Genomic DNA, 70,975 nt, shown 5'->3' on the forward strand with positions numbered 1-70,975 from the left:
CATCACATCCTTTTGGCCATATCACATCACAAGGCACATGCTGCAAAAACAAGTTAGACGTCCTCTAATTGTTGTTGCATGTTTTTACGTGGCTTCTATAGGTTTCTAGCAAGAACGTTTCTTACCTACGTAAAACCACAACGTGATATGCCAATTTCTATTTACCCTTCATAAGGACCCTTTTCATCGAATCCGTTCCGACTAAAGTGGGAGAGACAGACACCCGCTAGCCATCTTATGCAACTAGTGCATGTCAGTCGGTGGAACCTGTCTCACGTAAGCGTACGTGTAAGGTCGGTCCGGGCCGCTTCATCCCACAATACCGCCGAAACAAGATAAGACTAGTAGTGGCAAGAAAAATTGACAACATCTACGCCCACAATTGCTTTGTGTTCTACTCGTGCATAGTAACTACGCATAGGCCTGGCTCATGATGCCACTGTTAGGGATCGTAGCAGAAATCAAAAAATTTCTACGCATCACCAAGATCCATCTATGGAGTTTACTAGCAACGAAAAGGAAGGAGTGCATCTACATACCCTTGTAGATCGCGAGCGGAAGCGTTCAAGTGAACGGGGTTGATGGAGTCGTACTCGTCGTGATCCAAATCACCGATGACCGAGCGCCGAACGGACGGCACCTCCGCGTTCAACACACGTACGGAGCAGCGACGTCTCCTCCTTCTTGATCCAGCAAGGGGGAAGGAGAGATTGATGGAGATCCAGCAGCACGACGGCGTGGTGGTGGAAGTAGCGGGGATCCCGGCAGGGCTTCGCCAAGCGCAAGCGGGAGGGAGAGGTGTCACGGGAGGGAGAGGGAGGCGCCAGGGGCTAGGGTACTGCTGCCCTCCCTCCCCCCACTATATATAGGGGTCCTGGGGGGGCGCCGGCCCCCTGGAGATCCCATCTGAGAGGGGGGGGGCGGCCGCCAAGGGGGGTGGCTTGCCCCCCAAGCCAAGTGGGGCGCCCCCACCCCTAGGGTTTCCAACCCTAGGCGCAGGGGGAGGCCCAAGGGGGGCGCCCCAGCCCACTAGGGGCTGGTTCCCCTGCCACTTCAGCCCATGGGGCCCTCCGGGACAGGTGGCCCCACCCGGTGGACCCCCGGGACCCTTCCGGTGGTCCCGGTACAATACCGATAACCCCCGAAACTTTCCCGGTGGCCGAAACTGGACTTCCTATATATAATTCTTTACCTCCGGACCATTCTGGAACTCCTCGTGACGTCCGGGATCTCATCCGGGACTCCGAACAACTTTCGGGTTTCCGCATACTAATATCTCTACAACCCTAGCGTCACCGAACCTTAAGTGTGTAGACCCTACGGGTTCGGGAGACATGCAGACATGACCGAGACGCCTCTCCGGTCAATAACCAACAACGGGATCTGGATACCCATGTTGGCTCCTACATGTTCCACGATGATCTCATCGGATGAACCACGATGTCGAGGATTCAATCAATCCTGTATACAATTCCCTTTGTCAATCGGTACGTTACTTGCCCGAGATTTGATCGTCGGTATGCCAATACCTCGTTCAATCTCGTTACCGGCAAGTCACTTTACTCGTACCGTAATGCATGATCCCGTGACCAGACACTTGGTCACATTGAGCTCATTATGATGATACATTACCGAGTGGGCCCAGAGATACCTCTCCGTCATACGGAGTGACAAATCCCAGTCTCGATCCTTGCCAACCCAACAGACACTTTCGGAGATACCCGTAGTGCACCTTTATAGTCACCCAGTTACGTTGTGACGTTTGGTACACCCAAAGCACTCCTACGGCATCCGGGAGTTGCACGATCTCATGGTCTAAGGAAATGATACTTGACATTGGAAAAGCTCTAGCAAACAAACTACACGATCTTTTGTGCTATGCTTAGGATTGGGTCTTGTCCATCACATCATTCTCCTAATGATGTGATCCCGTTATCAATGACATCCAATGTCCATAGTCAGGAAACCATGACTATCTGTTGATCAACGAGCTAGTCAACTAGTGGCTTACTAGGGACACGTTGTGGTCTATGTATTCACACATGTATTACGATTTCCGGATAACACAATTATAGCATGAACAATAGGCAATTATCATGAACAAGGAAATATAATAATAACCATTTTATTATTGCCTCTAGGGCATATTTCCAACACCAAGGACCAGTATGAGATCGATCAAATGAAAGCAGTACCATATGCTTCGGCAGTTGGCAGCTTACAGTATGCACAAGTGTGCACTCGCCCTGTCTTAGCTTTTATCATCGGGGTACTCGGTAGATATCAAGAGAATCCAGGCCTAGAGCACTGGAAGATGGTAAAGAAAGCATTGCGTTATGCGCAAGGCACGAAGGACTACATGCTAATATATAGGAGAAGTGATTCCCTAGAGATAAAAGGGTATTCAGACGCAGATTTTGCGGGGGGCAGAGATGATAGAAAATCCACGTCAGGATACATATTCACCCTCGCTGGGGGAGCTATTTCGTGGAAAAGCTCCAAACAGTCGATAGTTGCATCATCCACGATGTATGCAGAATTCATAGCATGCTTCGAAGCCACGGGGCAGGCGATATGGCTAAAGAAATTTGTACCCGACTTGAAAGTGGTAGATTGCATTCACAAACCACTAAAGATGTACTGTGATAACCAGCCCGCAGTATTCTATGCTCACAACAACAAGTCGAGTAATGCTGCCAAAACAATAGAGATAAGGTATTATGTTGTGAAAGATAAAATCCGGAATCAAACTATAAGTCTCGAGCATATAAGGACAAAGGATATGCTTGCGGATCAGCTAACGAAAGGCTTACCACCCAATGTGTTTAAGGAACACTTAGCCGGCATGGGTTTAAGTGAAAGCCTTATGATTTCTGGATAGGCCCAAAAGGAACAGAATTTGTTTCTGAACATAACGTATGTTGTAGCTGTATGATTCTAACAGCAATTAAGCCGTGACGATGAAACATGCTCTATGTACCAATATGTGATGAAACAAATAAACTAGAAAGTATAAAGTTAAAAGTAAAATTGAGATCAAGGGGGAGAATGTTAGGTTGATCTCTCTCCCGTTCGAACCCAACGGGTCGAACGGGCCCCTGGCTCGCGCCCTGATCGGGGGCGCCCAATCAAACCATAGTTGGTGGGCCCCTGTGACCCACGCTATATAAACAGAGGTGGGGGCCGGGGCACGACTTACGAGGTTAATCGCTGCCACAATCCCCACCTACAATCCCTACCGATCTAGGGTTAGCGCAGTGCTCACGGGAAGCTCCACCACCGCCGCCGTCCACTCTCTGTCCACATCGTTACCGGCCCCTACTTCACCATGGCCGGCGCTGGATCGAGCTCGTTTGGACATGATCTAACCTATCCAATCCAAAGCAATCTATCAGCACGCAGTTGCGCGCGGCGACCGCGGGAGGTTTCAGCGAGCGGCCGCATTGCTGCGGCAGGAGGAGCAGCGCGGGCTTCCGGCGACGAGGCTCCGTCGCGCGAACCAAGACGCGGACTCGACGGGATTCCGGCGTCAGAAGCAGCGGCTGGGGCCACGCGGCGACTCCGGGACGCCGCTGCCCGATTCCGGCGCGAAGGCTACGTCGCGCGAATCACGGCGACCTTGACCAAGAAGGAGGGGTTCGTGCCGCGCGGCGGCCGGTGCTGGTGAGTTTGGGTCGGCACGTCGCGATGGCGGCGAGCCTGCTCGGCGGCCCACGGTTGGACCTTGGAGCCGCGCGAAGAGAAGGGGATCCACTCCAAACCCAGCACAGGTAAATTTCGATTCAGTAGTGGAACCACTAAATTCAGTATTGTGTGTGTTGCATAGCTGAATATATCTTCAGAGTTCGGACTGTGAACACTTATCTTCAGAGTTCAGAGTTCAAGCTAAATGGCCAAAACAGGAGCAGGGTTACCTTATTGGAATTCACAATCATAACAATGGCTGGGTTTAGTTTTCTATACCACAAACCAAAGAACTAACTGGGCATACAAGATTACAAACATCACCTTGGAAGATCATCAATCAGTTCGGACATGTCGGTGGTCCCGTGTGTTCCCTTGTCGAACGAGACAACAACCGAAGATGATCCTCCATTGTTAATTATCTGCATAGCTGTTGTCTTCAGGACCATTGGTTGTTTGCCAGCTGAAGTTTTCATTTACCAAGTATGCATTTTATTTCTATCTACAAAAGTAAGCATAAATTCTGGCAGACGTTGCCAGCTGAAGGTTCCTTTTTTTTTTTATAGAAATGCCAGTTGAACTTAGTTTGAGCCATCAGAACATGACACTTGGAGCAAAATACTGACAGTCAAAGGCTGCTTAATTGGACCATACACATCCAAAGCTCGTTCCCCACAAAATTACTACAATGGTATAGGTGTTCTACTTCTACCAAAGAAACAATGGCGTATGTGGCGATTTCTCCAGCATGTCAAATCAAATGATAGGATTATTGCTCCGTAACTGGCTAACTTATTAAGACAATGTGCGGGTTAAATATTTAGTGTTGCATATCCCAAACAAAAGAATTGACTGCGCATCAAATACAAACATCATCTTGCAAGATCTTCAACCAGCTCAGACATATCGATGGTCCCATGTGTTGTCTCGCCCAAAGGGATAGCCACTGAAGATGATGCTCCATAACTACGTGCAAAGCAGTTATGTTCACAAGCACTGGTGGCGTGCGGATAGAGTCTCCTCATCATATCTAGTCTCTCGGCAACTTCCTTCATTGTTGGCCTGTCATCTCCCCTCTGGCTAAGGCAGTGAACTGCGAGTTCAGCCATGTTCTCAAGGACCACCATACCCGCGTCATCTGTAATTTCAGAGTCCAGCATAACGTGGTGCGTCTTCCGATGAAACATCAAGGGAAAACTATATGACAGTGAGTGCTTTCCATTAAAGTTGTCGGTATATATAGCCCTCTTTCGTGTCATTAGCTCGAGAAGAACAACCCCGAAACTGTATACATCGCTTTTCTCAGTGAAAAGATGGCTGATAAAGCTCTCAGGGTCAAGGTATCCCAATGTTCCATGGACAAACATGATGAACTCACTTTCATCCATGGACTTAAGTGCTGATGCTCCGAAATCAGCAACCTTTGCATTGAGCTTGTCATCCAAGAGAATGTTGGCAGACTTGACATCGCCATGTAGGATTGTGCGAGATGTGGATGAATGTAAGTAAGCTAGAGCTTCTGCTGACTGTGTAGCAATCTGCAGGCGAATAGCAAGGGGAATTGGCAATCTACGATCAGCACCGTGAAGGAACTGGGATAGAGTACCATGGGAGACAAACTCGTAGACCAACATTGGGACATCCACATCCAGACAACAGCCTAGTAACCTCACAATGTTTCGGTGATTGATTTGTGACAAGATTATAATCTCATTGACAAATTCTTCTCTCCAATCAGCATTGATTGCTTTGGACTTCTTTATGGCGACCTCTTTTTGATCATCCAAAGTTCCTCTGTAGACCATACCATGACCACCACATCCAATAACTCGACCTTCATTGTAGTTGTCAGTGGCTCTCTTTATCTCTTTCTCCGTAAGTATGCGGATTGTGTCAACCTGCTTTGACCTCATCTCGTCATATAACTTGAGACCTCCATTTTGTCTGAAATACTCATCTTTCTCCCTCTTGTGCCTTTTTATTTGAAATTGCATGAGTAGCAAGCATGCTAAGGCCATCACCGAAGTTGCAGAAATACTGAGCCCTGCAAATGTATATTTTTCAGAAACTAACACTAATATATTTCTATAACAAATTTTGAGCTCACTATTTTCTTTTGATTGTATAAGTAATATGTTTTTATTGTTACATGAATGTTAGTTTTTACAATGCATCTGTTAATGTAAATAAACGTATGAAAAGGGATTCACTGTTTAAATAAATGATGCGTACCAATGACCAATTTTTGATCTGAAGACAACAGAGGTCGGCATCCAAATTTTGTACCATCAGGTCGTGTTCCTCTCTTGCATATGCAAGAGTAGTTCCCGGGTGTGTTGTTACAGACCCCTTGTCTGCATGGATACAAATCTTCATACTTGGGGTCCTGCTTACGCAATGTGCACTCGTCTATGTCTGAAGATAACATTGGAAACATCTACTCAGAAGAGTAAATCTGAAACATGAATTCACTATGCTTTCACTATTGCATTTGCATGTTGGCTAAAGAAAGATTCAGGAAGTAATGAATCCATGTTTTCAATTCAATATGCAGTGCTGCAACTATGCTTCACATAACATCTTTGAAATTAATATTACACCGTGCATTAGCAACTTACATCAGATTTTTTTTGCTTGCCAGTTCTCTGTGATGGTGTGGTGTAAATCAAAGCTACATGAGGTAAAATCGCAACCCATATATTGGAAAGTCTTCATATAGATGTTTTGTGAAAGTGTATCTGGGTTTAACTAACACTGCGTATTGTTTATAGTTCCATCTGTTTTCAGTGTAATATCCATGGAAATCTAGAGAAGTTAAACTAAAGTAAATACTTAACCTTGACAGCCAGTCAGAAGATAAGGATTGCCCTCATATCCTCCGGAGCATTGGCATAAGTATCCTGGACCATTGTTCGCGGCCATGCAATAGCTGTTTGTACTGATGCAAGCATAGTCAGTAGGTGTGTCTTTCCCCTTCTCCGGGCATGAGCCATTCCTAATGGCCCAGTCGACAACAACGGCAGCACCTCTCTTAGCTCGACCATCAATGAACCCAAGAGTGCCGGCAAGGTCCTGCTGCCTGAAGGTGTACCACCCAACCTCAGCCACCATGGCATAGAAACATGGGTTGAAGCTCCATACCCTGCTCTGTGTCATCTCAAATTTGATCTCCAAGGAGGTGAGGTTGGTGGGGATGGCAACCTCACAGCAGCCCATCCCATTGCATGGCGCGCCCTCAGACGTGTTGTTGATGCCCTCGCAGTTCGAGTAGCAACCAGTCACATACTGGCCTGCGGTTTCTTTGTAGCCGGTGATGAGCCCAAGGGTGTTGCAGCCAATGACTGTGAAACGGTTGCGTGGCGGTGACGGGAGGAAGGGCGTGCGCTTCAGATCGTACCCTGTGGTGAACTTGGTGAATGTGGTGTTCGACGTGAAGCAGATGTGATTGACGGGGCTGTATAGGTGCATCTCGCCATTCTTCAGTGAGATGTCGGCGATCTCAGCTGCTACATTCGGATCACCAACAGTTGGCCTTGGTGGATCGACCGTGCTGTCGCAGTCGAGGTTGAAGTAGCTGTTGAGGCTGATCGCAGCACAGTGCGCGCCAATCCCAAAGGGGTATGGGATGGATACGTCGCCACACTTGTCAGGGCAACCTGGTGACGACATGGAGTGTCCAGAAGAGGCTCGGGCAAGTGTTCCCACTGCTGGGAAGAAGATGCTTGCTATGAAGATTACCATGACTGTCGATGCTCCTGCCATAGTTGGATGCCAGTTAGCCATGTTACATGTATGCAAACTGCACATTATATTAGCTGGACAGGGTTAAATCAATATGGAGTAGGTTTGTCACCAGAAATAACTAAATGGAAGTTCCTCTAGCCATACCATGACCACCACATCCAATAACTCGATTTTCCTTGTAGTTGTCAGTGGCTCTCTTTATCTCTTTCTCTGTAAGTATGCGGATTGTGTCGACACGCCTTGATCTCATGTCATCATATAACTTGAGATCTCCATGTTGTTTGAAATACTCATCTTTCTCCCTCTTGTGCCTTCTTTGAAATTGCATGAGCAACATGCATGTGAAGGCCATCACTGCAGTTGCAGAAACACAAACACTGAGGCCTGCAATAATATATTTGTGAGGAACAGATGCTTGTAAATTTCTATTAGAATTTGGACTTTGCTATTTTCCTTTTGGTTGCAACTGGTAAGCAGTGTTCAGAGTTCAATAATTTTGTTTCTATTACATGATTTTTGCTATGGAAGCACACGTTTTGTAGATGAAAGCATGAACATAGATACACTGCTTATATAAACGAGGCTTACCAATAACCAATTTCTCACCAACCATTGGGCGTGGTGAATCGATTGTGCCGTTGCAGGTGAGGTTGAAGTAGCTGTTCTGGCTGCTCGCAGTGCAGTCTTCCCCAATGCCGAAGGGGTATGGGATGGGCACTTCTCCGCACTTGTCAGGGCAGCCTGGCAACGGCATGGAGCGGTCGGATGAGGCTCCGGCCGCTGCTGCCATTGCTGGAAAGGAGATGCATACTATGGAAACTAGCAGGGCTGCTGATGCTCCTGGCATGACTGGATGCCAACAACCCAGTTAAATCAGTATGTGGTATATATGCTTGTCTCTAGAAAAGAAAATTTGCAAGTTGCCATGTGATTCATCTGAGAGAGTCTCCAGCAGTCAGTCAACTAGCACAAGTGGTATCACTGTATCAGAGTGTACGTTAACACGCAGGGGAGACTTTGACCGTGATTGTGTGCTTGCCTTCATTTCGAATTGCTGCTTTTGTCAATGGTTTCACACCCCTCATCTGAGATCTTCTATGGTTCCCAGGAAATCAGATGGTTTGGTGTTGGTGGTAACGTGAAGGAGGATGAATCATCGTAGATTGGCTGGTTGAAGCCTACACATTAAAAAAAATCAACAAGGTGAGAACACCACGGTTCCAACCTTTATGTATTAAAGAAAAACAATTATTTAGCATACACATACGCTCTTGTGCTGGATGGGGACTTTTATTTAGGTCAGCTGGATCATATCAACATTCATGTATTGAGAAGCATGAGAAAACCAGGAGGGAGTGGTGAATTTTCTTGATTCGACAATGTGCTGGCTTGCATTCTCAGAGGCTGGTCAGCTGGAGCATGACAACACTCATTGTATTGACTATTGAAGAGCATGAGGAGACGAGAGCAGCGGTGCAGCACGGAGCAGTGCTGACACCTCCGCAGGCTGCGCCTTCTGGGGCCGGTCCTCGAGCTCCGCCTAGGAAATCCAGTTGTCCGCATAGTATGTATAGTTCCTGATGATTGATTATTATTGATTGGTTGCAATGGCTATTGTGTGGTCGAGGCATTTGGAGGAGATAATTTTTGTTGGGGCTTGCCAGGCGCTTGGGTTGGGTTGCTCATGTACTCTAAGTAGATCGTTCCTGACAGTAGCAGTTTGCTGTTGTTTGCTAGTTGAAGTAGGAGTTGCTTTTGTAGTAGCAGTTATAGATCTAAGTAACCTTGCTGGCCTTGTTGTGCCCGGCAAAACAATCTACGAATATTATGAATGAATGAATGAATGAATGGATGGATGGTTTCATGGTGCATCAAGATGGAACTGATTGTTTTAACTTTTTTCTCTCTGTGCCCCTCGTCTTCTCGTTGGAACATCGTAATAAATACTCCCTTTGTCCCAAAATATAAGAACGTTTTTAACACTATACTAGTGTAAAAAAACGTTCTTATACTATGGGACGGAGGCAGTAGTACAGTATGGTTCTTATTCACTCAGAGGTACCAAATCTGAGGTGATCTTTTCAGGCTGTGGGAAAGAGCTGTTCAGTTAACTGAATGCTGTCTAGAGCTGTTGTTGCAGGTTTGATGCAGATGTTCAGTTCTTGCAGGTGGGAGGTGTTATCTAGAGCTGTTGTGCTCTTGGCTGCCCAGTGATGGGGCGTGCAGCATGGGGACGGGGCACCAGACCAGACCAGATCTGGTTTGTTTAACTGAATGCTGCGACGACGCTGCAGTCCCAGGATCTCGTGACGCCAGGAGCAAGCTGGTGACCGATGAACATCAACAAGCTGACATTGCCATGGCCTGATGGTGCTGGTCCAAGACCGAGGAAGGGAGCGGCCACAGCAGCAGCACGTCGGCGGCTCGTTCTGGCAGCGGCAGTGGTCTTTTTGTGGTCTCGGAATCTTGATGTAATTTCTGTTATGTTTGAGGTGCTTTCTATTTTTGATGAACTTTGATAATAGATCTAGATCCTTCTTGAGAAAAAAGGAAGTCTGAGGTCTATAGCTCGCTTGCTGCGAGGAGGAGTGAATGCTCGCCTACAGCGCTCCTTTAGTGGGCCAGCCCGTGACACTGTTGGTCTTTTTGAAAACAAAAAAGTGTAGCGCAAAGACATAGCATTGATTTTCCTCTATAACCTTTAGCACTATTTTACCCCTAGAAAAAACCTTTAGCACTGTTTTTTTCCTACTTTTGTTTATATTTCGAGATGTTCTAAATATATAATTCTTCCAAAATTTCTTCACAAAATTTTTTAAAACTTTCATCATGCATTAAGAAAATGATCATGAAACATAAAAAATTGTTCGTGCAACCTTAGAAAATGTTCATAAATATCTTTAAAAAATGTTCACGCTATTTAAAAAATTTCTAACACATAAAGAAATATTTGCATTTAAAAAAATATTCATGGTATTTCTGAACAATGTTCAAACATGTGTTTTCAAATGTTCACTATTTTTTTTCAATATGAATTTTGCAATGTTCAACATGGATTAGTATAAATGTTCAATGTGTATTTGTAAAATGTTCAATCATGTACGTGAAAAATGTTCAACATATATACGTAAAATCTGCAATATGTATTTTTAAAAGTTGAAATATATATGGAAAATGGAACAAATTGAAAAGGAGAAAAAAAAAGGAAACCGATAGAGAAAACACATGGAAAAAACAAGAAAAAAGGGAAAGGTTCTTACACCGGTACTAGGAGAGCAACTAGTTAACGAGCGCTCCTTCGGGAGCCTCGCAACGATCAGCGCCACTTGACGCGCTCTAGACCATTCGCCACGTGTCGCGCTCTGGGCGCTCCCTCCGGATTTTATTTTTTTATTTTTCCACACGCCTTTTCGGCTTTTTAAACGGTTTTTTCCGGGTTTTTTCGACGTTTTGGTTTTTCACCGGTCTTCCTTAGCTTTTCGATCAAAAAAATATGAAAAAAAATTTGCGCGAAAAAAATGCGTTTTCTTTTTTTTTCTTTCGCGAGAGTCACGGTTTTGCTTCCGCGAGAGGCACGGTTTTGCTTTTGCGAGAGTCACGGCCGTGCCCCTCGAAAACGAAAAAAACGCGTTTTCTGTTTTTTTTTCCTTTCGCGAAAGTCACGGTTTTGCTTCCGCGAGAGGCACGGGTGTGCTTTCGCGAGAGTCACGGCCGTGCCTCTCGGAAACGGAAAAAAACACGTTTCTGTTTTTTTCCCTTTCGCGAGAGTCACGGTTTTGCTTCCGCGAGAGGCACAGTTGTGCTTTAGCGAGAGTCACGGCCGTGCCTCTCGGAAACGGAAAAAAATGTGTTTTCTGTTTTTTTTTTCTTTCGTGAGAGTCACGGTTTTGCTTCCGCGAGAGGCACGGTTGTGCTTCCGCGAGAGTCACGGCCGTGCCTCTCGAAAAGGAAAAAAACATGTTTTCTGTTTTTTTTCCTTTCGCGAGAGTCACGGTTTTGCTTCCGCGAGAGGCACGGTTTTGCTTCCGCGAGAGGCACGGTTATGCTTTCGCGAGAGTCACGGCCTTGTGCACGGTTTTGCTTCCGCGAGAGGCACGGTTATGCTTTCTCGGAAACTAGATCCTTGGAAACGGTAAAAAAAACGTGTTTTTTCTTTTTTTTTTCCTTCCGCGAGGGTCACGGTTTTGCTTTCACGAGAGGCACGGTTGTGATTTCGTGAGAGGCACGGGCGTGCCTCTTTTGGAAAGGGAAAAAACCCATGCTCCCGGTTCGGTTTTTTCGTCCTTTTTTTCGTGAAAAAAGAGTTCGTCTAAACCTATCAATATAGGATCTAGTTTTGAAGATCTCGACGCGAGAAATCCAACGGTGAAGGCGGTTCAAAATTTGGACGCACAGCTTGAGAGATAAAACGTTTTGAATAAACAAATCTACGAAAAAAGGGAAAACTCCCAGGTTGGGACAAGGGACACGCTGCATGTGCGTCACTTGTCACAACCAGGGGAGTTGAAGTGATCTTTGCAACGAGTACTCCCCAACTAGTGATTTCGCTGTACTGGTCCATAGAAACTTTCTAAAACTGTGCTATTGGGCAATCTCACCAAGATATACACTTTCTTTTGTCTTGCAGTGAGCGAGACATAGCATTGATGAAGGCTGATGCTGTTGGAGGACATGTTGTTACTAGGGGGAGGATATCTGGTGCTACGGGAGCACCTAAGATCAGGTGCTCCAGGAGCTTTTCAACCGTTAAATTTGAGATCCGAAGGCCGAGGAGAGAGCTCATGCTTTTATTCAAAGAACACCCCCAGAAATTTGGTATTCAAATCGGGTCCAACGCATCTGTAGATGACTGTTGGATTTCAGATCCAATGGCCGAGAAGCTCTTGGAGCACCTAAACTGTGCTCCCGTAGCACTTGATATTTCCCCTGTTACTAGGTGCATCGAGGCCTACGGTGCAACTTATACACGTGATTTCTCTACTCTCTATTTATATCTCTGTTACTTAAAAAGAACCTAAGGTTCCATCTTTCACTCACTTTTCTCCATAGTTTCAAGAATCGAACCGGTGAGCCTGATTGTTCAGGTTTTTACTGGCGGACTATTGGTTCGCCAGTTCGATTATTGGTTCCCTAGGTGCAAAATATAATATATTCTTGTAGTAGGGAAGGTCAAAAAGATTATTTCCTTCCTTTAGTACAACAACTCGGGTGGGATTTAGTGGTTATTGGTCCAAGTTTAACTCATTTGATCCGTCACAACTTGACCTGAGTTCAAATCCCACTGAATGCAATTGATTTTTCACACTCGGCTTAGCTAGCATCATTGCTCGGTTTAGCTACTCCGGGTTTTTCAACCCTGGTTCATATAAAAACCAGCCGATTGAACCAGTTTTCTACAATCCAATTACGGAGCGGTCTAATTAGATTATAAAAACCGCCGAGGCCGCTTGCTCTAGTTTTTTCTGGTCTAACCGGCGCACCGGTCTAATTTTTTAAACTATGGTTTTCTCCCCACCATTCATTCGTCCAACCTTCCACCCTCCATCTTTTTTCCTAGTTTTGCATCCCCTTCTGGTTTTCATCAAACTAATATTCAGTAACCCAATAAACCAGATCGTCCTATGGTATAACAATTGGATGCAAAGAGGGCAATGGAACTTCTTTTTTTTTTTGAGAAAAAAAAATAGAGGGAGTTAAATGGTTGAGAATTGATGGAAGGAAGCGTCCCCCATCCTACCTGTCACCGAGTGTCTCCTTCATGCCACCATCTTTGCTTCCCTCGTCTTACCCATGCAGCGGCCTTGTCAGCGGACATAGGAGTGGGGACCTGCCCATGGCGTTAATCTTTGTTCTAGTAGCTCAACCCTTATTTTTTGGTTTCCTTACATCATCGATGAGGAGTTGCGTGGCGGGGACACGTTGGAATAAGGTCTCTCCCTATCTCGACGATGTTCGATCTGGTGACATTGAAGGGCATATGCAGGTAGGTGTTGCGAGATCTGTTGGTTCTTCTTCTAAATATTTTCGAACAAAGCAGTAAGGAAAACGGTAAATACGCTTCGAAGGCAAGAATACGCCTGCACGATTATCTCTCGCCGTTTCACCGCTGACTAGAGCGAGCGAGAGTCCCTTGCCCAAGCCGCCGGACGGCCTCCCACCCCGCCGCCGTGCCGACTGCCGACGTGCATGACGGACGACGGCGGGTGGCTTCAGCGAGCGTCCGCATTGGTGCGGCAGGAGTAGCGCGGGCTTCCGGCTCCGAACCGAGACGCGGATTCGACGGGAGGGCTCCGCGGCAGGGATGGAGGGAGGGAGGGAGGCTTCAGCGAGCGTCCTCGTCAGCAGCGGCAGTGGCCACGCGGTTCCTGCCGGACTCGCGCCACGCGGTTCCTCCGGTAGCTCCGTCCCGCGGACTCGGCGGGAGAGGTCCGTGCGGCGCGGCGACCGGCGGTGAACGCCGTTGCTGGTGAATTCGAACCGGTTCGTCGCGACGGCCGCGAGTCAGCTCGGCGGCGGCTGGTCGCCGGCTCACGACTGGATCGGGGGAGCGGATCGAGCCGCGCCAACACAAGGGGATCCATTCCACGCCCACCACAGGTAAACTTCGATTCAGTAGCGGAATCAATAACATGAGTGTTGTGTCGCATCTTCAGAGTTCAGAATGGGGACAATTCAGATGGCAAGTTGGCAACAGCCAACAAGCTATACAGTATACACACATTATGGCCATGGTCAAACTATACAGTATACACACATTATGTGCATGTTGCATACCTACAAATGCCAAGTTTGGCGATTTCTCCAGCATGAATAATCAAATGTTAGGATAATTGCTTTGCTCCATGAACGAGTTAACTTATTATTACAACGGTGGCTGGGTTTAGTTTTGCATAACACAAACCAAAGAACTAACTGTGCATACAAGATTGCAAACATCACCTCGCAAGATCTTCAACTAGTTCGGACATGTCGATGGTCCCGCGTGTTGCCTCGTCGAAAGGGACAACAACCGAAGATGAGCCTCCATAGTTATGTGCATAGATGTTGTTTCCATGACCATTGGTTGCGTGCAAATGAAGTCTCCTCATCATCTCCAGTCTCTCTGCAACTTCCTTCATCGTTGGCCTGTCATTTCTTCTCTGGCTAAGGCAACGGACTGCAAGTTCAGCCATGTTCTCAAGGACAACCAACCCTGCATCATCTGTAATTTCAGAGTCCAGCATAACGTGGTGCGTCTTCTGATGAAACATCAAAGGAAAAGTATAGGACAATGATTCCTTTCCATTGAAGCTGTCAGTATATATAGCCCTCTTTCGTGTCATCAGCTCCAGAAGAACCACTCCAAAACTGTATACATCACTTTTGTCGGTGAGGCGGCGGCTGATAAAGCTCTCAGGGTTCCATGAACAAACATAATGAACTCACTTTCATCCATGGACTTAAGTGCTGATGCTCCGAAATCAGCAACCTTTGCGTTGGTCTGATCATCCAAGAGAATGTTGGCAGACTTGACATCCCCATGTAGGATTGTGCGAGATGTCGACGAATGTAAGTAAGCTAGAGCTTCTGCTGACTGTGTAGCAATCTTCAGGCGAAGATCAAATGGGATTGGCGATCTAGGATCAGCACCGTGAAGGAACTCAGATAGAGTACCATGGGAGACAAACTCGTAGACCAACATTGGGACATTTACATCTAGACAACAGCCGAGTAGCCTCACAATGTTTCGGTGATTGATTTGTGACAAAATTATAATCTCATTGACAAATTCTTCTCTGCAATCATCGTTGACTGCTTTGGACTTCTTTATGGCAACCTCTTTTTCATCATCCAAAGTTCCTCTGTAGACCATACCATGACCACCGCATCCAATAACTCGATCTTCATTGTAGTTGTCAGTGGCTCTCTTTATCTCTTTCTCTGTAAGTATGCGGATTGTGTCGACTTGCCTTGATCTCATCTCATCATATAACTTGAGACCTCCATTTTGTTTGAAGTACTCATCTTTCTCCCTCTTGTGCCTTTTTCGTTGAAATTGCATGAGCAACATGCATGTTAACGCCATCGCCACAGTGGCAGAAACACAAACACTTAGGCCTGCAAAAATATATTTTGGAGAAACTGATGCTAGTAAATTCCTGTTTTTAGAATTTGGACTTCGCTATTTTCCTCTTGGTTGCAACTTGTAAGTAGTGTTTTGTTTCTATTGCTTGATGTTTGTTATGGCAGTATAAATCTTAATGTTGATGGAGGAATGGATAGAGATAAACTGTTTACATGAACGTTGCTTACCGATAACCAATATTTGAGCTGGAGAATGCAGAGATTGGCATCCAAAATTTGTACCATCAGATCTTTTTCCTGTCTTGCATTTGCATAGGTAGCTTCCCGGTGTGTTGTGGCAGATCCCTTTTCTGCATGGATACAAATCTTCATACTTATGGTCCTGCTTACGCAACGCACACTCATCTGTGTCTGAAAATATTAACGAAAGCACTTAGAAGCATCAAATTAAACACAAATTCTTTTTACTTTCATTAAATATGGATAAAAAGTAATAAAGCCAAGTAGGGGAATTCACTTTGTAATGATGTAGCATGTCTTTCTGTAAATTTGTTTCAACTTCATATTACAGAAAAACTGACTTTTTTTTTTGTCGTTACTATGCTGATGTGTGCTGAACTAGATACAATTATATGAGTATTGCCAGGCGGTCACACAAGGTGAAATTAGGAACTCACCTGCTGGTGAATTTCCTTACAGATGTTTCGTGGAAGTGTATTTGGTCTAACTAACACTTTATGGTTTAGAGTTCCATCAGTTTTTAGAGTAATATCCTTGGAAATCTACACAAGTTATATTAGAATAAATATCTAACCTTGACAGCCGTTCAGAAGATAAGGATTTCCCTCATATCCTTTGGAGCACTGGCATAGGTACCCTGGACCATTGTTCGTGGCCATGCAGTAACTGTTTGCACTGATGCAGGCATAGTCATTAGGTGCGTTTTTCCCCTCCTCTGGACACAAGCCATTCCTAATGGCCCAGTCAGCGATGGATGGAGCACCCCTCCCGGCTCGATCTTTGATAAACCCAAGGTTGCCGACGAGGTCCTGCTGCCTGAAATTGTACCACCCAACCTCGGCTATCATGGCGTAGAAGCATGGGTTGAAGCCCCATACCTGGCTCTGGTTCGTTGCAAAGATGATCTCGAAGGTGGTGAGGTTGGCTGGGATGGCAGACTCACAGCAGCCCATCCCAGCACATGGTGCGCCATCCGACGTATTGTTGACACCATCACAGTAGGAGTAGCAGCCAGCTACGTACTGGTTCGCGGTGCCCTTCTGACCGCCGATGAGCCCCATGGTGTTACAGCCAATGACTGTGAAGTGGTTGCGCGATGGAGAGGGTAGGAAGGGCGAGTCCTGCAGCCGGTACCCTCCGGTGAACTTGGTGAATGTGGTGTTTGACTTGAAGCAGATGTGGCTGACAGGGCTGAGCACACGCATCTCGCCATGCTCCAGTGAGATGTCAGCGACCTCAGCTACTGCTTCTGGAGGACCAGCCATTGGCCGTGGTGGATCGATCGTGCTGTTGCAGATGAGGTTGAAGTAGCTGTTCCGGCTGGCTGCGGCGCAGTCTTCCCCAATGCCGAAGGGGTACGGGATGAGCACGTCGCCGCACTTGTCCGGGCAGCCTGGCAAAGACATGGAGCGGTCGGATGAGACTCCGGCCGCTGCTGCCATTGCTGGAAGGGAGATGCATACTATGAAAACTAGCAGGGCTGCTGATGCTGCTGGCATGATTGGATGCCAATCACCCATGTTACATGTATGCAAACAGCACATCAGCTAGCCCAGCTAAATCAGTATGTGGTATGCTTATCTCTGCAAAAAAAGTAACTGCATGTTGCCATGCGATCCTGATTGTATATAGTTCATCTGCGAGAATATCCAAGAGTGTCAGTTAACTACTACAACTGGTATTGCTATACGTACGTTAACTCGCACAGAGACTTTGACCTTGATTGTGTGTTTGCCTTACTCTTACTTCTTTATTTGGAGTTGTTGCTTTTGTCAATGGTTTCGCCCCCCTCATCTTATTTTCTATCGTTTCCAGGAAATGAGATGATTTGGTGTTGGTGGTAACGTGAAGGAGACAATTTTAGTTGTTGAAGCCTACTAATTCTTTTTAAAATCAACAAGGTGAGAACACCCCGGTTCCAACTTCCCATTAGAAAAGAAGAAATATGTAGCTTACACATACACTCATTCGCTAACGCGTTAGCTTGCATTCTCAGAGGCTTTTTATTTAAAAAGAAATTGGTCAGCTGGGGCATGTCAACATTCATGTTTTTACCTTTTTTTTTAGACAAATTCATGTTTTTACCTAGAAGAATACATTCATGTATTGAGGAGGGCTGCGGCGAGTTTCTAGCTGCATGGGCCAGGTGGTACAGTTGGGCCTATTTACTTCTGGGCCCAGCAAAATGCACACTATCCGGAATCCGATGTGGCCCAACTTATAAGCTGAAAATATGTGACCATATATTGCTATCGGAACATAGTTGAAGAGAAATAAGATGTGGACTCAGGAGTGCGGCGTTTCTGCTCCTGAGCTCATCTGCACCCGCCCTAACGAAAAAATCAAAACAAATACTAAAAAAATTCAAAAAATTTCAATTTCTTTTTGTGTGGTAGATAAGTTTATGCGTGAGGTGCGCTCCAAGTTTCAACTTAAGGTCTGTAAAAAAGTTTACTGTTCACACACTGTTCTGACCCGATTTGTTTTTTTCGCTGAGAACTGCTCAGATGTTCAAATAATTTGAAATTTGGAGCGAACCTCACGCATAAAATTATCTATCACACAAAAAAATTGGATTTTTTTGAATTTGTTTTTAGTATTTTTTGATTTTTTTTCTGACCGGGTGCAGATGAGCCTGGGCACTGAATTGGGTTTTCGCTCAGTTGGCAGCTAAGAATTTGTTTTTCTTCGTTTCAGCGGAAGCTTCTCCAAATCGATGCTACTGCTCCTATCATTTGGTATTGAAGGTTGAAAACATGTGGCCGTGCGGGGAGAGGCCACCGGCGGAGGGGTCGGCCGGGACGGGGGAGGTGCAGCCGGGATGAGCAGGAAGAAAAAGAAAGGTAAAAGAAACAAAGAAATGGTAAACCACTGCTAAGTGGGTTCATATGACAACAAAAATATGACGGCTGCAGTTTTAGAGTGTCTGAAATGGGAAAGTACTCCATAGCCTCTAAAAAACTTTTAGGAGTGCACCCTAAAACCATTATAGAGGCTGTGTTTATAAAGTGTCGTTGTTGCTCTAACTTATTACAATTTACAACAGTTGGTGGGTTTAGTATTGCGTACCACAAACAAAAGAATTAACTGTGCATACGAAATTACAAAGATCATCTTGCAAGATCTTCAACCAGTTCAGACATATCGATGGTTCCATGTGTTTTCTCATCGAAAGGGACAAGAACCGAAGATGACCCTCCATAGTTATGCGCACCGCGGTTGTTTTCAGGAGTAATTTTCCCGTGCAAATGGAGTCTCCTCATCATCTCTAGTCTCTCTGCAACTTCCTTCATTGTTGGCCTGTCATCTCCCCTCTGGCTAAGGCAGTGAACTGCAAGTTCAGCCATGTTCTCAAGGAGCACCAAGCCTGCATCATCTGTAATTTCAGAGTCCAGCATAACATGGTGGGTCTTCTGATGAAACATCAAGGGAAAACTATATGACAATGATTCCTTTCCATTGAAGCTGTCAGAATATATAGCCCTATTTCGTGTCATCAGCTCCAGAAGAACCACCCCGAAACTGTACACATCACTTTTATCGGTGAGCCGACGGCTGATAAAGCTCTCAGGATCAAGGTAGCTAAGTGTTCCATTCACAAACATGATGAACTCACTTTCATCCATGGACTTAAGTGCTGATGCTCCAAAATCGGCAACCTTTACATTGAGCTGATCATCCAAGAGAATGTTGGCAGACTTGACATCCCCATGTAGGATTGTGCGAGATGTCGACGAATGTAAGTAAGCTAGAGCTTCTGCTGACTGTGTAGCAATCTTCAGGCGAAGATCGAATGGGATTGGAGATCTAGGTGCGGAACCATGAAGGAACTCAGATAGAGTACCATGGGAGACAAACTCATAAACCAACATTGGGACATCTACATCCAGACAACAGCCGAGTAATCTCACAATGTTTCGGTGATTGATCTGTGACAAGATTATAATCTCGTTGACAAATTCTTCTCTCCAATCATTGTTGATTGCTTTAGACTTCTTTATGGCAACCTCTTTTTGGTCATCCAAAGTTCCTCTGTAGACCATACCATGACCACCACGTCCAATAACTCGATCTTCATTATAGTTATCAGTGGCTCTCTTTATCTCTTTCTCTGTGAGTATGCGGATTGTGTCGACCTGCCTTGATCTCATCTCATCATATAACTTGAGACCACCATTTTGTTTGAAGTACTCATCTCTCTCTCTCTTGTGCCTTTTTCTTTGAAATTGCATGAGCAACATGCATGTTAAGGCCATCAGCATGGTTGCAGAAACACAAACAATGAGGCCTGCACAAATATATTTTTGAGAAACTGATGCTAGCGAATTTCTATTAGAATTTGAACTTTGCTATTTTCGTTTTTGTTGCAGCTTGAGAGTAATGTTCAGAGTTATATTTTTGTTTCTATTACATGATGTAGATGAAATAATGTACAGTTTACATAAACGATGCTTACCAATAACCAATTTTTCAGCTGGAGAATGCAGAGATTGGCATCCAAACATTGTACCGTCAGATCTTTTTCCTGTCTTGCATTTGCATAAGTAGCCTCCCAGTGTGTTGTGGCAGTCCCCTTTTCTGCACGGATACAAATCTTCATACTTGGTGTCCTGCTTACGCAATGCACACTCATCTGTGTCTGAAGATATTAACGGAAGCACTTAGAAGCATCAAATTAGACACACACCACTGTAGTACTTTCATTCATAATGGATCAAAAAACAATAAAGTCAAATAGGGAATTCACTTTGTAATGCTGTAGCTTGGCTTTCTGTAAATTTTCTCAACTTAATATTACAGCATGTGTTAGTAATTTACACTACAAATGATTTTTTTCCCAGTACTACAGTGAGGTGTTCCAGGTGGTCACCTGTAGGCACAGAAGTTTTGAAGACTTCTGTTAAAACTAAAAGTTGGAGCTGCTACACAAGGTGAAATTCAGAACCCACCTGCAGGTGAGTTACCATACAGATGTTTCGTGGAACGATGGAAATGTATTTAGTCTAACTAACACTGAATATGGTTTAGAGTGACATCAGTTTATAGATTAATATCCTTGGAAATCTACACAAGTTATATAGAGTAAATATCTAACCTTGACAGCCGTTCAGAAGATAAGGATTGCCCTCATATCCTTTGGAGCACTGGCACAAGTACCCTGGACCATTGTTGGCAGCCATGCAGTAGCTGTTTGCACTGATGCAGGCGTGGTCATTAGGTGCGTCCTTTCCCTCCTCCGGGCATGAGCCATTCCTAATGGCCCAGTCAGCGATGATGGGAGCACCCCCCCGGGCTCGATCATTGATAAACCCAAGGCTGCCGGTGAGGTCCTGCTGCTTGAAATTGTACCATCCAACCTCGGCCACCATGGCGTAGAAGCACGGGTTGAAGTCCCATACCTTGCTCTGGTTCATCTCAAACTTGACCTCGAAGGTGGTGAGGTTGGCTGGGATGGCAGTCTCACAGCAGCCCATCCCAGCACATGGTGCGCCATCCGACGTGTTGTTGACACCATCGCAGTATGAGTAGCAGCCAGCCACGTACTGGCTTGCGGTGCCCTTGTAACCGCCTATGAGCCCCAGGGTGTTGCAGCCGATGACTGTGAAGTGATTGCGCGACGGGGAGGGTAGGAAGGGTGTGTTGTCCAGCTCGTACCCTCTGGTGAACTTGGTGAATGTGGCGTTTGACTTGAAGCAGATGTGGCTGACAGGGCTGAGCACGCGCATCTCGCCGTGCTCCAGTGAGATGTCGGCAACCTCAGCTACTGCTCCGGGATCACCAACCATTGGCCTTGGGGGATCGATCGTGCCATTGCAGGACAGGTTGAAGTAGCTGTTCCGGCTGGTCGCGGCGCAGTGCTCCCCTATGCCGAAAGGGTATGGGATGGGCACATTGCCGCACTTGTCGGGGCAGCCTGGCAACGACATGGAGCGCCCGGAAGAGGCTCCGGCCGCTGCTGCCATTGCTGGAAAAGAGATGCATACTATGGAAATTAGCAGGGCTGTTGATGCTCCTGGCATGATTGAATGCCAATTAGTCATGTTACATGTATGCACTCATACATGTACTTGTAAGTTTGTCATACAATACTGATTGTATATGGTTATTCATGGGAGGGAATCTCCAAGAGTGTCAGTTAACTACTACAAGTGGTATTAGTATATCGGGGTGCACGTTAACACGCACAGATGCTTTGACCTTGATTGCGTGTTTGCCGTAGTCTTAATTCTTTATTTGTGGGGTTGCTTTTGTCAATGGTTTCGCCCCCTCATTTTATTTTTTCTTGTCTTCAGGAAACGAGGTGATCTGGCGTTTTTGGTAACATACAGGAGTAGGAATCATCAGAGACTGGCCAGTTGGGGCCTACCCTTACTAGAAAATTAGCAAGGTGAGCACAAACCGGTTCCGGCTCATTTGAGAAGAAATCTGGAGCCTACACAATACACTCTCATTCGCCAATGTGTTAACTTGTTGCATTGCCAGAGTGGTGATTTTTAGTTTGTTCAGTTGGAGCATATCAACATTCATGTGTTCACCTAGAAGAATACATTTATGTTATGAGGGGCATCAGGAGACAAGGAGCGAATGATGAGTTTTGAGGTTCTAAACATTGTGATGAGTTTCTAGCTGGATGGTCAAGGTGGTTTGGTTGGGCCTATTTACCTCTGGGCCCAGGAAAATGCATACCATCCGGCATCTGACCCAGCCTGAAGCTCTGACGATATATTGCTGTCGAAACATAGTTGCAGAGAAAGAAGGATATGGACTCAGTTGGCAGTTAAGGATTTTTATTTCTTCGCTTCGTCGGAAGCTTCTCCAAATCGATGCTACTGCTCCTATTTTATCATTCGGCTATCGAAGGTTGACTGACAAACATGTGGCTCCTGTTGGTTTTCCGAAAAGTAAAATGAGGCACATGAAGCAAAGTGGATCAAAATTGGCGAAACAATCGCCATCACCTGGACAAGTTATGATCGCTGCTGCTTCAGAACTGGTAGTTCAGTGACGGTGGCAGCAAAAGAGAGCTAACAATGTGACGAGTGAACTTCTATTTCCCACGGGTTAGAAATGCGGGCTTCGGGCGCTAAGGCTCTGTCGTGCGAACCGTGGTGACCCTGGCCGAGAGGGAGGGCTCCATGCATGTGGCGTGGAGACTGGCGGTGAATGCCGGCGCTGGTGAATTTGGATCAGTTCGTAGTGCCGCCGCCGATTCTGCTCCGTGGCAGCTAGTCACCAGCTCATGATTGGACCGGCAGTGCGTAGTGCGTATTGACCCACGGAATTGGGAGACACTCATTCCCCACCCAGCACAGGTAAATTCCGATTTCTGCTATGGAACTAATAAAATCCGTATTGTGCTGCATAAGTGGACATGTCCTTAGTTGAAATGGTACCATTTCCAAATTAAATGGCCAAGACAAAGTCTGGATACTCATAATCAAACTATACGCCTATCGTCTACATGTTCCATACCTGCAATGGCGTGTGTTTTATCAAAAATTAAACAATGATGTATGTGGTGATTTCTCTGGCATGTCAAATCGAATGTTAGGATCCTTGCCCCGTAAATTGGTGTAACTATTGCAACAGTGGGGGTTAAATATTTATTGTCACATATCACAAACAAAAGAATTGACTGTGCGTAGAAAATTACAATATCATCTTGAAAGATCTTCAACCAGTTCTGACATATCGATGGTCCCACGTGTTGTCTCTTCCAAAGGGACCACAACTGAAGATGATCCTCCATAGCTATGTGTATAGTGATTATTTTCAGGATCACTAGCTGAGTGCAGTCGGAGTCTCCTCATCATCTGTAGGCTCTCAGCAACTTCCTTCATCGTTGGCCTGTCATCTCCCTTTGGGCTAAGGCACTGCACTGCAAGTTCAGCCATGTTCTCAAGCACCACCATAACTGCATCATCTGTAATTTCAGTGTCCAGCATAACAAGGTGTCTCCTCTTTTGAAACATCAAGGGAAAACTATATGACAATGATTCCTTTTCATTGAAGTTGTCAGTATATATAGCCCTCTTTCTAGTCATCAGCTCGAGAAGAACCACCCCGAAGCTGTATACATCACTTTTGTCGGTGAGATGACGACTGATAAAGCTCTCTGGATCAAGGTAGCCCAGTGTTCCATGAACAAACATGATGAATTCACTTTCATCCATGGACTTAAGTGCTGATGCTCCAAAATCGCCAACTTTTGCGTTGAGCTGATCATCCAAGAGAATGTTGGCACACTTGACATCCCCATGTAGGATTGTGCGAGATGTCGAAGAATGTAAGTAAGCTAGAGCTTCTGCTGACTGTGTAGCAATCTTAAGGCGAAGATCCAAAGGGATTGGCGATCTACAACCAGCGCCATGAAGAAACTCAGATAAAGTACCACCGGGGACGAACTCGTAGACCAACATTGGGACATCTACATCCAGACAACATCCTAGTAACCTCACAATGTTTCGGTGATTGATTTGTGACAAGACTATTATCTCATTGACAAATTCTTCCCTCCAATCATCGCTGATTACTTTGGACTTTTTTATGGCGACCTCTTTTTGATCATCCAAAGTTCCTCTATAGACCATCCCATGCCCACCACATCCAATAATTCGATCTTCATTGTAGTTATCAGTTGCTCTCTTTATCTCTTTTTCAGCAAGTATGCGAATTGTGTCAACCTGCCTTGACCTCATCTCATCATATAACTTGAGACCTCCATTTTGTTTGAAATACTCATCTTTCTCCTTCTTGTGCCTTTTCCTTTGTAATTGCATGATCAACGAGCATGCTAAGGCCATCACCACCGTTGCAGAAACACTGAGGCCTGTAAAAATATATTTAGTAAATTTCTATTTCAATTTTGACTTCAGTATTTTTTTTTCTTCCTTTTTGCTTAGTAGCGTCTAGAATTAGTATTATATGCTACTATTACATGGGTGTTTGTTATTCCGAGACACGCCTTAATGTAGATGAAAATATGAAACAGAGGTAATCTCTTTAAATAGATGATACTTACCAATAACCATTTTGTCTGCTGGAGAATGCTTAGATTGGCATCCAAAATTTGTACCATCAGATTTTGTTCCTTTCTTGCATTTGCATAAGTAGCTTCCTGGTGTGTTGTGGCAGACCCCTTTTCTGCATGGATACAAATCTTCATACTTGGTGTGCTGCTTACGCAATGCGCACTCATCTGTGTCTGAAGACAATAACGAGAAGATACACTCAGTAGTCAAACCAAACATGTTTCATTATTATATGTCAGCCGAAGAAAGTTTCAACAAGTAATGAAGCCAACCAGTCAATTCGCTTTGTAATGCTGTAAACTTCCCTATACATTACATCTTCTAAAGTAGCATTACATCATGTGTTAAAATATAGACAATTCACACCAGAAAAGAAGACCATTATTTTCCAGTTCTTTCTTTAGGTGTGGTAGAAATCAAATCCCCTCCAAGTTCATATGGGCATAAAGACCCGCAAACTCAGCCCCTCCCCGCTCCACACAATATCAACCGTCAGATCTTGGCTCAAAATGATCTCAGGCATCCATTTTGACTAGTATGACTATATGATTGTTGCCTTTTGCTACTAGCAAATGTTTTGAAGACTTGTGTTGAACATTAACGGTGGCTGTGGATGCACAATAAATTTGAAACCACCTATTGGTGAGGTCATATAAAATTTTCATTACTGTATCTTGTGGAACTAATACCAAAATATGGTTTAGATTTCCATCAGTTTTCGGGGAACTATCCCTGGAAAACTACAGAAGTTAAATTTGAGTAGATACTTTACCTTGACAGCCGTTCAAAAGATAAGGATTGCCTTCATATCCTTTGGAACACTGGCATAAGTACCCTGGACCATTGTTCGCGGCCACGCAATGGCTGTTGACACTGATGCAGGCATAGTCATTAGGCTTGTCCTTCCCCTCCTCCGGGCATGAGGCGTTCCTAATGGCCCAGTCAGCGACAACGGGGGCACCTCTCTGGGCTCGATCATCAACGAACCCAAGTCTGCCGACGAGGTCCTGCTGCCTGAAGTTGTACCACCCAACCTCTGCCACCATGGCGTAGAAGCACGGGTTGAAGCCCCATACCTTGCTCTGGTTCATCTCAAACTTGACCCCAAAGGAGGTGAGGTTTGCGGGGATGGCAGCCTCGCAGCAGCCCATCCCAGCACACGGCGCGCCTTCAGTCGTGTTGTTGACGCCCTCGCAGTAGGAGTAGCAGCCAGCCACGTACTGGCTCGCGGTGCCTTTGTACCCGCTGATGAGCCCAAGCGTGTTGCAGCCGATTACCGTGAAGCGGTTGCGCGATGGGGAGGGGAGGAAGGGCGTGAGTTGCAGCTCGTACCCTCCGAGGAACTTGGTGAACGTGGTGTCCGAAGTGAAGCAGATGTGGTTGACGGGGCTGAGCACACGCATCTCGCCGTGCTCCAGCGAGATGTTAGTGATCTCAACCACAGCCTCATCATTCCCGACCATTGGCCGCGGTGGATGGATCGTGCTGTTGCAGGTGAGGTTGAAGTAGCTGCTCAGGCTGGTCGCGGCGCAGTGCGTGCCGATGCCAAAGGGGTATGGGATGGGCACGTCGCCGCACTTGTCGGGGCAGCCTGGCAGCGAGACGGCGCGGCCGGAAGAGGCTTCGGCCAGCGTTGCCGCTGCTGGGAGTAAAATGCTAGCTACGAAAACCAGCATAGCTGGACGCTGATTACTCATGTTACATGCTTGCAAACAGCATACCAGACCATGTTAAACTGATTTGGAGTAGGTTTGTGCGTGCAAATAAGTAAATACAAGTTGGTATGGTGCTCAAGCGATAAGGTGTTAGTTAGTTTAAGTACCACAAATGATATCACTAATCGTACCAGCAGGGGAAACCTTGACCCTGATTCTTCGGCGTGTTGCCTCGTTCTTTCTTTTGTTTTCGTTTTGTGATGTAATTAACGTCTCTTTGTTTTAACTGAACATTACTATCGATGCTTACTGTCTGAGAAAAGAATTCGAGCATGAGCACCGGAAGTCATCCACACGACAAATAAAGTACCTCTTTGTCATTGTCGAAGGTTTTGTTTAAAGATGTACTTTAACCTCATTTATGTTGTCTCTTGTTTCAGGAAACGAAGTAATCAACAGGTTGATTAGCTTGGCTGGTTGGAGGGCAAGGAACCCTCGCAGATTGGCTGGTTGCAGGGCAAGTTTTCCTTTGAAGTCAACAAGGTGAGAACACTCTAGTTCGAACTTCTCATTAGAAAAGGAGGAATTTGGGAGCCTACGTAATATGCATATGCTGACGATTCCCGTCGCCAATGGTGTTGGGAATTGTTAGTCTTGTGAGCCGGAATATAATTGAAATTCATTAATCGATCTCGAAAATACATCCAGCCGCTGATTTGTTTTATTTGCAAAATGCATTCAGGTCATCTTTTAGAGGCAAAAATGCATTCAGGTGTTGATGATCTTCTAGCTTTTTTTTAAGGCCGAGAGGTCTGGTTGGGCCCATTTTTCACTGGACCTGACAAGCTATCCGGCCCGACCCGGCCTTGAAATTTTGGTCTCAGATCATGCCTTCTGAAAAACAAAAAACAATCACTGATGCTTCCCTAAAAAAATCAGTGGTGACATGTTGGTGTGGAAACAGTGTTGCAAAAACAAAAGGATATGTTATCAGTTGGGTAGCCAAAGAGAGCTTCTATTTTATCTTTCTAAAGAAGGATCAGAACAGAAAAATGTATACGACCTTCTAGCTGGACGGGCCGAGATGTGCAGCTAGGCCTATCTATCACTGGGCCCTACAAACCATCCAGGCCACCCGGCCGGCCCAACTTAATATGGGCCTCAAAATTTCGTCTCAGTGAGAGAAAAAAACCAAAAATACATGGGCCATCCCGGCTTGTACTTTTCTTGTAAAAAAAATCACTGGCGCCATGTTGGTGTGGAAACGCCGAAACGGTGTCGCCAAGACAAAAACGCCATGGAATCAGTTGGCTAGCTAAGAGAGCCTGTACTTTTCTGTCAAAAAAAAGGGATCGGAATAGAATACGATACAATATAAAATCGGGCCGGCGATGCCAGTGGAACTTAGCTTGAGTGACAAGGAAGACGACACTTGGAGCAAAACAACAACAGTCATTAGTCTGTCTCTTAATTTGGCCGTACACATCAGACAGCTCGTTCTTCGCTGTATTACTATGCTAAATAATCAATACAAAACAGTTTTGGACTTGTCTCCTCTGCTTAATCAGCAGCGTCGTATTTGCACTCAAGTCCTCGCATTTCTCCTCGCTTCGTCGCCGGCTCCTCGCAGCTGGTCGGATGCTATTGCTCCCATCATTTGGCCATTATCAAGGGTCCAAGCTTGGTCTACAACTGTTTCAAAACGTTGGCTTAAATTCTGAAATCGACATCGGTGTCTGAATCGGCAGCGTTGGAGTTGGACACACAGCGGCAGTGTCGACTAGCTGCGTGGCACCAATTGGCAAGGATATACGTGCGAGGCGTTGTGGCCTTAGTTACTACTCCATCCGTAAACTAATATAAGAGCGTTTAGAATACTAAAATAGTGATCTAAACACTCTTATATTAGTTTACAGAGGGAGTACTAATTTTGTGCTGTATACATCGGTGGATTATCCGTATTGTATTGATTGAGCATTTAGAGCAAGTATAATAGAGCTGAGTCAGCGGGCTATAAGGAATAAACTAGTATATTTCTGCTTAGTTGAAGGAAAGAGAAGAGGAGAAAGAAGGTAAGCGGGCTCTTCGTGAAGAGCCAGCTCTAGCACGTACTCCTAGGCACTTTGTGAGAATGAAAGGTGGGCCACATAATAAAAAAGTAGTACACTCTTTTGATGTACTATTATACATGTTGGTTATAAGATGGGCTGTAGATGATATGGCACTGGCTTATAGCCAGCAGCTGGCTATACTATTAACCATGCTCTTATGCATCACTACTGTCAATGGTAAATGTCGGCTCTATTTTGTAGCAATAGCAAGAGTTAATTCTGATTTGGACTACCTCGAAGCGACATTTTGCACTGTATTCTTTTTTTAAAAGAAAGGCCATTATGACTAGCTTTATTATGATTAAAAAACGTTCACATTGTCTACGAGCGTACTGGCCGCACATTCAGGAGGCTCGTCCAACCAACTAAAAGAGGACTTATTCTTATTACAAAAGCCAAAGAATTAGTAGAACGAGGAGATTCGTACCGCATCTTTTTTTCATGACAAGAAAAACTACTCTTTTCTTTCATGACCCAACTCGGAGGAGCTTGCACCGTTTACGAGCTAGGACCCGGCAAGCCCAAACCTGGTCAGGAACTCATTGGATCAAGCTGTTCTCACACGCGTGCTTCGGGTTAGAAGTTAGGGGGAGAGCGGCAGAAGAGGGCGAGGCAACGCTGTCCAGATTGGACTCATATAGGAGCATGGTGCGATGTAAGGCCAAACCCCCAAAACAAAATATGTTGCGAATTGGAATATGTTGTAGAATCCAAAATGTAAACCTGACTATATTATAAAATATGGTGACGTTGCAAATTGGAATACATCATAGAATCCAAAAAATATAGTGTGCAGCGGACAAAATTATGAAAAATGATGATGTTGGGAATCCGAATATATTGTAAAATCCAAAATGCAGTGACACAATTATCGGATCGTGACAAAGAGGTGGTCCAAATTGGAATCAACCCCAACAATAATAAAACCCCAAGGTTCAATCTGCAAAAGTGATCTTCTCTGACGATGGCGATATAAAACCACCGGGCATGGCACGGCACCGCACTCTGTCTGCATTATTGCGCTTTCCTTCAGTCGACCACACCTGAGAGCTCACGCCGTCCGTAAGAGGCAACCAATGGCGTCCACGGAGGAGCTGCCGTCGTTCAGGACGCCGGGCACCGTGCCCTTCAAGTGGGAGCTCCAGCCGGGCATCCCGAAGCAGCCGCCATGCCACGCAGCCGCCGCTACAGCGCCACCGTCGTTGGCGCCGCTGCAGCTCCCTCCGAGGCTCGCGCTGCCCCCCGGCGCCGCCGCACGCGCTGCGTCCAGCGGCGGCGCGCGGTGGACCTGCCCCGCCTCGACGTCGGCGCGGTGGACCTTCACGGGCGTGTCGTCGGCAGCGCTGCTGTCGCCGCCGTCGACGGCGACTGCGACTGCGACGGCCCCACGGCACCGGCGGTCCATGTCCGCGCGGTTCGCGACGTCGCTGACGCTGCCGTTCACGCGGCCGCGGCGGCGTGGCCGGTCCAGGGAGGACGCCGACGTCGCGTTCGCCGCCCTCTACGGCGACAGCATCGTGCAGTAGTAGATGCGTGCGTGTCGTGTCTCGCTCTCGCCAGATTGTGATTAGTCACTAATATATTATAGATTGCCTCTGTCATAATACTACCTCCATCCAGTCTCTGTAGATTGCCTCTTAGTTACCAGCTGCCAATCTGCAAAAGAACAGTAGTTTCCAAGTGTCAAAAACAGACGTAACTGCTTATTATATATATGTCAGAATTTTGTTTCAGAGTTCTTGTTGGATAACTTCAGCGTTATTGTAACCTTGTCGAATAATCAATCAACGAGATTGCTAAGATTAATTCAAGTTTCAGTCGATGCTATATTCATGAGATCTCATGCGGATATCCGTGCAAAATTTTCTTTTAGACTTTTTTTGTCTTCTTTTTTACATGTTCTGTCACTTGACTGAAACTTGGAATGAGATCTAGCCACACCCATCAATAAACCTATGTAGATTTTTTTTAAGATACGGTATAGATATCTGGCAAACATTTGCTGGGGGTGGGATGTCAGTGAACGCCCCCAAGCCATCTGATCTTGATCTCACGGTGGCAATTTTTTGCCAAAAACTCCCTGCAAATTAAACAAAATGCCATGACATTTCTGTAAAATACCACCCCCAGCCACACAAAATGCCATCTGAGGCGTTCACCCTGCCATCCCTCCTAGCAACCGTTCGCAAGGGATTGGCGCCCAAAAGGTATTATATCATCATTCATGTGCTTGCAAATATCGGGAAAAAAATATTATTATTATTATTGTTGCCTATGTGAAGATAATTTTTTATCACTGAGTTTCTCTTTTTCTAAAATTGTTTAACACGTGAAGCCAAAATTTATATGAAAACATATAACTTGCACGTGTGGAACTTTACATATATTGTTGATGTTTTTAAATGTTTGATTAAAAAATTGCCGTTTATGCGGGAGCCATATCTGTACATTCACATTTAAATTACACATAATTACAAGTGAGGTGATTTGGAGCTCGGGTCTGAGCTTGAATTTTTTGAAGTACACATTATATTTAATTGTTCATTACAAATATATAAAAATGTATATAATCGATGAATTATACATGTATATAAATTTTTAGTACGAGATATTTAGAATGTGAGCTACTAAAAAAGGATTATTTTGTGGATTTGTAGTGAAAAATGGTATAATCATATGTAAAAACATGTGTTGCATAAAAAAAAATTATATGTACATATATTACATCCATATGTACATATTATTTTCAGATTTTTTGGAACTTGAAAATTTTAATTTTGAAATTTCTAAAGTCTGGGCTCATTGGATCTAAAAGGCATTCCTGTAACTATGTACTATTGTCAACTCAAAGTGGCTACATCACCGAAAATCCAAATCGGTGCCCAGGCTCATCTGCTCCCGGTCAGAAAAAAATTCAAAACAAATACTAGAAATATTCAAAAAAATCCAATTTTTGTGTGTGGTAGATAATTTGATGCGTGAGGTCCGCTCTAAATTTCAACTCATTTGGATATCTGAGCAGCTCTCAGCAAAAAAGACAAATCGGGTCAAAACAGCGCATGAACAGTAAACTTTTTTACAGATCTTGATTGTGTCTTTTTTGCAGAGAGCTATTCAAATGTCCAAATGAGTTGAAATTTGCAGTGAACCTCACACATCAAATTATCTACCACCCAATTTTTGTTGAAAGTTTTTGAATTTTTCTAGTATTTGTTTTGATTTTTTTCATCAGCGCGGGTGCAGCTAAGCCCGGGAGCAGAAACGCCGCACTCCATCATCACTATGTATTCTGCATGTGCTCACTCTCAAAGCCTCGCCGTCTATAATTGTGTGAGGGCATGTAGCAGTGCGTTCTTGACTAGCATATCGGTAGGCAAAAGTCACCATAAAAACTGTAGAGAGCGCTATGCAAGACAAGAGCTTTTGCCCATCGTTCATGGCATGATGATTGTGAATTGTAACTTTGTAAGCCTAGCTCACTTGTTAGAACAGAGGTTATGCAACAAAGATGAGAATTTAGGTTTTTATTATTAAATAAATAGGTGGACAGGTACCTCGCCGGGTGGCGTTCCTGCCTTCTCTTCCCCGGGGGGCGGTTGGTGTTGGTCGACGCCATCCTCGATGCCATCCCGTCCTATGCCATATCCGCCATGAGGCTGCCGCCGAAAGTGGTCGCCGCCCTTGATGCTCTCCGGCGTGCGTTTCTCTGGAATGTGGCCGACAGGGCCTCCGGGGCGCAGTGTCTCATCGCCTGGGATCGTGTCTGCTAGTCCAAGGCAGGGGCTAGGGGTGCGTGATCTGGCCACCCAGAACGACTGTCTCCTGTTCAAGATGCTCCACCGCCAGCATGCTACGACCCCCTCGAGGTGGGTCGGGTGGCTTTGGGACGATCTTGCTGGGCGGGGGCTGCAGGCGCTCCTTCCCGCCTACCGGGGGCTCACACGTGTGTTAGTCGGCTTCGGCACGAAAACCTTCTTTTGGCAATGATTCCTGGCTACCCCCTGGCCCTTTGGTCTGCGCCTTTCCCTCCTTGTTCTCCCACACCACCTGCTCGAAGGCTATGGTGCTGCAGGTCCGGCGGGGTGGTCTGCTGGCGTTCGTTGTCCCCCACTTGACGCGAGTTGCCTCCCGCGGGTTGGAGGTGGTGCAGGAGCTAATGCATGGTTGCCCCGCGTCCGCCTCGGACGATGCGTGGCACGTGGCGCTCTGCATGGTGCTTTCTCTACCCGATCTCCCCCTTTTTGGTAATTGATGACAACATACATCAAAGCTTTAGATAAAGATATAGAGAGCAACAAGTAAAGCTTTGGAAAGACATGTAATATGCATAGGCTCCCTCTACATGTATGCAATCATATAAATATGAAACATAGGAGCATGTGAATGCATAAGCATGACAGAGTAATCCATGTGTTACATGTATCTTGGCTATATACATCAGAGAAAATGATGTGAATATAGGAAATGTACCTTCATGCCCATGAGCCCTTCTTGCAAACAGTATGTACATTAGCAAGAAATCCTCATACACATGACTGTGATGCATATACTTACCTTGTGGTCTTGAGTTGGCTTAGGAAGGAATGAACCTGAGTAGACAAGGTTAGACAACACAGATACACCTACTAGCCAGAGCAAACAAAAGAAACCACAAGAGAACCAAGACTGGGATGACATGTAGAGAGTGAGTACTGAGTACCCCATTGGGTATAGACATGTCCCCAAAGATAAAGATATGCAATAAAATCAGAGATTTCCTTCCCTTAGATGTCTTGCTCCCCCTGAATCTTGCATTGGCATATTGGGAGAAGATAGGGAACAGAAAATCAGAGCAAAAAAAAAAACAACAGAGCTTGAGCTTAATGCAAGCAATCAAATATGATCAAATATGAACATGTCTTTCCCCTTTTAAAGACATGTAATTTCTCTCCTCTTGAACATCAAGCATTTGAGGTTTGAGGTTTCTTACACACACTCCCCCTGAGTATCCTCTCCCCCTATAGAAATGATTAAGCATAGAGCTTTGATGTGATCTCTCTCTCCCCCTTTGACATCAATTTCCAAGAAGGGCTCTTCTGGATTTTTGTGTTATTGCAGAAGGGTTTGGTCCTTGAGTCACAAAGCAAGTTGAATGTGATGCTGGTAGAGGACAAGAATCATTGAGTGAAGCTGGAGCAAAAGGACTGCAGGAATAAGTGGCAAGTTATCTTTCCTGTAGTGAAATCGGTAGCACCGAGTTGTGTGCTTCGGTGGCACCGAGAGAATTCGGTTGGGCCGAAGAAAACAGACCGGTGTGACCGAGTTCATCACAGTAAAACACTTGTCACCTCAGCTCACTAGGCACTTTAAGATCTCACAAGGATTTGCAAGGAATTAGCTAAAAGATTTGCAATGAATTGGATGCAGAAAATGCAGAACAAGAAGAAATGAGAAGATCTAGATGAAGAACAAATATGCAAGAGACAAATGCAAAAGGAAACACAAGAGAACTTCATCTAGAAGTGGGCGGTGACAAAGTCACCTATGTTAGAGTATATTGACTTAGGAGTCAAGTGAGATCACTTGATCTTTGGTCATACTCATCGTTTAAGCTCAAAATGGGGTCACCATTTTTCGTTTAAGCTTCTTGATGTATTCACATCTTGTTGAGTTGCTTTATCCCATGACTTGGAGTAAAGCTTCTCTAAGATGGAATAGCATACCTTGGGTGGTGGTGGTGTCGATCTTGATCATGTAGTCGAACTTGTGTGGGTTGCTCAAGGTTGATGTAGCTCATCAAGAGTTGGGAGCATCACTTGGAGTTTGAGTTCATCTTCCTACATGGGTTAGCTTTGCAAGGAAGAGCACTTGTGTATCCAAAATGACAATCATACAATTTAACATAGAATGAGTCAAAGGATATATTTGAGGGGTTTTGTGCTTCCTTGACTTCAACCACCATTGTATAGAGACTTGATGATGTAGAGATTGCTCAAGATGTGAGTGAGTTGCAATCTCATGGATTTAGTTTCATCCAAGTACCTACAAGGGTTAGATAGCATACAAGGGTGCAAAAGTATCCAAGACATATAGATAGCATCATGAAAGAAATATCAAGGATTAGTCAAAGACTCATGCATTGCATGTATCCAAATGGAGTTCCTACTCCAAGTTTGAAGCATCAATGATGTCCAATTCACCTCTCAAACGGAAAAAGACTTTCTCATCAAGCGGTTTGGTAAATATATCCGCTAATTGCTTATCGGTGCGAACATGCTTAAGATTAATGTCCCCTTTGGCAACATGGTCTCGAATGAAATGATGACGAACTTCAATATGTTTAGCTCGAGAATGTTGCACGGGATTGTGAGCAATCTTAATAGCACTTTCATTGTCACACAACAATGGAACATGTTTCACATATATCCCATAATCTTTAAGAGTTTGGGTCATCCAAAGTAACTGAGCACAACATGAACCAGCGGCAATGTATTTCGCTTCGCCGGTGGATAAGGATACCGAGTTTTGTTTCTTGGAGGACCAAGACACAAGAGATCTACCAAGAAATTGACAAGTACCCGAAGTGGACTTTCTATCAACCTTGTCTCCGGCATAGTCCAAATCGGAGTAGCCAACAAGATCAAAGGAAGACCTCTTAGGATACCAAATGCCAAAATTTGGTGTATGTATTAAGTATCTCACTATCCTTTTCACAGCCTTAAGATGACATTCTTTAGGTGCCGCTTGATATCGTGCACACATGCACACACTTAGCATAATATCGGGACGAGAGGCACATAGATAAAACAATGAACCAATCATAGAGCGGTAAACTTTTTGATCAACCGGTTCACCATCTTTGGTCAAATCAAGATGTCCACTAGTAGGCATGGGTGTAGTCATACCTTTGCATTCTTGCATATTGAACTTCTTGAATAAGTCCTTGGTGTACTTTGTTTGAGAGACAAAGGTACCTTCCTTAGTTTGCTTGATTTGCAAACCGAGAAAGAATTTGAGTTCACTCATCATAGACATCTCAAACTTCTCCGACATTAGCTTTCCAAACTTCTCACTAAAATGAGGGTTAGTCGAACCAAATATAATATCATCAACATAAATTTGGCACACAAATAGCTCTCCATTGACCCTTTTAGTAAAAATGGTAGAATCAATTTTACCAATTTCAAAGCCTTTTTCAATAAGGAACTTGGTCAAGCATTTATACCACGCTCTAGGAGCTTGTTTAAGACCATAAAGGGCTTTGTGAAGTTTGTAGACATGATTAGGTTTCTTAGGATTGACAAAGCTGGGAGGTTGCTTAACATAAACTTCCTCCTCAATTTCACCATTTAGAAAAGCACTTTTAATGTCCATTTGGTACAAGGTGATATCATGGTGATTAGCATAAGCAAGTAAGATGCGAATGGACTCAAGTCTAGCAACGGGAGCATATGTCTCACCATAGTCCATACCTTCGACTTGAGTGTAGCCTTGGGCGACTAGGCGTGCTTTGTTGCGGACGACTTGACCATCTTCATTTTGCTTGTTGCGAAACACCCATTTGGTACCAATGATGTTGTGGTTGTTGTCGGGCTTCTCAACCAATGTCCATACTTGATTTCTCTCAAAGTTGTGTAGCTCTTCATGCATAGCGTTTATCCAGTCCGGATCTTCCAATGCTTCTTCAACCTTCATAGGTTCAATGCTAGAGATGAATGAGTAATGTTCACAAAAATTAGCTAAACGAGTTTTAGAGCGAGTGATTCTCCCGGTTTGGATATCATTGTAGATTTGCTCGACGGGATGATCTTTGGCGATTCTTGCTTGAACTCGTGGGAGCTTTGGCTTGGCTCGGGGTGGAACATCTTCTTCATCTTGTTCTTCTTCTTGGCCTTCTTCATTGTTGACGTTGTCATTCTCTTGTCGTGGTGGAGAAGGAGGTTGTTGATGTTCATCTTGGTGTGCTTCCTCGTTTTCTTCGTCTTGGTGTGTCCTACTTGTGGATGCTTCCATATCAATTCTTGGTTCACCTTGTCGTGAGGTAGAAACTTCCACTTGGACGGACGAGGTACTCTCCTTCACCTCCGTTGGACGAATCTTGCCAATAGACAAGTCTTGGATTGCTTCCAAAGGGTCTTTGTCTCCTACATCAATTGGCAATTGCTCTACTTGCGAGCCGTTAGATTCATCAAACTTCACATCTACCGTCTCTTCAACCTTTCGGGTGAAATTGTTGTAGACACGGTAAGTGTGAGAGTTTGAGCCATAACCAAGTAGGAAACCTTCATGAGATTTAGGAGAAAATTTAGAACGACGATGCTTATCAAGAATGTAGCATTTTGAGCCAAATACTCGAAAGTATCCAACTTGGGGTTTGTTACCGGTGAGGAGCTCGTATGCCGTCTTGCCGAGTAGCTTGTGAAGATACAAGCGATTTGTTGCATGACAAGCTGTCTCAACCGCTTCCGCCCAAAAGTGTTTTGGAGTCTTGTACTCATCAAGCATCGTTCTTGCCATCTCAATAAGAGTCCGGTTCTTCCTCTCAACGACTCCATTTTGTTGAGGTGTGTACGTAGCCGAGAACTCATGTGAAATCCCCTCTTCGTCAAGAAAGGTATCCACATTTGCGTTCTTGAACTCCGTTCCGCTGTCGCTCCGAACCTTCTTGATCTTCACGTCAAATTGATTTTGGGCCTTCCTAGCGAAGTTTTTGAAGATCTTTTGGACCTGCGATTTGTCATCAAGAAATAACACCCACGTAAATCTTGAAAAATCATCAACTATGACTAGTCCAAACAAGTTACCACTGAGACTCTTGTAGGCATTTGGACCAAAGAGATCCATGTGAAGTAGCTCGAGTGGTCTTCTCGTGGTCATGATGTTCTTCGCGCGATGACTTCCTCCAACTTGTTTCCCTGCCTGACAAGCACTACAAAGTCTATCCTTGTCAAATATGACATCTTTTACTCCAAGGATATGATCACCTTTAATAAGCTTATCAAGATTTCGCATACCCACATGACCTAGCCTTCTATTTCACAGCCAACCCTTAGAAGATTTAGCAATTAAGCAAGTTCTAGGTTGAGCCTTTTTAGTGAAATCAACAATGTAAAGATCACCTCTACGTATACCGGTAAAGACCATTTTACGATTGTCTCTATGAAACACTTGGCAATCTACTTCAGTGAATAGGACATTGAAACCGAAATCAACAAGTCTAGAAACTGAAAGTAAATTGTACCCAAGAGATTCAACGAGCATGACATTTTGTATGGAGCTATCATGTGAAATGGCCACCTTACCGAGGCTAACCACCTTACCCTTTGAGTTATCACCAAAAGTGACATATTTTCGAGGGCCGTCGTTTTCAGCAAGCTCACGGAACATATCTTTATCTCCGGTCATATGATCAGTACATCCACTATCAAGGACCCATTCCTTTCCTCACGCCATGTAGCCGCGAAGATTTGCCATAAGACCAAAGTGTCTCATCGCATCATCAAGATCATAGTCACTATCATCATCCTCATCATAGTATCCATGTTCAACATCATCTTGTGATTGATCAATTCCTAGTGAGGGCAATTCATTAGACAAATGATTATTTCTATGATTATCTTTATGAATTCTAATAGCTTCGGAAATAATATTGCTAATGATCCCAACATCTCCTATGGCACGCATGAGATTGGTAAGCTCAAATAAAAATCACCAAAGCTAGGATCACTTGAATTCATTTTACTCAAGGCAATAGACTTATGGAGAATCTCGTCTAAATTTTTCAAGGAATAATTTGGAAATCTTTCCTCAAGAAATCTCCATATGGTATAGGCACAATCAAGAGTAGGTAAACTAGCAATCAATTTTTTGGGCAATCCTCTAATGATAAGATTTATGGTTCTAAGATTGTGAATCATGTCAAGATCCTCTTCGGGTGTAGGATGCAAAGGATCAATATGAGGTGCACAAGGGCTAGTAATGTACTTGTTCAAATGATATTCATTGAAAATCTCAAGCATTTCATTTTTCCACTCATGAAAGTATTCTCCATCAAGAATAGGCACTCTACGTCTAAGACTCCCCAAAGTAGACACATCCATCTTCCTCCAAAGGTGTTTAAACCAAGGCAATGGAGACCAAAGCTCTGATACCAATTGAAAGGATCGAGAAGAGGTGTCTAGAGGGGGGGGGGTGAATAGACTCTAATCAAGAAAAGTTGCAGTTTTTAATTTCCTTTAGTTGATGCGAAGTTAGAGCACAACTTTAAACATTCACAATACATATCAAGCAAACATGCAAGCATACAAAGAGTATATGAGCAGCGAAAAGTAAAGCAAGCAAGTTGCAAGAATGTAAAGAGATGGGATTGGAGTGTGCAAACGCAATTTGGAGACACGGAGATTTTTTATCCGTGGTTCCGATAGGTGGTGCTATCGTACATCCACGTTGATGGAGACTTCAACCCACGAAGGGTAACGGTTGCGCGAGTCCACGGAGGGCTCCACCCACGAAGGGTCCACGAAGAAGCAACCTTGTCTATCCCACCATGGCCGTCGCCCACGAAGGACTTGCCTCACTAGGGTAGATCTTCACGAAGTAGGCGATCTCCTTGCCCTTACAAACTCCTTGGTTCAACTCCACAATCTTGTCGGAGGCTCCCAAGTGACACCTAGACAATCTAGGAGACACCACTCTCCAAGAAGTAACAAATGGTGTGTTGATGATGAACTCCTTGCTCTTGTGCTTCAAATGATAGTCTCCCCAACACTCAACTCTCTCTCTCTCTCATAGGATTGGATTTGGTGGAAAGAAGATTCGAGTGGAAAGCAACTTGGGGAAGGCTAGAGATCAAGATTTATGTGGTTGGAATGGAATATCTTGACCTCAACACAAGTGTAGGTGGTTCTCTCTCAGAAAATATGTTTTGGAAGTGTAGGCATGTTCTGATGGCTCTCTCCACGAATGAAGAGTGGGTGGAGGGGTATATATAGCCTCCACACAAAATCTAACCGTTGCACACAAATCACCAAACTCGGTGGGACCGAATCATTAAACTCGGTCGGACCGATTTAGTTGAAAATGTGAACGTTAGGATTCTCGATGGGACCGACATGTCAACTCGGTGGGACCGATGTCATTAGGGTTAGGGCATAACGTAATCTCGGTGAGACCGATTACACAAACTCGGTGAGACCGATTTTGGTAATAGCCAAACAGAGAGTTGGTCAGGCAAACTCGGTGGGGCCGGTTGCAAATCTCGGTGGGACCGAAACTATTGCAACAGACAACAGAGAGTTTGCAAGCCCATCTCGGTGAGACCGAGATCCCATCAATGAGACCGAACTGATTAGGGTTTCTGGCAGTGGCTATGTCAACTGAACTCGGTGGCTCCGGATAGAAAGAATCGGTGGGGCCGAGTTGGACTTTTTGGATTAGGACATATGTGGAAGTGAGAAAGTGGTTGAGGGCTTTATAGCATATCACTAAGCACTTTGAGCAAGCAAGCCATTAAGCAACACCTCATCCCTTCTTAATAGTATTGGCTTTCCTATGGACTCAATGTGATCTTGGATCACCTAAAATAGAAAATGTAGAGTCCTGAGCTTTGAGCTTGAGCCAATCCTTTGTCCTTAGCATCTTGAAGGGGTTCCACATCCTCTTGTCCATGCCACTCCATTGTTGAACTTATCTGAAACATACTAGGTAGAAGCATTAGTCCAACAAGAGATATGTTGACATTAATTACCAAAATCACCCAGGGAGCACTTGTGCTTTCAGGGGGGCCGCCCCCAACCCTAGTCCAATTCGGTTTAGGCTTGGGGGGGGGGGGCGCGCCACCACCTGGCCGGTGCCTCCTCTCTCCACTAGGGCCCATGAAGGCCCATTAACTCCCCAGGGGTTTCCGGTAACCCCCGGTACTCCGGAAAATGTCCGAACCTTTTTGAAACCATTCCGGTGTCCAAACATAACCTTCCAATATATCAATCTTTATGTCTCGACCATTTTGAGACTCCTCGTCATGTCTGTGGTCTCATCCGGGACTCCGAACAAACTTTGGTTCATCAAATCACATAACTCATAATACAAATTGTCATTGAACGTTAAGCGTGCGGACCCTACGGGTTCGAGAACTATGTAGACATGACCGAGACACATCTCTGGTCAACAACCAATAGCGGAACCTGGATGCTCATATTGGCTCCTACATATTCTACGAAGATCTTTATCGGTCAAACCGCATAACAACATACGTTGTTCCCTTTGTCATCGGTATGTTACTTGCATGAGATTCGATCGTCGCTATCATCATACCTAGTTCAATCTCGTTACCGGCAAGTCTCTTTACTCGTTTCGTAATGCATCATCCCGTGACTAACTCATTAGACACATTGCTTGCAAGGCTCATAGTGATGTGCATTACCGAGAGGGCCCAGAGATACCTCTCCGATACAGAGAGTGACAAATCCTAATCTCGATCTATGCCAACTCAACAAACACCATCGGAGACACCTGTAGAGCATCTTTATAATCACCCAGTTACGTTGTGACGTTTGATAGCACACAAGGTGTTCCTCCGGTATTCGGGAGTTGCATAATCTCATAGTCAAAGGAACATGTATAAAAGTAATGAAGAAAGCAATAGATATAAAACTAAACGATCATTATGCTAAGCTAACGGATGGGTCTTGTCCATCACATCATTCTCTAATGATGTATCCCGTTCATCAAATGACAACACATGCCTATGGTCAGGAAACTTAACCATCTTTGATTAACGAGCTAGTCAAGTAGAGGCATACCAGGGACACTTTGTGTGTCTATGTATTCACACATGTACTAAGTTTCCGGTTAATGCAATTCTAGCATGACTAATAAACATTTATCATGATATAAGGAAATATAAATAACAACTTTATTATTGCCTCTAGGGCATATTTCCTTCAGTCTCCCACTTGCACTAGAGTCAATAATCTAGATTACATAGTGATGATTCTAACACCCATGGAGTCTTGATGCTGATCATGTTTTGCTCGTGAGAGAGGCTTAGTCAATGGGTCTGCAACATTCAGATCCGTATGCATCTTGCAAATCTCTATGTCTCCCTCCTTGACTTGATCGCGGATGGAATTGAAGCTTCTCTTGATGTGTTTAGTTCTCTTGTGAAATCTGGATTCCTTTGCCAAGGAAATTGCTCCAGTATTGTCACAAAAGATTTTCATTGGACCTGATGCACTAGGTATTACACCTAGATCAGATATGAACTCCTTCATCCAGACTCCTTCATATGCTGCTTCCGAAGCAGCTATGTACTCCGCTTCACACGTAGATCCCGCCACGACGCTCTGCTTGGAACTGCACCAACTGACAGCTCCACCATTCAATATAAATACGTATCCGGTTTGTGACTTAGAGTCATCCAGATCAGTGTCAAAGCTTGCATCGACGTAACCGTTTACGATGAGCTCTTTGTCACCTTCATAAACGAGAAACATATCCTTAGTCCCTTTCAGGTATTTCAGGATGTTCTTGACCGCTGTCCAGTGATGCACTCCTGGATTACTTTGGTACCTCCCTGCTAAACTAATAGCAAGGCACACATCAAGTCTGGTACACGTCATTGCATACATGATAGAACCTATGGCTGAGGCATAGGGAATGACTTTCATTTTCTCTCTATCTTCTGCAGTGGTCGGGCATTGAGTCTGACTCAACTTCACACCTTGTAACACAGGCAAGAACCCTTTCTTTGGCTGATCCATTTTGAACTTCTTCAAAACTTTATCAAGGTATGTGCTTTGTGAAAGTCCAATTAAGCGTCTTGATCTATCTCTATAGATCTTGATGCCCAATATATAAGCAGCTTCACCAAGGTCTTTCATTGAAAAATTCTTATTCAAGTATCCTTTTATGCTATTCAGAAATTCAGTATCATTTCCAATCAACAATATGTCATCCACATATAATATAGAAATGCTACAGAGCTCCCACTCACTTTCTTGTAAATACATGCTTCTCCAAAAGTCTGTATAAAACCATATACTTTGATGACACTATCAAAGCGTATATTCCAACTCCGAGAGGCTTGCACCAGTCCATGAATGGATCGCTGGAGCTTGCACACTTTGTTAGCACCTTTTGGATCGACAAAACCTTTTGGTTGCATCATATACAATTCTTCTTTAAGATATCCATTAAGAAATGCAGTTTTGACATTCATTTGCCAAATTTCATAATCATAAAATGCGGCAATTGCTAACATGATTCGGACAGACTTAAGCATCGCTACGGGCGAGAAGGTCTCATCGTAGTCAACTGCTTGAACTTGTTGAAAACCTTTCGCAACAAGTCGAGCTTTGTAGACAGTAACATTACCGTCAGCGTCAGTCTTCTTCTTGAAGATCCATTTATTCTCTATTGCTTGCCGATTATCGGGCAAGTCAACCAAAGTCCATACTTTGTTCCCATACATGGATCCCATCTCAGATTTCATGGCCTCAAGCCATTTCACGGAATCTGGGCTCATCATCGCTTCCTCATAGTTCGTAGGGTCGTCATGGTCAAGTAACATGACCTCCAGAATAGGATTACCGTACCACTCTGGTGCGTATCTTACTCTGGTTGACCTACGAGGTTCGGTAGTAACTTGATCAGAAGTTTCATGATCATCATCATTAGCTTCCTCACTAATTGGTGTAGGAATGATTGGAACTGATTTTTGTGATGAACTACTTTCCAATTCGGGAGAAGGTATAATTACCTCATCAAGTTCTACTTTCCTCCACTAACTTCTTTCGAGAGAAACTCCTTCTCTAAAAAGGATCCATTCTTAGCAACGAATATCTTGCCTTCGGATCTGTGACAGAAGGTGTACCCAACGGTCTCCTTTGGGTATCCTATGAAGACACATTTATCCGATTTGGGTTCGAGCTTATCAGGTTGAAGCTTTTTCACATAAGCATCGCAGCCCCAAACTTTAAGAAATGACAACTTGGGTTTCTTGCCAAACCATAGTTCATATGGTGTCGTCTCAGCGGATTTAGATGGTGCCCTATTTAACGTGAATGCAGCCATCTCTAAAGCATAACCCCAAAACGATAGCGGTAAATCAGTAAGAGACATCATAGATCGCACCATATCTAATAAAGTACGATTACGACGTTCGGACACACCATTACGCTGTGGTGTTCCAGGTGGCGTGAGTTGCCAAACTATTCCACATTGTTTCAAATGAAGACCAAACTCGTAACTCAAATATTCACCTCCACGATCACATCGTAGAAACTTTATTTTCTTGTTACAATGATTTTCCCCTTCACTCTGAAATTCTTTGAACTTTTCAAATGTTTCAGACTTATGTTTCATTAAGTAGATATACCCATATCTGCTCAAATCATCTGTGAAGGTCAGAAAATAACGATACCCGCCGCGAGCCTCAACACTCATCGGACCGCATACATCAGTATGTATTATTTCCAACAAGTCTGTTGCTCGCTCCATTGTTCCGAAGAATGGAGTCTTAGTCATCTTGCCCATGAGGCATGGTTCGCAAGCATCAAGTGATTCATAATCAAGTGATTCCAAAAGCCCATCAGCATGGAGTTTCTTCATGCGCTTTACACCAATATGACCTAAACGGCAGTGCCACAAATAAGTTGCACTATCATTATTAACCTTGCATCTTTTGGCTTCAATATTATGAATATGTGTATCACTACAATGAGATTCAACAAAAATAGACCACTCATTAAGGGTGCATGACCATAAAAAATATTACTCATATAAATAGAACAACCATTATTCTCTGATTTAAATGAATAACCGTCTTGCATCAAACAAGATCCAGATATAATATTCATGCTTAACGTTGGCACCAAATAACAATTATTTAGGTCTAAAACTAATACCGAAGGTAGATGTAGAGGTAGCGTGCCGACGGCGATCACATCGACTTTGGAACCATTTCCCATGCGCATCGTCACTTCGTCCTTAGCCAATCTTCGTTTAATCCGTAGCCCCTGTTTCGAGTTGCAAATATGAGCAAGAGAACCAGTATCAAATACCCAGACGCTACTACGAGCATTGGTAAGGTACACATCAATAACATGTATATCAAATATACCTTTCACTTTGCCATCCTTCTTATCCGCCAAATACTTGGGGCAGTTCCGCTTCTAGTGACCAGTCCCTTTGCATTAGAAGCACTCAGTCTCAGGCTTAGGTCCAGACTTGGGTTTCTTCACTTGAGCAGCAACTTGCTTGCCGTTCTTCTTGAAGTTCCCTTCTTCCCTTCGCCCTTTTTCTTAAAACTAGTGGTCTTGTTAACCATCAACACTTGATGCTCCTTTTTGATTTCTACCTCCACAGCTTTTAGCATCGTGAAGAGCTCGGGAATTGTCTTATCCAGCCCTTGCATATTATAGTTCATCACGAAGCTTTTGTATCTTGGTGGCAGTGATTGAAGAACTCTGTAAATGACACTATCATCAGGAAGATTAACTCCCAGTTGAGTCAAGTGGTTGTGGTACCCAAACATTCCAAGTATATGTTCACTGACAGAACTATTCTCCTCCATTTTGCAGCTGTAGAACTTATTGGAGACTTCATATCTCTCAATCCAGACATTTGCTTGAAATATTAACTTCAACTCCTGGAACATCTCATATGCTCCATGACATTCAAAACATCGTTGAAGTCCTGGTTCTAAGTCGTAAAGCATGACACACTGAACTATCGAGTAGTCATCAGCTTTGCTCTGCCAGATGTTCATAACGTCCGGAGTTGCTCCTGCAGCGGGTCTTGTACCTAGCGGTGCTTCTAGGACGTAATTCTTCTGTGCAGCCATGAGGATAATCCTCAAGTTACAGACCCAGTCCGCATAGTTGCTACCATCATCTTTCAACTTAGCTTTCTCCAGAAACGCATTAAAATTCAAGGGAACGATAGCACGGGCCATTGATCTACAACAACATAGACATGCAAAATACTATCAGGTACTAAGTTCATGATAAATTAAAGTTCAATTAATCATATTACTTAAGAACTCCCACTTAGATAGACATCTCTCTAGTCATCTAAAAGATCACGTGATCCATATCAACTAAGCCATGTCCGATCATCACGTGACATGGAGTAGTTTTCAATGGTGAACATCACTATGTTGATCATATCTACTATATGATTCACGTTCGACCTTTCGGTCTCAGTGTTCCGAGGCCATATCTGCATATGCTAGGCTCGTCAAGTTTAACCCGAGTATTTTGTGTGTGCAAAACTGGCTTGCACCCGTTGTATGTGAACATAGAGCTTATCACACTCAATCATCACGTGGTGTCTCGGCACGACGAACTATAGCAACGGTGCATACTCAGGGAGAACGCTTATACCTTGAAATTTAGTGAGAGACCATCTTATAATGCTACCGCCGTATTAAGCAAAATAAGATGCATAAAGGATAAACATCACATGCAATCAAAATAAGTGATATGATATGGCCATCATCATCTTGTGCCTTTGATCTCCATCTCCAAAGCAACGTCATGATCACCATCGTCACCGGCTTGACCCCTTGATCTCCATCATAGCATCGTTATCGTCTCGCCAACTATTGCTTTTACGACTATCGCTACCGCTTAGTGATAAAGTAAAGCAATTACATGGCGATTGCATTTCATACAATAAAGCAACAACCATATGTCTCCTGCCAGTTGCCGATAACTGTTACAAAACATGATCATCTCATGCAACAATTTATATCTCATCACGTCTTGACCATATCACATCACAACATGCCCTGCAAAAACAAGTTAGACGTCCTCTACTTTGTTGTTGCAAGTTTTACGTGGCTGCTACGGGCTTCTAGCAAGAACCGTTCTTACCTACGCATTAAAACCACAACGATTTTTCGTCAAGTGTGATGTTTTAACCTTCAACAAGGACCGGGCGTAGTCAAACTCGATTCAACTAAAGTTGGAGAAATAGACACCCGCTAGTCACCTATGTGCGAAGCACGTCGGTAGAACCAGTCTCAAACGCGGTCATGTAATGTCGGTCCGGGCCGCTTCATCCAACAATATCGACGAATCAAAGTAAGACATTGCTGGTAAGCAGTATGACTATTATCGCCCACAACTCATTGTGTTCTACTCGTGCATATAACATCTACTCATAGACCTGGCTCGGATGTCGCTGTTGGGGAACGCAGTATTTCAAAAAATTTACCTACAATCACGCAAGATCTATCTAGGAGATGCATAGCAACGAGTGGGGAGAGTGTGTCCACGTACCCTCGTAGACCGAAAGCGGAAGCGTTTAGTAACGCGGTTGATGTAGTCGAACGTCTTCGCGATCCAACCGATCCAAGCACCGAACGTACGACACCTCCGCGTTCAGCACACGTTTAGCTCGATGACGTCCCTCGATCTCTTGATCCAGTTGAGGACGAGGGAGAGTTCCGTCATCATGACGGTGTGGCGACGGTGATGATGAAGTTACCGGCGCAGGGCTTCGCCTAAGCACTACGACCATATGACCGAGGTGTGTAACTGTGGAGGGGGGCATCGCACACGGCTAAGAGAAGGCTTGGTGTGCCTTTGGGGTGCCCTCTCCCACGTATATAAAGGGGGGGGGGGGAGGAGAGGTGGCTGGCCCAAGGGGGGGCGCGCCATGGGGGGGGAGTCCTACTTGGACTATCGGTCCAAGTAGGATTCAACCCCCCTTTCCTGTTCCCACTAGGAGAAGGAGGGAAGGAGAAGGAGGAGAGAAGGAAAGGGGGGCCGCCCCCCAACCCTAGTCCAATTCGGTTTGGGCTTGGGGGGGGGGGGGGCGCACGCCACCACCTGGCCGCCGCCTCCTCTCTCCACTAGGGCCCATGAAGGCCCATTAACTCCCCGGGGGGTTTCCGGTAACCCCCGGTACTCCGAAAAATGTCCGAACCTTTTCAAAACCATTCCGGTGTCCAAACATAACCTTCCAATATATCAATCTTTATATCTCGACCATTTCGAGACTCCTCGTCATGTCTGTGATCTCATCCGGGACTCCGAACAAACTTCGGTTCATCAAATCACATAACTCATAATACAAATCGTCATCGAACGTTAAGCGTGTGGACCCTACGGGTTCGAGAACTATGTAGACATGACCGAGACACATCTCCGGTCAATAACTAATAGAGGAACGTGGATGCTCATATTGGCTCCTACATATTCTACGAAGATCTTTATCGGTCAAACCGCATAACAACATAAGTTGTTCCCTTTGTCATCGGTATGTTACTTGCCCGAGATTCGATCGTCGGTATCATCATACCTAGTTCAATCTCGTTACTGGGAAGTCTCTTTACTCGTTTCGTAATGCATCATCCTGTGACTAACTCATTAGACACATTGCTGGCAAGGCTCATAGTGATGTGCATTACCGAGAGGGCCCATAGATACCTCTCCGATACACGGAGTGACAAATCCTTATCTCGATCTATGCCAACTCAACAAACACCATCAGAGACACCCGTGGAGCATCTTTATAATCACCCAGTTACGTTGTGACGTTTGATAGCACACAAGGTGTTCCTCCGGTATTCGGGAGTTGCATAATCTCATAGTCAAAGGAACATGTATAAGTCATGAAGAAAGCAATAGCAATAAAACTAAACGATCATTATGCTAAGCTAACGGATGGGTCTTGTCCATCACATCATTCTCTAATGATGTGATCCCGTTCATCAAATGCCAACACATGTCTATGGTCAGGAAATTTAACCATCTCTGATTAACGTGCTAGTCAAGTAGAGGCATACTAGGGACACTCTGTTTGTCTATATATTCACACATGTACTAAGTTTCCGGTTAATACAATTCTACCATGAATAATAAACATTTATCATGATGTAAGGAAATATAAATAACAACTTTATCATTGCCTCTAGGGCATATTTCCTTCAGGAATGGCATCCAGGACGCCATCGACGCCGTGACCACCACCGACGGTCAGTGGTTTCCCCCGGACATGCTCCCTGGCGCCGCCCACCGGACCAGCCAACAGCACCAGCAGGCGCGCACGCCAGAGATCTAGGGCGGCCGGGGGTTGAGCGATGCGTGCTGGAGTGGAATGTCTCAGATCTGACGGGGGAGCTCGGGGCCTCCCCACGCCACAACCACCACCCGCCGGGACCTCGCTGCCCGCGTAGCCGAGGGGAACCGGCCGATCTCACCGACGAGCACCTCCCATCGCCGGGGAAGATCTGTCCACACCACTCCAAGGCCGCCGCCTCAGATCCGGGCCCTCACCTCCAAAAGGGAGCGGCCGAAGGCCTCGCCGCTACCCTCACTGGCAGCCGCGCGGGGGGGGGGGGGGGGGGGGGCGACCGCCTCTGGCAGCGGCGAGGAGGAAGGGGAGGGGGGGGGGGGCGGCGCTACGGAACCCGAGGTCACCCCCGAGTCGCCCTCGGGAGAGCGACGCGAGGGAGAGGGAGAGGGAGAGGGAGAGGGGGGGGGGGGGGGAGTATCCAAGCTAAATGGTTCGCATCATTGGTTTTGCTTTGGATAACCATAGCTTGGGTTTGGTTGAGGACGTGGCACATAGCTACGGTCGGATTATTATCATGCCGACAGAGGAAGAACTTCTTGGTTTAGCCGGAGTTGATGGATTCAGTCTCCATTTGTGGTCAATGGTACCTAGCATTGATGGGGTTGTATCATGGACACGTCGCACGGTCATTGATCTGGAGAAGTTTCTTGCGCCCGACGTACTTGCGGCGTGTATAGTTCCTGTGGCGCTAGTTGGCTATGCTGAAGATGCTAGTGTGATCTTCATTCGTGTGTATCCTAGTATCTACATGATCCATCTCAAGTCCATGAAGATTGAGGAGGTGTCACAGAAAGGGGTCTACCTATTGGTTTTTCCTTACGCAAGTTTCTACACTCCAGGTATTTCCATGGTTTCTTATGTTACATAGTTTAGTTTAATCTCCTAAAGTATCTCATGTCCATGTTTTTGAAGTAAATGAGTCATTGTTCACTATAGATGACACGTTTTCATGAAACTTCTTCCGAAAGAACTGATTATTAAATGATGAACTCGAACCATCCATACTCTACTAATATCCATTTCCGATCCTTTTGGCTCATGCGATTCTCATATTCTGATTGCTAATGTGGTTTTCTTATCGAGCTAGTCATTGTTGTTCCAACTTCACGAACAAATTGTTCGTGCACGAGTGAAAAATTAACTCTTATAATCTTTCGCAACTCAAAAGACGTATAGGAAGCCATGTCATTATTCTTAGTTGCACGTGTTTCACATGTTTTTGAATCCGGACCCAAATCCTACAATTTTCTTACCATAATTAATGATGGACTAATTTATTTGTACTATGGTGATGGCAATTTCTTGATGTTCTCTTGAGCCATACATATTTATATCTAAATAGGCAGGAAGCTTGCAAATTTAGTGAATGTGTCATCATTTAAAAGGTGCATTGTTTACCATGCCCTTACAATGACTTGGAAGGACAATATAGTTGTTTCCCAGTAGCAATTTATAGTCGTTCTGTTCTTGTTTGGCCTTGTTGTGGTAGCGGCTAATGTAAACACTACACATGAGAATTAATCAATCGAGGAACAAGTGACTGATAATTTTGGCATTGTTGTGCTGAACCGGTCTGCTGCTGATCGTAGTGTGATGCCATTGTCCTTGCTTTCTTGAGGGCATGTCTGTTACACTAAGTTCTGTAATGCGTTAATGTAACTTCGATGGATTAAGCGAGGATATCTTTCCAGCCAATCCTGTGCGCCAACCCGCATAGTCGCAAATGAGCTTGAGCAGCGAAAAAGAAGTTTTCTAAATGTGAAAAATAATCAGGAAAAAATAGACATGCAAAATGTTTAGGTAGCATGCATGGGATTGCATTTTTTTTCACAAAAAAAGATCATTATTGTGACCTGTGTATCTCAAGTTTTAATGTTTGAAAATTTAGGGCAGTATTGAGTTTTTTTTCGATGGACAAAATCTAGGAATACCCATATAAATGATTCAAGAAAATACATGTGTAATTTTTACATTTTTGGAAGTTTTTTAATTTTATTTTCAGTTTAAATTTGTCCCGGGAACCAATCATCTCTGCTATCTCTAGTCACATGGTAATTCTTGCATTTTTTAAATTAAGAAGAGCACCATCACGACCTATGCAGAACTCAATTTTTAATGTTTGAAAATTCAGGGAAGTATTTAGTTTTTTTGGAGAAAAAAATCTATGAATACCCATATAAAAGATTCAACAAAATACATTTGTAATTTTTTTTATTTTTTATGAAGTTTTAAATATTTATTTTGAAGTTAAAGTTTGTCCGGAGAACCTTTTCCTCTTTGCTAGGTCTAGTCACATGTTAATTCGCATTTTGTTTTCACTACAAAAGCACCACTGCAACCCATGTAAAACACAAGTTTTAATGACTAAAATTTTAGAAAGTATTGAGTTTGCTTTTTTAGGGAGATGTTTACATGAATATACAGTATCCATACATGATTGAAACGGTAACATCTGTAAACTTTTACATTTAGTATTTATAAGTTTTTGTAGTATTTACTTGAAGTTACTATTTTCCCCGAGAACCTTTCCTCTACTCTGGTGACATGGTAGTCTCTTGATGCCTTTCAATTATGGTAAGAATGTGCACTAGCGTTAGAGTAAAAATGCAAGCGGTGACGCCATTTCTGTGAAGTGGAAGATCAAAACATTCTCTCGAACAATCGCAAGGTTAAAGAGGAGCCTGAAATATCAGACGCTCCACATTGAATGTTGTATATGTAATTGGTGTTTTCTTATGCTGACGTTATGATATATGAGTTGAGTTTTCTTGCACTTAGCCATGAGTGTCTAGAAAGTACATGGGTTTGTATAGTGTGTAGTATTTATGCAATGTGATTGGGCCTGTATGATTAACCGGTTCTTTGCCTCAAGGTTTTTGACATTTTGCAAGCTATAGGTCATATTAGTAAATTTATATTCAAAAATAGTTTGTTATTATATATATTGTGTCATATAATTCATATTTTGTTTATCTATTTAGCTATGTTGAGAGAACATTAATGAAGGTTGCTGAGGAAATGATGACACCACTCACATTTTCCACCAACTTTAGAGTCGATTTCATATTAAATCGGTGGCCAATGGGAGGATACTTTGAAATTGGTCAATGTGTTCTCAATGTGATGATGCTTTGGAAGCGTTTTCCGTTTTTCTTTGTGACGAAGGCCGGAAGGGGGTCTAACTTAAGGGAAATGCTTGTGCCTGGCCGACCAGCGGAAACCTCACCCGGTCACGCGCGAGCCACGTGATCGAGGCGCCTCATACATCTCGCGCACCTCCCTGCCCCACCTTATCTTCTTTCTTCATCTACCTTCTTCCTCCTGATCCCCTTCTCTCTTTCTCTCTCAACCGCATCCATGCACGGGGGTAGCCACGCTCCTCGCCTTCCTCCTTCAGATCCCGCCGCCGGCTAGCCTTGATCCCGCGTAGGTCCCTACCTCCAACCTCAGCGCCCACCCACACTTCTTCCGCTGCCCATGGCTGCAGATTCCTTCCGCCCCGGCGAGCCGGAGTTGGAAGTCGCCTAGTACTCGCCCTAACTTAAACCAGGGCCCAGTTATTTTGTTCATTCTCTCAAAGCCCAAACCGACACACACAACCCCCAAACGCCCGAACCCCATGGAGGCAGGGACGAGCTCGCCGGCGGCCGTTGCCGCGCCGCTTCCCCTGGACGATCTCCTTCGGGAGATATTCCTGCGCCTCCCGCCGGAGCCGATCCACCTCTTCCGCGCCTCCTTCGTCTGCAAGCACTGGCGCGGCCTCGTCCACGACGCCCGCTTCCTCCGCCGCTTCCGTGATTTCCACGGCGGCACGCCTCCCGTGCTCGGCTTCTTCAACCAGACAGGGCCTCCCTTCTTCGTCCCCACCTCCGGCGGCTTCGCGCTCCCCACCGTCACGATGTCCCCAGATGACTGGTGGGCCCTCGACTGCCGCCACGGCCGCGCCCTCATTGAGAGCTGCCGCACTGGGACGCTGCTCGTCTGGGACCTCGTGACCGGCGACAAGCGGTACCTGCCGCTCCCCGCGCAGGACTGTTCTCAGTACAATGGCGCGGTTCTGTGCGCGGCTGGCCACGCCGACCACCACGACTGCCATTCTTGCCCGTTTCTCGTGGCGTTCGTGTTCAGTGACGACAGGGATTTCATCACCTCCGCATGCGTCTTCTCGTCTGAGACCGGTGTCTGGGGTGAGATCACTTCGATTGTTATACCAGATGCATTAGTTCTGCCAAAGCCGACGGCTCTGGTTGGAAACACAATCTACTTCCTGTTGGATGACAATAGCATCATTGAGTTCGTTTTGGATAAGCATACCTTGGGTTTAGTTGAGGAGGTGCCATGTACCTACGATCAGATTATCATCATGCGGACAGAGGATGGATGCCTTGGTTTAGCTGGAGTGGAACGATTCAATTTCAATCTTAATCTGTGGTCAAAGGTGGCGAGCATTGACGGGGTGGTGACATGGACACATCAAAGGGTCATTCAACTCGAAAAAATTCTTGCGCCTGAAGCAGTGTCGGCGTGTATGGTTGGAGGTATTGGAGCGCATGCAGTTGGCTGTGCGGTAAATGCGGATGTGATCTTCATCGATGTGTATCCTAGCATCTACATGATCCATCTCAAGTCCATGAAGATCGAGGAGGTGTCGAAGAAACGGATCGGCAAACAATATGTTTTTCCTTACACAAGTTTCTACGCTCCAGGTACCGCCAATATTTACAGTGTCCCAGAGTTCACATTAATCTTCCAACTCAGAGTTCACTTTAATCTTTCAACTGTATCTGCCTTGTAGATGCTTTAAAATATATGAGCCAGCCATAGTTCATTTACAAATAAAAAGTTTTCATGGAGCTTCTTTTGAAAGAACTGCTAACTAAATGACTTGTTCTAGTAGGATTTGCACCAAGTTACTAACAAGTCATTCATGCAACTACGCGAGAGCGAAAAATAACCCTTTCACAACTAGAAGATGTATAGGAGAGGAAGTCCTGGCATTGTTATTTGCATGTGTTTCACATATTTACTCTTCATCCAGACTCATATCCTGCCATTTGCTTGTATCATAATTCATACTCAATTATTTGATGTTCAGTTGGGCTACACATCTAAATCTAAACAGTGATCATTGTGTTTATTGCTAGAGTTTCGGCTTGTACATTTAGTCAAGTGGCACCATTAAAAAGTAATTTGCTTACCTGTAAGATGCACTTGAGGAACAATATAGTATCCTGGCACCGATTTATAATTGTTCTTCCATGTTGTTCTGTTGTGGTATATTGGATAATATAATCTCACTGAATCATGAGAGTTGATAAATTAAGGAACCAAAGTGACCAATGGTCTGCATTTTGTTTGCGTTGCATAATAGAACAACAACCAATTAGCGAGTCAATGCTGAACTCATTTCTCTTTCAGTTTAAGCAACTGGACTCTGGATATTGCCTTCTCAATTGCTCGAGCTTCGAGCTATGTTGGAATTTAGGGTGGTTACTTTGTTTCTTATTTCTCTGGTCTGCATTCTTTGTTCTGAATTGTAGAAAATATGCGTCCATTCTGGGATTCTTTCACTCTCATGTGCATACAAAACTTAGATATAAATTACGAATGGGCCCACACCAAAACAAATTCTAAAATGCTTCTTGGTTAAGTAAATCACTGAATAGCGTTATCCTTTGTTTTGAGGTAGATTAGATGGTGTACAATGTCTTGATGAGTATTTATTTCTTGATTTCTTGCAGTACATGTCATTTCTTAATTGTTCCTTGACTACTTGTAGCAAAAGCTAGTATTTTCTGCAAGATGAGATATATAATAAGTGTTTCATGTATGTGTCACCACCTCTTATCAGTTATTCCATCTGTAAAGAAATATAAGAGTGTTTAGATAACTACTTTAGTGATCTAAACACTCTTATATTTCTTTACGGAGGGAGTATTTTCTTGTCCATGTTTTTCAATACTTATTGACTTATATTCTTCTCATAGGAATTACCATTGGTGGTGCAAATGATCAAGTTGAAGTGCTGAACAACAGTTGAGATGATTGTGCTGTTACATCTGCTGATGCGCTTTGTTGGTTGAAGAGGTGATATATATGACATCCAAAGTTACTATTATCTATTGTTTTGTTTGCAAGCACTGGATCAATATTCTGTGCAGTGGAAAAAAAATCGAGTGCTATGCACAATACAGCTGGAACCTTGAATAATGTGACTATATCGCCTACTTTGACCTTACTCGCTTTTTCTCTTGGAGCTGGGAAACACTCCTTGATCTGCACAGTTCATAGTTCATTATGCTGGTGTGCTACCACAATGCAGTTTATCATATCAGACGAAATTTTATACCATTTCTTTGATATCCTTTTGTTGTATAGTTGCATCAGTCACGAGCTGGAGTCTTTGCATTTTAGAAAACACAATGACAGGAAGGTTTCAGTTCAATCTTCAGATATGAACTCATGCTCTCATTGTCACTAATCATTACCTTGAGCCAAAAGTATTTCAGTATTACTAGAAATCAAACGTTGCCCATGACTGGTAATCTTGCTAGTACAGTGTACTAGTTCTCTCTCTGTTGAGATTTGCAAAGAGACGAGAGAACAAGTTTTAACTGGTAGAAACTGTTTTGCTAGTGCAGTTTTAACAGATATCGTTTTCTCTGTATTTTTGCCCCTCGTGATTGTGAGTAGCCAAAGTCGGTTCCGCTGATGAGATTGCTGCTGTGCAGGTTTCCGCCGAGCGGTGAATGTGGCTGTTAATGAACTACTATTCCTTGAGAAATGTGTCGCTCACTTGCAAAACGTGAGGAAATTTGTGGCTTTAATAATGCTCTGTAGCACATTCGTGCTGAACCAATATGTTAGGTTTTTTCTTCAGAGATTCTGATGGCTTTGTGAGCTCTATGATCCCCCGCTAAAAATTGTCATAGTTTGTTCTTTCCTTTTTTGTGGTACCATCGTAATGTTGTGTAATGCACAAAGTTGAACTCTGCTTGTGTGATGGCATGGCAATATGACAGCTGCTATACCTGGGAAGTATATATGCATTTTCTCTCCTGCAAATTTGAATTCTAGCTTCAGGTGAGTATACATGCTTTTGGCTGGCAAAGTGTGCAGAACGTGAAAATCGTGACGGAAGCAACGGAACACGCTCGGGCCGTCGCGTTGTACCAGAGCCCTTTTGTTTATATATATATGAACTCAGGCTTTTAGCCGGAAGTTCAGCGTTTGGGTTCATGTCTAAGACTAAGGTGCCGGCATTTCAGCTTCAGAAATACATCCAAGACCTGTTTGGACTTTGGACCATGAGTAAACGGAAGCTTCACTTTTTTTTTTCATAGTCTTCTATCACGAGCTACTAGTAATACAAGGTCGGAGTAATCTCCGATGATTCTATTCATATATAAATACAAGTACAGCGTGAGTTTGACAACAGTCACTTCACCACGGCATGTCCTACATGCATACTCCCTCCGTCTGAATTTTTTGTCCCAACCTTGTCCCTTAAATAGATGTATCTAGCTAGCACTAGAGGGACAATTTTTTTCGAACGGAGGGAGTACACAGGTGCACGGTGGAGATTTTGTCGTAGTAGACGAGTGTATCACTGTTTGGTGGACGCCCGAGCTCGTGAAGTACTCGCCTGATTCAGCAAGACTCCATGACAGCAGTGTGCCTCCATACAATTCTCCATCTCCGCGCTGGATCGAGACACGGTTTGCTGTCCCTTTGCCCCAGATGAAGATACAAAAACCGGACGCAGATTTGTACGTGTTGTTACCAGGACCGTTTCTGAGATTTCTGGGGCCTGGGGCGAAACTAAAACCCATGGCCCCTTAAGCTATTCTAACCATAGTTACCAAGCTCCCGGTTTGAGCCGGTCGAGGGACGGAAACGACCATGCAGGATTGCCGTTAGTCACAACTAGGATTTAAATCCCTAGAACAATCTTTCAACATGGGGAACACGATCCTATTAAATCCAGCATGTGCGGGTCAATCAGTCTAATCTTTCAGGAATTGTATATGGGAAGCAGGAATAGATTAAGGAAACATAACTGATTAAGGAAATAGCAAAATAAGAAAATCCATCTGGTATGGAGGATCGTTGTTATTATATGTTGTCATTCTGTTCGTTCGTTATCTTTAGTACATTTAGGCCGCGGAGTCCTGAACTCCTGGTACCCGTAGTGTCAACTCTTCAGGGTACGCGTCCCGACCATCAAATCCTATTGACCCACACTCAACCCGATCCTCGATTGGGGTCGATGAACCACACGGGATGTGGCATCGACCCACGTTTCCCGTACTATGATTGTAACATTAGGTCTTGGAGAAGTATTGGTCAATCCCTTGGATCTACGGAAAGAAGGGTTCCTATTGTCTGATATCTAACGTGAAAGATTTTATTGTTCAATGTTTATTTACTACCATACTTGACCAAAAACTACAATGCAAAATTAGGGATTTCTATCTATTTTCTACAAAGTTGGAAACACTAGTGCACACGCATGTGAAGGTACTATACAAGAACTGCTATTTTAGCTAGAACAGCTTCATAAATCGAGGATTCGTGGCCGTGCCTCATAAGAATCCCTCTGCTCACGCTGCCACTTGGGCCAGCCCATAGTTCGCTAATTTTTAGTGCGAGCCTAACACACAAGGGCACCCACCTGGGGGCCCCTTTTGCTCCGGGCTCGGGGCGGCCGCCCCCTGCCCCCCCCTCCCGCCCCCAGGCCGAGTCTGGTCGCTATGTCGGGGAAGCCGGCCCAATCTGCATTGGAGTAAGCCATGTGTTAGTGTGATGCAGGGCCAGTCCTGATATTTTGGGGGCCCGGGGCGAAACTATAATTTGGGGCCCTTAAAATAAACACTATAAGAATATATGATCACATAAGTGCACAAATCCGACAGGGCATGTATATTGGTGAATATGGTTTCACTCACAACTCTTGTGAATAGTTAATTTGAAAAAATACTAGTCATATAAAAATAAAAAATAAACAGATTATACATAGGTATTAAGTTTCACAAGGAAATGACATTCTAAGCAAAAATGCCAAAGTTGAAGTTATATTGAAAAATATTTTTTTGATGAATAGTAAGGCCCGATTGTATTTTCTTCTCTAAGAATACCACTGGTCCCATTTCTTCACATAGCTTCACAAGTGAGTAGAATGGTCGACCAAGTTTTATACCGCCAAATTTCAGAATTTTTGAATTTTTCTAGTATTTTAAAAAAATTATTAGTTATACGGGTGTAGATGGAACCATGTTCATCTTTGTATTTTCGAAAAGCAGCATTCATATCAAATAATTGATACATATTACCTTCAAAATTTCATCTAACAACCATCAATAAAATTCACTACTTATGATTGAGTCGATGGCACCTCTCAGTAATTCTATCAAGTTAACCACACTTTGTTTTCTTTTTCCTCTTTTTATCAAATGCATATATTCTAGGAGTAGGCGACATTATGACACACAGATCAAAATAAATAAATTACATCAAAGCTTGAACACCGCAAAGCTATGCATCAAGCATGCATTCCAATATAAAATACTTAATTAGCAATATAGATATGGGAAATAGGTAATATTACCTCGGATCATTCGGGTTGGTGTCCATGATCATTAGCAATATATATTGATGTCTGATGGAAGGAGCTCGGCGAGCGTGAAGAGCGGAACAGATCCGGTGGAGTTCGTTGACGTGGCAAGTCATGAACTTCGTCAGCACTGCCTGCCCTACCATGGTCGTCGTCCCCTTGGAGTCTAGCATGAATGCCGCTCCCGTGTCCGCCCCACCACCGGCTTGCGGTTGTCACCGGCGCCGACATAGGAGGAGAAAGCTGCGACGGCGAGACCAGGCTGCCCATGGTTTGTTTTGCAATGACCAAAGGAGATTGGGGAATAGATTGAATAAGGAAAGTCATAGCGATGAGAAGGAAACCCAATAATCTGGCTAGGGCAAGGCAACCAGGCTAAGCATTTTTAGTTTGAGAGAAGCGTACAAGCTAACAGATCAAATCCCAACTATCAGCGGCTTCGTCCGCAGTCTCCCTGGGCCATGGCCTACGTGGATAGTACCTGGGTGGGGGCCCCTATACATGGGGGGCCCGGGGCGGCCGCCCCCTCTGCCCCCCCTCAGGGCCGGCCCTGGTGTGATGCCAAGGGCCAAACATGCAAGCCGAGATTCATAGTGTCCCAGAGATAACGATGAATAGGCTTAAGTAGAGCGTGGTAGGGAACGCGCGGAGCGTGCATGATCAAGCATATTTGTTGTATGGTGTAGAGTATGGCCTAGTCAGTGTTGAGTACCGTAGAGCACCGCCGATGCTGCGGACCTGTGGTAGAGGGTGGGATAGGGTGTGGCGGTGTCGTCATTGGCAGGGAGCTTTCGTTTGGTGTCTTTCTATATGGTGATGGAGTACAATTTAACACCACTCCATCCTTCTTGGTATTAGATACCAGTTTGATCTCTCGACCTCCATGGCAAGCTCCGACACCTCTCCACTCCCCTCTTTGCCGTGTTCATAGGCTCCACTTCCCTCTTTGATGCGCTCAAACTTCCTATTGGCAAGGCACCTCCTACGACGGTGCCCACCTCCCTTGCCATCCTCCCGCCAGCTACTCTCCTGGCCGTCCCCGTCCATGGCATCCCTTCCATGTACGAGCTCAACATCTCTCACTTCATCCATTTTAAGTTGGAGCCCGGCGCCGGCAACTTCTCCAAATGGAAGGACATCATGGGGTGTGTCTTGTCCATGTACTCGAGAAGGATCATATCCGGCAGTTCGAAAATCCTTACACCTATTAACAACCTACAAACAATTTACGAAACCTTCCATAAATTCTCTCCTCCCAACGGAATTCAACCGGGGTAGGCCCCAGCCGCTAATCCTAGGCCAACCGATTTGCTCACATCAGCCCATAATAAGATAAATTACATGGAAACTGCGCGTAGGTCTAGCATTGCTTCCCGCAGTTCTGGACACAACTTTAGCGTGACATAAGCTGGCCCCACACCGACATCATGATCCTCATGTGGATCTATGGCACCATTGCCGATGATCTATACGACGTCATAAAGTCTGCAGATAACATGTTCTTAACGTCTCGGAGCTAGCAGCTCAACCTGGTTCAAGCTGATTTGCGCGTGGCGCGACACAAAATCGGGCACAACTCCAACAATGCCGGTCGTGGCTAATCCCTTTGGCTTCCATGGTAACATTGGTGGGGTTGGCCACGATTCAATACATAGCATATCTGATTCAATACAGTGGAGCACAGATGGGGTTTTCCACGTCAAGCATATCTGAGTTCAATATACGCAATACTCGATCCGATTCATACGTACGCTGGCGGCAGTCCTGAATAATAATGCTACACGCACGGACGAATACAGACGTTTTACGGGGCTGACTAGGAAACGATCCGACGTGGGCTGCGCTGAGGAATGAAACAGTTAGAGAACGCGCCGCTGTTTACGCTAGTAAAAAAACCAGAACGCAACAGAACGGCAGATCGGTTTGCCCTCGTTCCAGATTACTGATCGGGCCGCCTCGGACGACCACGATGTGTCCCACCGCCTCGGACGACCTCAGCGTGTCCCGCCGCCAAGAGCACGTTGACGCTTGCTCCGCTGATCTGTTCGAGCCGTGGGCGTGCCTGTTTGTTCGCGTCGGCATTAGCAGGTAAACCCAAGGCCATATATACTCTGTAGATCAAAGCCGTGTAGTATGCCACAAGCAGACTATCTGTAGATCAAAGCCATGTACGTGGGTTGTCCGTCTTGATCAAAGCCGTATACGAGTTATTTTCAGTAAACCTTGAAGTACTAGATAAGGCTAATGGACAACTTATGAGAGATGACGGCTACAGATGGTTTGTACATAACTGTATCAAGTATCATGCCACATCAGAACGGCAAAATTCTTATGATTGTTTCTGAGTGTATAGATTTTTTGTAAAGTTCAACATATAGTTTCGTAGTTCAGTTTTAACATGCCTATCTTCAGGTCAATTTGTTACTACCATTCAGTTTAGTTATTTTGCCTTCGAACAAGAATGATTAAAATATTCATGGTCTACAGGAATGGATGATGGAACTTGTGGTGTTCAAGAATCGATTGACATGTCTATATCAAGCGACAGCGCTGCTATACACACGATGGGCAGTGGACGATATGTGAACGACAATGTAGATCAGCTCGTCCATGCACAACACTGAAGTGAAGCAGACGGCTGGATTTGGCTGTCGTTCCCTTGTCGTGCAGGGACTGTCGTCTGTATAGTAGTTTTGATCAAGCGATGATGACGGCATCAAGGAACAAAATGAAAAACAATGTGGAAGTTGAACATTAGCACGGTGATGCTCAGCCGCATGCGTTAGTTGGAGAACCAGAACTGGGAATGACCTTTGATAATGAGAATGACGTGCGAGAGTACTATACCAAATATGTAAAGCGAAAGGCTTTGGTGTGATGACAAGAAGTTCAAATACTGATGCTAATGGACAACTGAAGTACCTTACACTTTCCTGCACTCGCAATGGTAAGACTCACAGTCCAAATCAAGAAATATGTTGAAGCCAAATCCATCAGCCGGGTTAGGATGCAAAGCTAAAATAAATATTGCTCGTGGTCCTCATGGAAAGCTTTATCTTTCAACTATCATTTTGGATCATAATCATCCATTAAGTCCACAAAAATCTTGGTTATTCAGATGCAACAAAAGGTTAGATTGTCATGCCAAGCGAAAGCTTGAGTTGAATGACCGGGTTGGAATTCGAGTAAACAAGAATTTCAACTCTTTTGTTGTTGCAGCAGATGGCCATGACAACCTAATTTTTGGTGAGAAAGATTCTCGCAATTATCTAGAGAAAGATTCTTTTGTTGTTCGTGACTATTTCGTCAAAATGCAATCCGACAATCCAAACTTTTTTAGTGTCATGGACGTTGATGAAAATCCCGACTTAGGAATGTATTTTGGGGTGATGCTAGAAGTAGAGCAGTGTTTGACTTTTTTCATGACGTCATTACTTTTGACACAACATATTTGATGAACAAATATGGTATGCCTTTTGCTTGTTTTGTAGGAGTGAATCATCATGGTCAATCAGTGCTGCTAGGACGTGCTTTATTACCAAATGACGATACTGCAATATTTGTTTCGTCATTTCAAGCATGGCTCATATTACCTAATCACGTTAATTTTGGAGAGAAAGAGAGAGAGAGAGATATGGGATTGGTTCTGTCATTCCACGTGCGTGCCTTTTGCCTACGTGGGCTATTCATGTAGCCATGTATCTCGTGGGCTATTCATGTAGTCATATGTCTCGTGAGCAGGAGTGCTCGGACATGCCAGTAAATTTTCGGCCAATACCAACCATACTTTTGTCTTAGCTTCGGCAATACAAAGGAGAATGAGCACTTGATGATGCTCACAAAAGTGGAGTGAATTGCCATGCCGAAAGAAAGCATTCCAGACTCCCGAGCAACGCGAAAGGAGAACTAGTGCCCGATGAGAATGAACTTCGACATGCAAGACGACAAGGATGCATGCATGCACCATGACCTCCTAGATCTGACAACACGTTGCTGTCTGCATTAAGAGCATCTATAGCCGGACATAACAAATATGATCCTTATAGGTCAGCCCCTGCCAGCCCCTCATATATTGCACTGCGCATCCACATACCTCAAATCCGGATTCTTAAATTCATGCAATCAATGCACGTCGATCATACGATACAAACTGTCTGAATACCAAAGTTTAAAAGAAAGCGAAGCAAATTATAGTTCAACAAATCGGACATGGTAAAATGAGATCAATGTCCGAGCGTGACGGATGGTCTCGGATCACTGGCGGGCGCCTGCTCCGAGCGGAATGCGTCGTGCTCCAAGCGGAATGCGTCCTACTCTGCCTGCATCCGGCCTGCCTGCTCTGCTTGCATCCGAGCTACCTCCTCCGTCTGCATCCGGGCCACAGCCGCCCTCGCCGCCTCGTACTTCCTACGATCGTTGATCTCCATCTTCTTGTCCGCAATCCATTTCTTTGCATGCTCATCCAAGAGGGTGTCATCCGACATGATCCTCGCATCTTCCGCGTCTCGTGCGGGTTATAACCTCTCCTTCTCAAGCTCTATGTCGCCAAATGTCTTGGTCTTCCCGAGTTCCCATTTGATCGCCGCTTGTTGCTTCTCCAACTCGACCTTCTCCCTTTCAATTTCGAGCTTCTTCTCCGCCCTCTTCTGGCCCCATTTCATCCTTTCCTTTTGCGCATCCAACAAGAGCTTGTACCTCTCCTCTTTCTTGTAGCCGCCATTTTGGTAGCTGCAGCATCACAGGCGGCACGAGCCTTCTCCCACTTGTTTCCCATGACTTGCCGGTTATCCTTCGGCACGGTGGCTTTTCCATTCGTCACGAAAACATTGTCGTCTTCATCGTACAACCCAATTGATTGGTTCGAGCTTGAGCCATCATTCCTCTTCTTTCCATACTTGAGCTCGGCGACAAGTTGATTCCACTTTGGCTTGCCATTCAATAGAATCCAACAATGGCTAAAAGCCAATGGCTTCTTCTCCACCTCATGATATAAAGTGGTCGCCACCGTTGTCTAGCAAACAACATATGTATGAGCACAAGAATGCAAAAAAAAAAAAACAAATCATATGCAAATGGACGACAATATGAGGCAATCGAGCTTACGAGAGTTGCGACTCTCATCCCACTTTGAGAGCGTTTGGTCAATTGCAAGTAGTAGCCTACGTACTTGTTTACTTCCCCTTGAATGAGCCCCCAATGATGTTGGGGAGATGCCACATTGCGGGTTGACACGATAGGATGCGGCTGCACATACTCCTTTTGCTCGTGAAACTCCTTCCAAATCTCCGTCCAATAGGTGTTCCCCTTTTGCTCGGTGCCACATATCGGATCCATTGTTGTGGCCAACCAAATTTTGACCAACAAAATGTTCTCAAATCTTGAGATTGCCGGACCTCTTGCCTTCGGCATCTTCGTCTGCCTCTCTTCTTGCCCGGATTGGGATCGGATGTCGCCCCAACTTCAAATGCAGTGGTGGCCACCAATTCATACTCCATTTCGTCCGGATCTTCATTGTCATTGATCATGTTGGATAAGATCGCCTACTACATGCTTGTGGTTTGCAAGCATTCATCACGTGCGAAATGAACTAGTGCTCTATGCTAAAATATGATCGGACAGGAGCAAAGAAAACACACCGAGTCTTTTCGCTCATTCCGTCGAACATGTCAAGGGCAGTCCGGGCACTGCCAGTGCCCGTGCTCATCCGCACCCGGACGAGCTGCGGCGAGCCACACACATCCACCGCTGGCATCTGTGTGGGCGGAAAGCTCTCCGAAATGGCCCAACCGGCGGTCACTTCATCCTTTATGCCAATAGGGTCGGATAGAGTAAACCTCGTCTGCGCTCGGAGGGAAGGAGTGCGGGGATCCGGGCGCGGCGGAGTCACCTACTGCACCACGTCCGAACCTCCCTGTGACGCCGCTGCCGCCTCCCTCTCTCGCTGCCGTCGTCGCCGCAACTTCCGGGCAACGTTCTCCGCCTTGCAAGTCGCAGTCGACGAGTTGACCACGCCAACGGACGAGGCAGACTGCATCTCCGTCGCGACGGTGTGGGTCGGGTTAGACGACATCTCTGGCGGTGGATCGGGACCGGTGGTGCGGATTGGAAGCAAGGGTGGAGGACGGCGAGGGTCCAGGCACAGGAAAGGTTGGAGGGCGGCGGGAGAAGGAGGAAGAGTTTGGTGGATTTGGTACAATTTGACGTGGGGTCTGGTTGTCGGGTCCGACGTGGGACGAACCCAATGGGCGCGCGGCCTGTGCTTCAAGTGCGGCGAGCACTGGGGACCCGACCACGTCTGCCCTACGTCAGTTCAGCTCCACGTCGTCGAGGAACTTCCGGAGCTCTTCGGCATCGACGCTACTACAGCACCAACGCAACCCGAGGCAACCCAAGACGAGGTTGTCATGGCCATCTCCAAACCGGCCTTGACAGGGGGCGTGTCGAGCAAGGCGTTCCAGCTGCGTGCGTGGATTCAAGGGCGCGAGGTGTTGATGCTGGTGGACTCCGGCAGCACTACGTCGTTCATCAACGAGCGGCTCGCAGCAACCATCCAGGGCGTCCAACCTCTCCCACGCGCGTATCAGGTGCGTGTGGCCGACGGGGGAGCGCTCGTCTGCTCGGCCATGGTGCCGCAATGTCAATGGTGCTCCCAAGGCCACCAGTTCACGACGGACATGAAGGTGCTGGCCCTCGGAACCTACGGCGCGATCCTAGGCATGGACTGGCTCGAGGAGCACAGTCCCATGACCGTCGACTGGCGCGCGAAGCTCATCGAGATTCCATCGGCCACGGGCCCGATCCGCCTCCGCGGGCATGAGGCGACTTTTTCAACATGCACAGTCATCAACGCCCTCTAGCTCCAACAACTGTGCAACACCGGAGCCATCACTCATATGGCACTGGTCTACGCAACCACCGGCGAGGACAGCAACAGCACCAACATCCCGACGGATATCCAAGCTGTTCTGGAAGAATTCGAGGATGTATTCAAGGAACCAGAAGGGTTACCACCTCGCCGTGACTGCGACCACAAGATCCCACTCATACCAGGAGCTCAACCAGTGAACATCAGACCATACCGGCACAAACCCGAGCACAAGAAGGAGATCGATGCCCAAGTCGAAGAGGTGCTCCACAAAGGTGTCATCCAGAAAAGCAGCAGTCCATTCTGCTCACCCGTGATCCTCGTCAAGAAGAAAGACGGAACATGGTGTCTTTGCATCGACTACAGACACCTCAACGCCCTCACCTACATCGCCAAGTATCTAGTACCAATCATCGAGGAGTTGCTGGATGAACTACAGACACCTCAACGCCCTCACCTACATTCAACGGTGCCGTGACAACTACTCTCAAACCAGTCGACCGCAAGTGTGTCCTCCACTTCTTCGACGACATATTGGTTTTCAGCAAGACCCTTTGCGACCACATCAACCATCTCCGTCAGGTCCTGCAACTCCTGCGCCGTGACCAATGGCATGTCAAAAGATCCAAATGTGAGTTTGCCTAGCACAGCCTATCGTACTTCGGTCATGTCATCAGTAGCAAAGGGGTATCAACAGAGCCAACCAAGATTTGTGTTGTGGCAAACTGGGAAACACCAACTGATGTCAAGACAGTACGCAGCTTCTTGGGGCTCGCCGGGTACTTTAGAAGATTCGTCAAAATTTTCGGCATCATCGCACGGCCCCTGTTCAATCTGCTGAAGAAGGGAGCACCTTTCGTCTGGACGCCTACAACCGATATTGCATTTCAAATCCTCAAACAACAACTGATCGAAGCTCCAGTACTCGCTCTGCCCAACTTCTCCCGGCCATTTGTGATTGAGACCGATGCCTGCGACAAGGGAATATGCGCAATTCTTCAGCAAGATGGCCACCCGATTGCATACATGAGCAAAGCGCTGAGCCCCCACTACCAAGGCCTCTCAACCTATGAGAAAGAATACGTAGCAGTCATCGTGGCCATGGACCAGTGGCACCCTGCTACCTCTTGAGCACTGCGTTGGTTTTCCCTTGAAGAGGAAAGGGTGATGCAGCAAAGTAGCGTAAGTATTTCCCTCAGTTTTTGAGAACCAAGGTATCAATCCAGTAGGAGGCCACGCACGAGTCCGTCGCACCTACACAAACAAATAAATCCTCGCAACCAACGCAATAAAGGGGTTGTCAATCCCTTCACGGTCACTTACGAGAGTGATATCTGATAGATATGATAAGATAATATTTTTGGTATTTTCATGATAAAGATGCAAAGTAAAATAAAAGGCAATAAAAATAGCTAAGTGTTGGAAGATTAATATGATGGAAAATAGACCCGGGGGCCATAGGTTTCACTAGTGGCTTCTCTCAAGAGCATAAGTATTACGGTGGGTGAACAAATTACTATTGAGCAATTGACAGAATTGAGCATAGTTATGAGAATATCTAGGTATGATCATGTATATATGCATCACGTCCGAGACAAGTAGACCGACTCCTGCCTGCATCTACTACTATTACTCCACACATCGACCGCTATCCAGCATGCATCTAGAGTATTAAGTTCACAAGAACAGAGTAACGCTTTAAGTAAGATGACATGATGTAGAGGGATAAACTCATGCAATATGATATAAACCCCATCTTGTTATCCCCGATGGCAACAATACAATACGTGCCTTGCTGCCCCTAGTGTCACTGGGAAAGGACACCGCAAGATTGAACCCAAAGCTAAGCACTTCTCCCATTGCAAGAAAGATCAATCTAGTAGGCCAAACCAAAAAGATAATTCGAAGAGACTTGCAAAGATAACCAATCATACATAAAAGAATTCAGAGAAGATTCAAATATTGTTCATAGATAATCTTGATCGTAAACCCACAATTTATCGGTCTCAACAAACACACCGCAAAATAAGATTACATCGGATATATCTCCACAAGAGAGGGGGAGAACATTGTATTGAGATCCAAAAAGAGAGAAGAAGTCATCTAGCTAATAACTATGGACCCGAAGGTCTGAGGTAAACTACTCACACATCATCAGAGAGGCTATGGTGTTGATGTAGAAGCCCTCCGTGATCGATGCCCCCTCCGGCGGAGCTCAGGAAAAGGCCCCAAGATGGGATCTCACGGGTACAGAAGGTTGCGGTGGTGGAATTGGGTTTTTGGCTCCGTATCTGGTAGTTTGGGGGTACGTAGGTATATATAGGAGGAAGAAGTACGTCGGTGGAGCAACGTGGGGCCCACGAAGGTGGAGGGCGCGCCTAGGGGGTAGGCGCGCCCCCTACCTCGTGCCTTCCTGATTGATGTCTTGACATAGGGTCCAAGTCCTCTGGATCACGTTCGTTCCGAAAATCACGTTCCCGAAGGTTTCAATCCGTTTGGACTCTGTTTGATATTCTTTTTGTGCGAAACTCTGAAATAGGCAAAACAATAGCAATTCTGGGCTGGGCCTCCGGTTAATAGGTTAGTCCCAAAAATAATATAAAAGTGTATAACAAAGCCCATTAATGTCCAAAACAGAATATAATATAGCATGGAACAATAAAAAATTATAGATACGTTGGAGACGTATCAAGCATCCCCAAGCTTAATTCCTCCTCGTCCTCGAGTAGGTAAATGATAAAAACAGAATTTTTGATGTGGAATGCTACTTGGCATAATTTCAATGTAATTCTCTTAATTGTGGTATGAATATTCAGGTCCGAAAGATTCAAGACAAAAGTTTAATATTGACATAAAAATAATAATACTTCAAGCACACTAACTAAGCAATTATGTCTTCTCAAAATAACATGGCCAAAGAATGTTATCCCTACAAAATCATATAGTCTGGCTATGCTCTATCTTCACCACACAAAGTATTTAAATCATGCACAACCCCGATGACAAGCCAAGCAATTGTTTCATACTTTTGATGTTCTCAAACTTTTTCAATCTGCACGCAATACCTGAGCATGAGCCATGGACATAGCACTATATGTGGAATAGAATGGTGTTTGTGGAGAAGAAAAAATGGAGAAGACAATCTCACATCAACTAGGCGTATCAACGGGCTATGGAGATGCCCATTAATAGATATCAATGTGAGTGAGTAGGGATTGCCATGCAACGGATGCACTAGAGCTATAAGTATATGAAAGCTCAACAAAAGAAACTAAGTGGGTGTGCATCCAACTTGCTTGCTCATGAAGACCTAGGTCATTTTGAGGAAGCCCATCATTGGAATATACAAGCCAAGTTCTATAATGAAAATTTCCCGCTAGTATATGAAAGTGACAACATAGGTGACTCTCTATCATGAAGATCACGGTGCTACTTTGAAGCACAAGTGTGGTAAAAGGATAGTAACATTGTCCCTTCTCTCTTTTTCTCTCATCATTTTTTGGGCCTTTTCTCTTTTTTATGGCCTCTTTTTTTTAGTCCGGAGTCTCATCCCGACTTGTGGGGGAATCATAGTCTCCATCATCCTTTCCTCACTTGGGACAATGCTCTAGAAAATGATGATCATCACACTTTTATTTACTTACAACTCAATAATTACAACTCAATACTTAGAACAAAATTTGACTCTATATGAATGCCTCCGGCGGTGTACCGGGATATGCAATGAATCAAGAGCGACATGTATGAAAGAATTATGAACGGTGGCTTTGCCACAAATACAATCTCAGCTACATGATCATGCAAAGCAATATGACAATAATGGAGTGTGTCATGATAAATGAAATGGTGGAAAGTTGCATGGCAATATATCTCGGAATGGTTATGGAAATGCCATGGTAGGTAGGTATGGTGGCTGTTTTGAGGAAGGTATATGGTGGGTGTATGATACCGGCGAAAAGTGCGCGGTATTAGAGAGGCTAGCAATGGTGGAAGAAAGAAAAGTGCGTATAATCCATGGACTCAACATTAGTCATAAAGAACTCATATACTTATTGCAAAAGTCTACAAGTTATCAAAGCAAAGTATTACGCGCATGCTCCTAGGGGGATAGATTGGTAGGAAAAGACCACCGCTCGTCCCCGACCGCCACTCATAAGGAAGAAAATAAACAAATAAATCATGCTCCGACTTCATCACATAACGGTTCACCATACGTGCATGCTACGGGAATCACAAACTTTAACACAAGTATTTCTCAAATTCACAACTACTCAACTAGCATGACTCTAATATCATCATCTCCATATCTCAAAACAATTATCAAGCATCTAACTTCTCATAGTATTCAACACACTCATAAGAATTATTTTACTAATCTTGAATGCCTATCATATTAGGATTAATTTCCCAATTTAAGCAAATTACCATGCTGTTTAAGACTCTCAAAATAATCTAAGTGAAGCATGAGAGAACAATAGTTTCTATAAAACAAAACCACCACCGTGCTCTAAAAGATATAAGTGAAGCACTAGAGCAAAAACTATGTAACTCAAAAGATATAAGTGAAGCACATAGAGTATTCTAACAATTTCCGAGTCATGTGTGTCTCTCTCAAAATGTGTGTACAGCAAGGATGATTGTGGCAAACTAACAAACAAAGACTCAAATAATAAAAGACGCTCCAAGCCAAACACATATCATGTGGTGGATAAAAATATAGCTCCAAGTAAAGTTACCGATGGAAGTAGACGAAAGAGGGGATGCCTTCTGGGGCATCCACAAGCTTTGGATTTTATGTGTACTTAGATTATCTTGGGGTGACATGGGCATCCCCAAGCTTAGGCTCTTGCCACTCCTTGTTCCATAATCCATCAAATCTTTTACCCAAAACTTGAAAACTTCACAACACAAAACTTAACAGAAAATCTCGTGAGCTCCGTTAGCGAAAGAAAACAAAACACCACTTCAAGGTACTGTAATGAACTCATTCTTTATTTATATTGGTGTTAAACCTACTTTATTCCAACTTCTCTATGGTTTATAAACTATTTTACTAGCCATAGATTCATCAAAATAAGCAAACAAGACACGAAAAACAGAATCTGTCAAAAACAGAACAGTCTGTAGTATTCTGTAACTAACGCAAACTTCTGGAACTCCAAAAATTCAGCCAAAATAGGAAGACCTAGAAAATTTGCTTATTGATAAGCATCAATTGAATCAATATTTTATCACGTTCTTGTGATTTTTAACAATTATTTTCGTGAACAGAAAGTTTCTGCAATTTTCAGCAAGATCAAATAACTATCATCCAAGAAGATCCTATAGGTTAAACTTGGCACAAACACTAATTAAAACATAAAAACAAATCTAACCAGAGGCTAGATCAAATATTTATTCCTAAACAGAAGCAAAAAGCAAAAAACTAAAAATAAAATTGGGTTGCCTCCCAACAAGCGCTATCGTTTAACGCCCCTAGCTAGGCATAATAGCAAGGATAGATCTAGGTATTGCCATATTTGGTTTTAGGGAAGAAAAGAGCAAACTTGTTATCTATAGAATTAATCTTTCTATTTTGATAAAGCGCGTGGCTATTAATGCTAGAAGAAAGATTAAGCACGTTGCGGAAATTGGCATCTACGCTAGCTTTTATTTCTTTGATAGATTCGTTTTGGTAGGAGAGCAAAAGAGATGTGGATTCAAATTTCTCATTCATGGGGTGCCCAAATATAGTTTTCATCTTTTCATAGGTATCTATGGGGTCCCCTTCAAGAAAACCCTCCTCAAAAATAGAATCTAAAACTTGTTTGAACGAAGCGGGCAACCCAACATAAAAGCTTTTTAGGTAAACCTCAATTTGATATTGAGGTACATAGCTAGCCCAGATCCTTAACAGCCTATCC

At 44.7% G+C, this 70,975-nt stretch overlaps 5 protein-coding genes, 2 long non-coding RNA genes and 1 pseudogene across 7 annotated transcripts; 4 read left to right on the top strand and 4 right to left on the bottom strand.

Annotated features, from left to right (window-relative positions):
* Nucleotides 1–3,221: 3,221 nt before the first annotated feature.
* Nucleotides 3,222–9,299, top strand: LOC120965440 (uncharacterized). The gene is made up of 3 exons (XR_005758398.3): nt 3,222–3,770; nt 6,326–6,364; nt 8,073–9,299. It is a non-coding gene; the product is annotated as an uncharacterized lncRNA (long non-coding RNA).
* LOC109745757 (wall-associated receptor kinase 5-like) lies at nt 3,791–8,079 on the bottom strand. Its single transcript, XM_045229344.1, has 3 exons — nt 6,522–8,079; nt 5,917–6,099; nt 3,791–5,728 (listed from the first exon to the last, which is right to left on the bottom strand). Exons 1-3 carry the CDS (start codon nt 7,489–7,491, stop codon nt 4,557–4,559), a joined length of 2,325 nt encoding a protein of 774 aa, XP_045085279.1. The 5' UTR covers nt 7,492–8,079; the 3' UTR covers nt 3,791–4,556.
* Nucleotides 9,300–13,542: 4,243 nt separating the features above from the next.
* LOC109745758 (wall-associated receptor kinase 5-like) lies at nt 13,543–17,549 on the bottom strand (annotated as a pseudogene).
* A 702-nt stretch (nt 17,550–18,251) lies between these two features.
* On the bottom strand, nt 18,252–21,695 carry LOC109745754 (wall-associated receptor kinase 5-like). The gene is made up of 3 exons (XM_020304870.2): nt 20,828–21,695; nt 20,189–20,371; nt 18,252–20,020 (listed from the first exon to the last, which is right to left on the bottom strand). Exons 1-3 carry the CDS (start codon nt 21,693–21,695, stop codon nt 18,843–18,845), a joined length of 2,229 nt encoding a protein of 742 aa, XP_020160459.1. The 3' UTR covers nt 18,252–18,842.
* Nucleotides 21,696–22,031: 336 nt separating this feature from the next.
* LOC141022196 (uncharacterized) lies at nt 22,032–27,152 on the top strand. Its single transcript, XR_012183428.1, has 2 exons — nt 22,032–23,045; nt 26,860–27,152. It is a non-coding gene; the product is annotated as an uncharacterized lncRNA (long non-coding RNA).
* Nucleotides 23,268–26,874, bottom strand: LOC109745743 (wall-associated receptor kinase 5-like). The gene is made up of 3 exons (XM_020304858.4): nt 25,537–26,874; nt 24,755–24,937; nt 23,268–24,562 (listed from the first exon to the last, which is right to left on the bottom strand). The coding sequence occupies exons 1-3, from the start codon at nt 26,459–26,461 to the stop codon at nt 23,391–23,393; spliced, it is 2,280 nt and encodes a 759-aa protein (XP_020160447.2). The 5' UTR covers nt 26,462–26,874; the 3' UTR covers nt 23,268–23,390.
* A 2,127-nt stretch (nt 27,153–29,279) lies between the features above and the next one.
* Nucleotides 29,280–30,263, top strand: LOC109745752 (uncharacterized). The gene has a single exon (XM_020304868.3). The coding sequence runs from the start codon at nt 29,607–29,609 to the stop codon at nt 30,054–30,056; it is 450 nt and encodes a 149-aa protein (XP_020160457.1). The 5' UTR covers nt 29,280–29,606; the 3' UTR covers nt 30,057–30,263.
* Nucleotides 30,264–51,901: 21,638 nt separating this feature from the next.
* LOC109745731 (putative F-box protein At3g16210) lies at nt 51,902–55,659 on the top strand. The gene is made up of 3 exons (XM_020304848.4): nt 51,902–53,300; nt 54,582–54,681; nt 55,326–55,659. The coding sequence occupies exons 1-2, from the start codon at nt 52,214–52,216 to the stop codon at nt 54,632–54,634; spliced, it is 1,140 nt and encodes a 379-aa protein (XP_020160437.2). The 5' UTR covers nt 51,902–52,213; the 3' UTR covers nt 54,635–54,681; nt 55,326–55,659.
* The last annotated feature ends 15,316 nt before the right edge of the window (nt 55,660–70,975 follow it).

The sequence above is a fragment of the Aegilops tauschii genome, chromosome 5 (genome assembly GCF_002575655.3).
Source record: "Aegilops tauschii subsp. strangulata cultivar AL8/78 chromosome 5, Aet v6.0, whole genome shotgun sequence".
NCBI classification, from domain to species: Eukaryota; Viridiplantae; Streptophyta; class Magnoliopsida; order Poales; family Poaceae; genus Aegilops; species Aegilops tauschii.

What these genes read in the sequence shown, in the direction of transcription:
- LOC109745757 (XM_045229344.1), bottom strand. Translation starts at nt 7,491, where the DNA reads ATGTGCAGTTTGCATACATGTAACATGGCTAACTGGCATCCAACTATG. An exon ending in TCTTCTGACTGGCTGTCAAG is followed by an intron (nt 6,100 to 6,521) that starts GTTAAGTATTTA and finishes TGTTATCTTCAG; the next exon opens with ACATAGACGAGTGCACATTG. An exon ending in AGATCAAAAATTGGTCATTG is followed by an intron (nt 5,729 to 5,916) that starts GTACGCATCATT and finishes ATACATTTGCAG; the next exon opens with GGCTCAGTATTTCTGCAACT.
- LOC109745754 (XM_020304870.2), bottom strand. Translation starts at nt 21,695, where the DNA reads ATGGCAGCAGCGGCCGGAGCCTCTTCCGGGCGCTCCATGTCGTTGCCA. An exon ending in TCTTCTGAACGGCTGTCAAG is followed by an intron (nt 20,372 to 20,827) that starts GTTAGATATTTA and finishes TAATATCTTCAG; the next exon opens with ACACAGATGAGTGTGCATTG. An exon ending in AGCTGAAAAATTGGTTATTG is followed by an intron (nt 20,021 to 20,188) that starts GTAAGCATCGTT and finishes ATATTTGTGCAG; the next exon opens with GCCTCATTGTTTGTGTTTCT.
- LOC109745743 (XM_020304858.4), bottom strand. Translation starts at nt 26,461, where the DNA reads ATGAGTAATCAGCGTCCAGCTATGCTGGTTTTCGTAGCTAGCATTTTA. An exon ending in TCTTTTGAACGGCTGTCAAG is followed by an intron (nt 24,938 to 25,536) that starts GTAAAGTATCTA and finishes TATTGTCTTCAG; the next exon opens with ACACAGATGAGTGCGCATTG. An exon ending in AGCAGACAAAATGGTTATTG is followed by an intron (nt 24,563 to 24,754) that starts GTAAGTATCATC and finishes ATATTTTTACAG; the next exon opens with GCCTCAGTGTTTCTGCAACG.
- LOC109745752 (XM_020304868.3), top strand. Translation starts at nt 29,607, where the DNA reads ATGGCGTCCACGGAGGAGCTGCCGTCGTTCAGGACGCCGGGCACCGTG.
- LOC109745731 (XM_020304848.4), top strand. Translation starts at nt 52,214, where the DNA reads ATGGAGGCAGGGACGAGCTCGCCGGCGGCCGTTGCCGCGCCGCTTCCC. An exon ending in CACAAGTTTCTACGCTCCAG is followed by an intron (nt 53,301 to 54,581) that starts GTACCGCCAATA and finishes TTCTTCTCATAG; the next exon opens with GAATTACCATTGGTGGTGCA.